General features: G+C 39.8%; 1 protein-coding gene across 2 annotated transcripts; it reads left to right on the top strand.

The window, feature by feature from the left end:
- Nucleotides 1–10358: 10358 nt before the first annotated feature.
- Nucleotides 10359–51884, top strand: Mysm1 (Myb-like, SWIRM and MPN domains 1). 2 transcript variants are annotated; one of them, XM_013521691.1, is made up of 19 exons: nucleotides 10359–10437; nucleotides 14761–14839; nucleotides 16427–16497; nucleotides 19670–19744; nucleotides 21427–21505; nucleotides 23664–23762; nucleotides 25696–26435; nucleotides 30411–30541; nucleotides 31788–31891; nucleotides 32668–32745; nucleotides 34767–34855; nucleotides 37268–37322; nucleotides 37611–37661; nucleotides 38356–38430; nucleotides 38916–39104; nucleotides 40087–40219; nucleotides 44371–44476; nucleotides 44614–44710; nucleotides 45865–51884. In XM_013521691.1, the coding sequence occupies exons 1-19, from the start codon at nucleotides 10373–10375 to the stop codon at nucleotides 46021–46023; spliced, it is 2475 nt and encodes an 824-aa protein (XP_013377145.1). In that variant the 5' UTR covers nucleotides 10359–10372; the 3' UTR covers nucleotides 46024–51884. The 2 variants fall into 2 exon arrangements, with proteins under 2 accessions (XP_013377145.1, XP_005398546.1); XM_005398489.2 differs by having other exon boundaries at nucleotides 44653–44710.
- Nucleotides 51885–72089: the final 20205 nt, after the last annotated feature.

A 72089-nucleotide genomic window follows, 5' to 3' on the forward strand; every position in this document is an offset into this window, starting at 1 on the left:
CCATCCTAGTAGATATGAAATATCAGTTGCTTTAAGAATTTACTTCTCGGTGTTTTCTTAGTGAAAAATCATTAACGTGTCCACTGTTATGGTCATGAATTTTTGTTTATAATTTTTAAAAAATCCTCACCTTATTCTTCCCAGTCACTCAAAAATATTACTCAGTGCTTACTATGTACCGAGTACTGTACTAGATCCTGTGGATATAAAGAAGAGGTTTTTCCTTAACTGTAAGACGCTCACAATAGTGGGACAGACAGACATCTCAGCCAAGAACAGCCACACCACACGTGATATAGTAAAAGAAAGCAGCCCCACAGTCGCAAACTGTGGGGCAAATGTAACTCACATGAGGGATAACTTGATTTAATAATTATTTTTAAATTTTTGAATTTTGTTTTTACAAATTAATCTTAATATCTGGCTTTCCTGAAAAGGAAAATCAAAGCAAGATATGGTGGCATATGCCTGTATTCACAGCCTGTGGGGCTAAGGCAGGAAGATCAAAGGTTCAACCCCAGCCCAGGTAATTTAGAGACAGTGAGATCCTGTCTCAAAATTAAACACATAGAAACGGCTGGGGATATCGCTCATCACAAAGGCCTAGGTTCAATCTTCAGAAACAACAGAACAGAAAAAGAAAAAAGGGAGAGAGATGAAGAGAGGAGAGGAGACACGGAGGGGAGGAGCAAATTTAGCACCTTTGATCCAAAGATCCAGAATGGCAGTCGTAGATCAGAGCTGAGTCAGAGCCCTTTTAGAGAAAAGGAGGAATCCAGAAGTGAAGCCAGAGTCCTTTGAGAATATTGATGGGTTGAGTGTGGGAAAAGGATATGGATTGGAGACAGAAGAAATATATTAATTGTAGTCTTTTTTTTTTTTTTTTTTTTTTTTTGGTACCAGGAATCAAACTCAGGACCTTGCACTTGCCAGGCAGGTGCTTGTGCCGCTGAGCTATATCCCTGGCCTGTAGTCTATATTTAAATAAGCAGCATCCATACACAAACTTATGTAAACTCCAACATTTCCCTTTGCTATTTTGCCCATACTTTTGCCCATACCATTTAACCAATTTCATTTTGTAAAAGAAAAAGAAATCTATAGAGGTTGAGTAACTTGCCTTGTGTAATACTAACATAGGTCTGACGTGACTAATAAATAGAATACACTAAAGACTTACAGGAACAGAAGAGTCACAACACAGACCAATATAGCGGGCATCTGTGGTCTTGCCTGCCCAGCATCTTTTCCTCCATCTCTAAAAATATACACTTATTTTAGTTGGTGAGCCACCATTCCTCCTTATTGTGTGTGGTCCTGGTGAAACTGAGTTCTGGCTTCAAGGCTGGATATGACTCCAGATTGGCCATGTCCATGTACCTGGTGCTACTGGGAATGAGGTTAATTCCTCCCGTGGGGGTCACTGAGAAGAAAAGAACTAAGTCTGAATGATGCTGTCGGTGCTCTACCTAACTCAGCCTGTTGTAGTGAAAAGATGGTAACCTGTATTTCCTTCCTTTGCTTACCACATCTGTAAACAGAGATAGCAATTCTTTCCTCAAAAGCCCATTGTACGGCTACACTGTATTAAGATGCTTGACACACAGTAGGAGCTCATTAATACTGACATCCTTATTTTTCCCCTTTCAAATGATGTCAGATGGATGTAGCATTACTGTAATTAAAATGTAAGAAGTGAATTGGCAGACTTTCCTTATAACATATTGAGAACAGCTTTTTCAGCACTACCTTATGTGATTTCAGGGAATTGGAGAGGGAAAAGAAAATAAAACGCAGCTTCATTTCCTGGAACAACTCAAGCCATATCCAGCGCTTGCCAAGAGTGGCCAACAAGTCTATGTCTGCATTCATCTATTATCTCACCTCTGTGTAGATAAAGTGGTTTTCACCCCCACTCACTAGCTATTATATATTTTACATGGGAACTCTTGAATCCCCAGCTATCATTTAGCTGACAGTTCACCTCATAAAGCAACCATAACATTAGGAGTAGTCGTATGACACTTCCTGCTTATAAAGCATTTTACAAATCTGAGTTAATTAGTATGAATGCTAACATGCCAGCTTTTTATGAATTAATACTACAATTATGCTTTGGTCTTTCAATAAAAACACAGTGACCTTTTTTTTCACTAGAATTGAGGAAAAACAAGTAATAAATAAGCTGTATCCCCAGTGGATCAAAATGCAATGTGACTGAAATACAAGACAGATATTTTATTGACTGAATGTTCCTCTAACAACATCCTCGAGGATTTATAGTTGTGACACTTGGTGCTAACTTTGAGGATCAACAAGGCATATAGAAGGGTACTAATGGTTACATATAAAAATTATGGAAACCCACAACAAGATTCTAATCTTTCAAATACATTTTCTAGACTTAAACACCTCAAACCTGAAAGTCATCTACTTGTGATTTTTTCTTAAATCAGAAAATTCCAGCTCATCACATAGTATTACAAAATACCTCATTCTTTCCATTGTAATAGAAAATAGAATAAGCAAAACTTGGGTTGGACTTTTAGCTGTGGTGGACATCAGCTATTTAACCAAAACTCTCTGAATCTTAGTTTCCTCACCACTAAAATGGCAGTGATGACACCCGCTTGACTGGAATCTGGGGAGGGTCACATAATAGCTGGGATATGACAGGTATTATTATATTTGCTCTGACATAGCCTGTGTCCATTATTCATCTTCACCCTGGTCCTTCTAAATTTTTTTAAACATTTCATTCAGTTTTCAGGACAGCAGAGCATCATAATGAATAAAAATGCTCTTTTCTCTTTAACTCTTAGCATTTTAATGGGAGTGGAAATGAAAAATAAAAGTTCTTTTCCTGTTTCTTTTTTTGAAACAGGGTCTGACTAGGTAGTTCAGGCTGTCCTGGACTCACCGTGTAGTTCATACTGGCCTCAAACTCACAGCAATCCTCCTGTCTCAGCCTCCTGAGTGCTGGGATTGCAGTTATGTACTAATACTTGCTGACAAAAATAAAAGTTCTATTTGGGGATAAAAGTTTAAATATATACTTACCTGAAAAATTTTCCTTTTAACATAATTATGAAATTGTAGAGACATCTCACTTGAGTTTGGTCATTTGGCCTCAGTTACCTGTAAAAAAAAAGTTACTGAAAAGTGATGTGAGAAGACATGACAGCAGGAAGGCTACTTGGACACCATGGAAAAGCTTAGCGTCTGGCTTGTCCTCCAGCGTGCAGAGTGGCCAGACGCCAAGAGGCACTACCTGAAAGGCCCAGAGACTGATGTAGCCACGGGCCTGTCGGATTGTTCCCTCTGTTGAGAACTGTAACTACCACATGCCTGTAAAGCTCACACAAGTATGATCTGGACATTCTTTTATTTTGTAGAAAGATAAGTCACACCTGAAGGTGAGCTGCTATCTGAGTGTGGACTTGGAACAAGCCATGTTTCCAATGTCATGGCTTCAGGCCATTAATCATGGCATTTGTGACCACTCATCCAACAAGTATCTACTGAGTGCCTGCTCTGAGGCCAGGACTACCAAAGCCATAGGAATAAAGCAATAAAAAACAAAGTCCGTCTTCACATGGCACTTATCATGCATAAGTAGTCTGGCTAATAGAATAGAGAACACTGAAATCTTCCTCCATACCTGAACCCAGCTTCCTTCTCCTTACACAGTGCTTGGAAAGGCACTGACAGCATTTATCACCGTGAATTATTCAGCCTGAATGACCTTCCATTTCTTTATAAATTTACTTGGATATCTCTGTCCTGATGAGGTGGTCCCTCCATTTAACTTTGAAAATGGCTATGCATGGTTATGCACATACATGCAAACACATGCATGCACACACCAGACAGTCTGGTGTGAGAAAAATAACATCTTTGATTGGCTTAATTTGAATTTCTGCTCTATTAATTTGTAGAACTATGTCTCAGCAAGTTAACAGCAACTTCCCCTTTTACTGCTTTACAAAATACAAATAATATATTTAAAAATTTTTGACATTCAAAGTTTGTTTTGTTATTTTAGTTACTGTGCCAGGGTTTATAGTATATATACTTAACATGTCATAATAGTATATTCAAGTGATAGTTAACATGTCATAATATTACAGTGATGTACTTGTATAGAATAAGAACCTTATGATATTGTACTTCCATTTCTCTCATACTTTATACTACTATTCTCACATATTTTACTTATATATATAATAAGTGTCATGCTACATTGTCATTATTTTTAATTAGTTAATGTTCTTTTAAAGAGATTTAAATTATAAGGAAAGAATTTTACACATGTGCCTGTGTGGTTACTATACCCTCTGCTCTTCAGTCTGTTATGTAGATTCAGATTTTTATTTCCTTCTGCCTAAAAGGTGTCCTTTAATATTTCTTATACTTTTACATTTTGTATATCCTTAAAAATATGTCATATTCACTTTTGAAAGATATTTTTACTAGGTATAGAATTTTAAGTTGGTCCAGTTGTTTATTTTCTTTTATGGACATTAAACATGTTGTTTTACTGTGTTTTCTTTTCTTTTTTTGGTTCAATTTCCTCCTTTTTATATTTTTCCCTGTCTCTACTTAACTTTTTAAACATATCAAATACAGTTATAATGATAAATTTTGACATCCTTGTCTGGTAAGTCTAACATCTGTGTCAGTACTGGATGGAGTTCAACTGATTTTTTTCCTTAATATGACTCATTTTCTTCTTTGCATACCTAGTAATTGGGTGTCAGATAGTAAATTTTATCTTGCTGAGGGCTAGAATTTTTTTTATTTCTATAAATATTTTGGGGGCTGTGGGGACAAATGCAGTGGTGTTATCTGGAAACAGTTTGATCCTTTCAGGTCTTGTCTTTAAGATTTGCTAGTCAGTAGGAAACCAATGCTCTGCCTAGAGCTAATTATCCTCCACTACTGGCAATGTTCTTCACTTTGTTTACCCAATGCTTCATTAGTCATGAGGATATTCAGGCTGGGCAGTGGAAAAAGGCACTATTTGGGTTCTGGGAGTAGCAGGCATTGCAGTATTCACTCTAAACTTTTTCCATTGGTTCAAGTTAGAGACAGGGCTCTCTGTATTTTTATCTCCTAGTCTAGAACATTGTTTTCAAATTTTGACTGATCACATCCTCCTCAGAGGTATGGTATAGGAGAAGTTCATCCTGGGCCAAGTGCCCTCTACTGTGATCTCACATCAACCTGCACCATGGTTAGAATGCCCTTTCCAAATTTGTGTTGAAATTTGTCATTGCCATGAGATTAAGGATCTTTACGAGGTGACTGGTGCACGAAGGGACTGATGTCATTATTGCAGGAGTGAGCTAGTTATTGTGGGAGAAGGCTTGTTATAACAGCAAGTTGACTTGATCTCTCACTCCATCTTATATGGGCTTGCTTGCTTTTCTGCCTTGTGCTCACAGCCCATAGGCCTTCATAGATGCCAGTGCCATGATCTCGAATTTCCCAGCCTCTGGGACCATGAGCTGAATAAACTCCTTTACCCTGTCAATCATATTCTGTTACAGCATCAGAAAACAGAATAAAACAAACTGTAAGGCCTCCATCATTGAACTTGTTACATTGTGTTAAATTTGCTGTGAAGACAGACACCGAGTCACTTTTATTCAGTGCCATTGCCTCAGTACCTAATACAGTAGTAACTCAAGAAGTATTGTTAAAGTACTAATTCTGAATTCTTCGTTCTGCTTTCAAACTACATGTTGAGAGAATGGGTTTTTCAACAGGAAATTTAAAAAAGCAGACCAGATGTCCAGATTTAACCTACACGTGAGGTTATAGTACTGTCCTGGTGAGTGTGGCTGCATAGAGATCCTTATGGAGGTTGTTTCTGTCAAGCCAAGGAACATGGAACGGTGCAGAGCATGTATGGGGAAGCTTCAACCTCACACCTTTGATGAGGGAGGCATTGAGATGACCGGGGTCCTCTTTGAATTTTGTGCATTGCTTTTCTCCTCCCACATATATCTCAGTGCCTATTGGTGCCTGGCCCTGGATGAGAAAAGCCTCAGTCCTGCATTTTGAGGGACTCTACTCACACAGTATCTGTGCTGTGCTCTGGGAGGTGCCGTTCTCATTTATGATGACCTATATGTAGATAGTCCTGCCTGCCAGAGTCCTAACTCTTCCTGCTGTGTAAAGCTCAGGGAAAGGCATAGGCTTTAAATTCCACAGGCATCTTAAAATATTACTCTAAGAGATACCTGGGAAGGTGGTGGAGAGGTAAACAGCAATAAATCAGCCTCTCCAAGATTTGGAAACCAGACACTGAAAAATAACAACTGAGGGAAGAAAAGAAGAGAGGTGATCTCTGAGGCCCAGGAAGTGTCTTAAGGGAAATTGGAGCCTACAGAGAAAGGGAAGAGTCAAACCACAATGCAGAAAAAGGAAGGGACAATCTGTACTTTCCAGCTCCTGGCTGGTGGCGAAAGAAAGGAAGATCAAGTCTATAAAGCCACAGTGAAAACAGGTGACTCCAGGGGCTCTCAGGGAGAAATGCATCAGTGGAATAGAGCAGTGGATGCCATGCACTACAACAGCTGGTAAGTGACTCCAGTCCAAATGTTTTGCGTATCCTCTGGAGAGAGTGCCTGGTTGGACACTATTTTAGGGAGCCGCCAACTGAACCTGGGACTGAGAGCAGCAGCAAGTTGGCTTCATCCAGGGATCCAGTGGGCTCCCAGTGTCACATGCCCACAGTGACTGGGTAAGGGACATACATGGGAGATGTCTATGGTCAGGGAGCCATGGTCAGGTGGGCAAGAGACACCCAGAGTGTGATAGCTAAATGACTCAGGCTCCCACCACCATGATCAGAGTTCAGGTTCAGCCTGAACTCCTGTGGATCTGAAAGTCCCAAACCAGCACACCACCCTAATCCTACTGTGGGTTTGCTGGGATTATCCAACACAGATCTGGGATTTGACCCATCCCCCACTTGTACGGGTGAGAGCAGAGTCACACCTTGAATATAGCCATGAAACTACAGACCCCAGAAGATAACCATTGGCTTGAAAGCACACAAAAATTTCTTTCTGTTTTTTCTTTCTTTGCTATTGGTCTTTTTTGTTGTTGTTTTCTTTTTGGTTTGTTTTTGATTGGCTGTTTTTGGGTTATTGTGAGTGTGAATATTGTTTTTAGTTTTTTTCTTTTTATTGTTTTCTCTTTCTTGCTTCCCTCTGTCTTTTTCACCAGTTTCCTGAGACTTGATTAATCTTCCTTTGTTTCTCAGCCTTGCTTCTAATCTCCTTCTCTCTGTTTATTGTTCTAGTTTTACTCCTCTCCCTTTCAAATTTTCTTCCCTTAGGGTAAAATTGCTCTCTTGAGTGAATATTTACTATCTATAAATTTCTGATTAGCCTTAGATTTTTTATATAAGTCTTTACCGAGGGTTAAAGGTGACAAATTACTAGATATCACAGTCTGTCATTTTCTACTGTGTTTCATGCTGTTGTTATCACTGAGTGTACTGCTTTAGCCAAGGTGAAACAGTTGCTGTGATCAACTGATCTTCCTTGAATCCCAATACCTAGATTGTCCGATGGTCATAAATAATGCTAGCTCAATACCAAAAAACTGGTCACTAGGCCAAACAGAACAAAACTTCCATCTGTAGTAAAGAGACAAGATAGGATCCTGGGACAGACTTAAAGGCCAAAACGAGTTATGCATAGAAGACATTGCTGAAAAGTATTCATTTCCTAAGGACATCTCAATACTAGTAATAAAGCTACCTACCATAAGCAATTTACAAGCCTCAACACATGAAACAAGGGCTGAAGGGAGAGGAGGGAGATGGGATGAAAGGAAGAATTAAGACATATTATGTACAGGTACAAATTCCCTCTGAGAATATGATCATTATATATGGCAAATGTGTACTAATGAAAATTTGAAAAAATAACATTAAAAAACAAAATAAAACAAAAATGCTACTCTGTGCCAGGCATGGTGATTCCATTGGAACCGATCATTGGATACACCCTTTGACAACAGAAGTGTATGACCATAATGGCCTGGGCCCTGGGCTCTCCCTCTTTACAAGTTTTTGTCTCCATTTTCTGCCATCACATTCATATGCCCTCAGAACAAAGGTGAGATGAGATAAATTGAGAATAGTGTGGAAATGAGCTCATGCTGCTATCTGATTTATTCATTCATTCACCTGTTTAATATTTACCGAGCACCTAGTATGTACCAGACACCATGCTGAATGTTGACAGTCTTTGTCTTTAAAGAATTCACAAGTCCAGTAGGGGAGGAAGACAAGTGAACCATCCATTACAACAATGTGATAGACTGTTATTGCTTGTATCCAGATGTTCTCCCAAAGCCTTATGTGCTCATAGGTGGGGAGTTTCAAACATGGCTGTATTAGAATGTGTTAATGTGGATCAAGGGAGTGATGTGAGACAAAAGGTGTGGATAATGGAAGCCCCACCATGGATATGGGTGTCAACAATCAATAGGCTTGTAACCTAGATGGAATGGAAAGGGACAGATAGAAAGCAGTGTTTCTGCTGCTGCTTGGTGCTTCGGTGCTTTCTGCCTGCCTTGCCATGTATTGTTTCTCCTCTGCAATGCCTCTCTGCCACACTGCTCTGCCTTGGAGCCAGCAGACTATGGACTGAGACCTCTAAGAACTGTAAACTGAAATAAGCCTTTCCTCTTTTCACTTGTGGGTGTCAGTTATTTTTTTCTCAGCAACAAGAATAGTAACTAAGATGTAGAGGAATGTATATTAGATGCAGTGAAATGCAGAGCTAGTGTAGAGGAATGCATAAAGGTAATGTACAATACTGTATCCTGAAAAGTCTTAAGTTATTTGGCAGAAATAATGTTTATTCTTCACAGCTCCTAACAACAGTGTTTGCATGTAGTGAGAATTTAGTAAATAGTCAGAAAGCTCTGTGCATTGGTTAGAGTAGTACAGAGGAATATATGTATATATATATATATATATATATATATATGTTTTTTTTCTTTATATATTCACAAGGGGGTTTATTAGGCTTATAGGATCAGAGGCATGAAAGTCCATAATGGCTGTGTGTACCCTCTCCAGGGGAGAGGACAGAGGATCCAGTAGTGTTCAGTCCAAAGAGCTGGAAGCCTCAGAATAAACAGGAATCCGGCATGCAGCACTAGCCCAAGACTGAAGGCCTGGAAGCTTCCTGGAGAGTTGCAGGAGAGTCCAAGTTGAAATACTGAAGAAGCTGGAGTCTGGTGTTCACGATGGCAGTAGCAAGAGAGGCATCTGCCAGAGCGGAATGGAGCTTTGAAAATGCGGGCTAGCTTCCTCCTTCTTCCTCTTTCTTTCCATCCTGGCTGTATCCTATTGGTTGTTTTCTCCCTCAGCCTGCCCTGCATGCCGATCTTCTTTGGAAATACCCTGAAGACACACCCAGAGGTGTGCTTTAGTAATCGCTGGGCAGCTCTTAATTCTGTCAAGTTGACAGTCACTTTTAATGGTCACAGCCTGGATTCCAGCTCTGACCCTGGACAAGTGTGTCAATTTTCTGAGCTTCAGTTTCCCCATATGTACTGATATCAGCCCTGTCTACCTCAGGCAGTTAGTGTAAGGGTGAATGGTCATGAGTGATTTTATTTTATTTTATGTATTTATTTTTATTTATTTATTTATTTATTTATTTATTTATTTTTTGTCTTGTGAGACAGGGTCTAACTATGCATTTCAGGCTGGCCTTCAACTCACTATGTAGCCCAGGCTGGCCTCGAACTTGCAGCAATCCTCCTGCCTCAGCCTACTGAGTGCTGGCATTATAGGCGTGTGCCACCAAGCCCTGCGGTCACGAGTGATTTTAAAGCATAAAGATCTCTACAAAAATCACAAGATCATAAATTATATATTTGATATTCACTATTGAAATATAAGTCATTCTGCACTTCACATAAGCGGTAAACGACCCTTTCTTGAGAGAAAGACGGGCTAGGGATATGGCTCAGGGGCACAGTGCCTGCCTGGCAAGAATAAGGTCCTGAGTTCGAGTCCCAGTTCCAAAAAAAAAAAAAAGAGACTATCTTTAGAAAAAGACTTAATAAAGCTCCCTCCCTGTTGTCTCTTTCGGGGTTCAAACAGCACTTTTGGCTTTTTTCATCAGTCCAGAAGGATACATGCTACCACCTCCATTATACAGACTAGCAAAATCAGGGCTCAGGCACACTGCCCTGAGAAGCCCAAAGCCGGCCACAGCCGGATCTCTCCAGCGCTTCCTCTGGAAGCCCCGCCCCATTGAGCAAGGCCCCGCCCCCGGGCCGCAACCTCTCGCGGGATCTCGAGGGAGGGCGGGCAGGGTCAGGTGATATCATGGCGGCGGAAGAGACGGATGTGGATGTAGAAGGGGACGTGGTCGCGGCGGCAGCACAGCCGGGGTGAGGCATAGAGACTGGGTGTCGCCGGGCGGGGAGGGTCTCGCACGCGAGGCAAAGGCCCGGGAAGAGGAAAAGGTCCCGTGAAGGGACCGGGGAGCAGAAGGCTTTGCGTGGGGCCCGGTCTCCGCCGCCCCGGAAGTTGGCGCGCGGTCGGCTCGCGCTTTCCGGCGCCGGCCGGCCTTGGCACGGGTTCTCTCTCCCCTGTCACATAGCGCTGCGGGGGCCAGCTTCCTTTCCGCGCCTTGCCCTTACTCCAGCAGTTCGGTGCCTTCTTCATTCTTTTCAGTACCTGCCCCAAACCGGCCTGAACCAATTGCAGCAGGGGAGCAAGATCCCTCCCTTACCGCCCCGCGACCTCGGACGCGTTGCGTCACCCCTTTCTCCCCTACAGCGATGGTTGTGAAAAACTTTCCGGAGAGGCAGCTTCATTTAAAGGAAAGAGCCGGGTATCAGAATTGGACCGTTTTGAGTTTTCTTCTGCAGTTGCAGGTCCTATCTTTACTAGCACTGTGACTTTGTGCAAGACAGTTTGTCATATACTGAGAATCATGTACTCATGCGGTTGATGTGACTATCAAATGAAAGAACGATAAAATGCCATTTAACATTTCATAGACGCTCTGTAAATGTGTACTTCATTTATCCTTAAGGATGGTATGAGGGATCAGAATTTATTTAATTCTTATTCCTTCAAAACAGGCCAGTGTAGTCGGAATCATAATCTCCTTTGATTCATTGCTTTCCTAGTAACAAATGTGACTTTAGTAGTGGAAGAGGCTTAAACTGGATAGGAATTAGAAAATCTGAGTTCTAAATGCAGCCAAGCATTATTACTTACAACTGTCAATAACTTTGTTAGAATTCTTACTACGTTGAACCACATGAAGTTACCAATATTAGGCCTTTTATACCTATAAAGTGACAGTTCCATGTAGTCCAACCTACTATCAGGGGCTTTTAGCTGAGAAGATCCTCAGCCCTGCCCAAGAGGCACTGAGTAACAGGGAATTTAAAAGTGGTGAACCCTAAATAAAGCACTCTAAAAATGTGAGGGGTAAACTCGTGTTGTCGCTTTCCCTCAGATTTTTTAGCCAAAGCGATCAAAAGCTGTGCAAAGTAAGTGTGACAGCCTTTAATAATAATTGTTCATGTTTTATAGTATTTCAGTTTTGGTCAAGTGATTTTGCATGCTTGATTTAAGTGGGCAGGAAACTTACCCAAAGACCGGAAAGAAATGAATTAGCCTTTGAAACACCATCATCTGAGGACATTGGCATTATGCCTCTTACATAGGTTTGTTTTAACTTTTCTGATTGAATTTTTCTCCTTTTCTCTTTCTTCTGGTTTTCTTGAGCTTTAGTGATAGTGTATCATCTTAGTTGAACACAAGCAAGATTAAAGGTTATTGGTTCCAAGGAGTATCACTGACCTTGTTTTAGTGACTGGTGCCCCAGGGTACTGGAGCTCCAGTCTTGTGCCATAACCCCTGAAGTAACAGTATGTGGTGAACAGCTGATGGTAGTGTATGAGGAACCCTGGGTGATTAATTTAACACACACTCCTTCAAGCATTTGCTAAGTGCTAGTAATAGAGCTTAAAGGTAGCATTTTGATTTGCCTTTTACTTTTACCATTCCTTCTTACTGTCCCTTTCTTCTGCTTGTTCATGACATTCAAAGGGATTTTGTTACAGGACTTCTCACTGACCCCACAGTTGCTGGTGATACCATATCTCAAGACTTAATTTGTTAGGCTGAGCCATATAAAATTTTGCCAGTGTTCTAACATATTTGACCTACAAAAATGGCAGTTTCATAAGTTTAACCTAACACATGCTGGTATTTCTAAATCTGTCACTAATGCACATCTTTATCGTGAGCTTCTGATTCATTCATGCAACTCTCTGAATCTATCAGCATTTGGATGTCCCACAAACACCTTGGTCTTGTAAAACTTTTCCTGTGAAACCTGACTCTCCACTGTTCCCCAGTCAGACAAGTGGTGCTAACACTCAAGAGTCTGTGGGCCAAATTAAATCTTTCTTAAGAAAATCCACCAGTTATCAAAGATATAGAGTTAAACTTTATTCCTTTTCCTGATCTCGATCCACTCCCCCTATCATGTCATTTGTTAGAGATCTGTTCATTCTGTATAAATATACTTTCAAATATATTCACTCTTCCTGTTTACAGTGATTGTCCTTTACAGGCAAGTTACTGCCACCCAGAGTATTTTTACACTCACTTCCTCTTTATTGCTCATTGTCTCTTTGGATCTCTTTGTGCTTTCCTGAATTTAAAGTGGTCTTTCTTACATCCAAGTTGATCGTGTTACTCCCTTCAATCCCCAGTTGGTTTTGTGTTAAAATCTTTATTCCCTAACTACTATAGACCTGTGTGATCCATGTCTCAAGTACATTATTATTCAGTCATTCAACAAATACTAATGTAGGAGGTATAAAAACCAGCACTGTGGTCTCACAGATCTAATATTCTTATTAGATGAGACAGTAAACTTTACATACCTGTCAGATGAAGGTAAGTGGAGAAAAACAAAGGAAAGAAGATGAATAGCTTGTCAGCTGTATCTCTTATAGTCCACCAGGAAGGAAAGCTATTAGGTCTGAAACTGTGGGACTTCAGGGCTAAGTGGAAGGGCTGCCCTTGAGGTAGAGCACAATAGGAGAGTAGCAAATTTGTGAGGAAACATGATTTTAACCTTAAACATGTTAATTTGTGTTGCCTGTGGAAATTCAAGTAGATATCCATATGTGTACAACAGGGTATGGATGTTGCTAATCCTTACTAAGGAATGCTATGTAAAAAGATTCCTGCAGTAAACCTGAAGATAGTAGTACCACCTCCTACCCTCAAGGCAGACACAAGTCATTTGAGCAAACATTTCCTTCTGCTGATACAGGTCTCAGGACCCTTTAGCCTCTTTCAGATCGGTGTTGACTCGTTTCTATCAACAGTTGATAGAAACTACTGCTCTTAATTTATTGGAGAGAAAAATGATAGTTCCAGTCTTAATTACTTTTCTAATTGATGAGACAAAATACCAAACACCTAAATGAAGAAACGTTTATTTTGGTTCACAGTTCGAAGAAGTTTCATTCCGTAGTTGGCTAATTCTAAAGCAGGCTGGCATAGCAGACAGAGCATTACAGAGGCGAAACAGTTCATGGCGGGCAGAAGACAGCAAAGCAGCCAAATAGCAAAGGAGCAGCATATAACAACAGCAAAAGCAGTAGCAGCCCTGCTTCTCCCTTTTATCTCTTCCAGGCTGCCTGCCTCTTGGGTTGTGCCACCACATCCAGGGAAGGCCTTCCCATTATCCACACCCAGAACTATGATAAACCAATCAGTGGACTAATTTAGTAATCACTCACCCTTTAACATACCCTAGATCCAGACTCCTCCGAAAAACCCCACTTGTGACCATGTGAGACTTCAGGAGACATCTAGATACAAGCTGTAACAGTCCTGTAATCTGCTGTAACAACTATAGGACTAATTAAAGATTCAAATGTATAAATCTGTTGATAGGTTTTTGCACTCTTAGCAGCAGTACAAAGTTTTTTATCACTAGGTGAGTTCTGGGAAAAGTCTGTAATTAGAAAACTAAGGTAAAATGTACAAAATCAAAAGACTAAATTGTCTTATAGATTGGATCGCTGAACACATAAGACACACATTGTGCCTTATTGGTTCAGTCAGAGAAGTGAGAGAATTAACAAACATTTGATCCCCCATGTAACATAGAAATCCTCCAAATAACCTAAGTTATTTTTTTCCAAGTTATGTGAATTGTTAATAAAACTTCTGGAGCTGGGCATGGTGGGCACGCCTGTAATGCCAGCCCTCAGGAGGCTAATGTAGGAGGATCACTGCAAGTTCAAGGCTAACCTGAATTGCATAGTGAGACCCTGTCTCAAAAAACAAAACAAAACAAAAATAAAACTTCTGGTATTTTTGAGTTTAGTTTTTTCACCTAAGTTTTGTTTTTGTTTTTTTCTTTAAGGATAGTTCTGAAGATAGTAGTTTTTTTGTGGTTTAGCTATATAGCTAAAAGGTTTAATTGAAGAGTTGAGTTTTTATATTCATATGGAGACTCATCAACCAAAATTAAAGTGTTGGTTCATGGCCACAGAACATATTGGAGGAGGCAGAGGAGCCATGGCTGCAGTGTTAAATCTGTTCGTTATGGGGAGAAGGGAACTTTTTACTTAGCACCTACAACCTGCCAGCTGCTGTCCTATGTGCATTGTAGCCACTGACTGATGTAATACTATGTTTTATACACATTTTCTTAATTATTACAGAAGTAATGAAAATGCAGCATCAGTTTTACAACAAGATCACTATCTTGAGTCATCATGGAGAAATGCGAATGGCCTTATTGTAAGTATTTTATGAAATATCACCTGAGTTCAACTGACTCATTGCCCATTACACCTCTCTCTTTTTTGTTTAACTGAGTGCTCTTTCTCAAAAATTACAGAGGTAATAGGTAGAAATATTTTTTGTACTTTAAAAATAGAAGAAACCTCTCTTTTCTTTTGACTTTGAAAAATGACTTGTTGAGAAGCAGCTTTGGAGCCAGTTATATCTAGGTATAAACCCTTGATCTATCACTTTTGTGAAACTTGGTTTCTTCAAGTAAAAAATAGGGATTATCACAAGGTTCATTTTTTTCATTTAGCAGTTATTTGTTGAATATTCACTGTGTTCTAGACCCTAGGCCAGGTTTGGGGAATATGTATGACAGATGTGGCCTTGCTCTGGAGGAGCTTATATTTTAAAGAGGAGTCAGACACTTGCAGATTATGAAGGAAATAAGCAAGTCATTGTTCACTGGAGTATCAGGTAGGGATCCTACTTGAGATCAGGCTGTCAGTGAAGGAAGCTCTGAGAGCACATTTAAGTTGAAAAGTACTGAGAGTAGGTAGATGAATAGTAGAGGAAAGAATTCCAGCTGAGGCAAAAGGTACGGTTGAAAGAGATCTATTCCATACCTAGAATATTTTGTCAATAGGTGTGACAGGGCTGGAAGGACAGGAGAGAGCCCTGTCATACAGGATTTGTGGGGTTAGGTTATGCTAAAAGGTTCGATTTTATTGTAAATGAACTGAGACATCAAGACATTTATATAGACTATGCAGGTGAGTCCATTTTTAAAATAAAATTTGCTTTGAGTGCTGTGGTAAAAATTAGCGGAAAGTAAGAGGGGTGTCAGAGGAACTAGTTAGGAAACATTTGCAGTCATCTAAGAAGATTTGATGGTGGCTTGGTCCTGGATAATAGAAGAAATAGAAGTGGATAGATGTGATTACATTTTAGAGTTAGAAATGGTTGGTGGAATGGTTGGTGGAATGAGGGAAGACAAACCTGCAGTGATTCCATAGTTTTCAATGGAGTAAGTTAGTGTTTAGACTGCCTTTTATAAAACGATTAGAAGTGTAGGGGGAGAAGCAGGTTAAGATATGTGATGGTGAACTCTTGAATATGTTAGGTCTTAGAAGCCAATTAGATATCCAGGTAGAAATCTTGAGAGAGCAGTTGTATATACCAGTCTGAAGCTTGGAGAAGAGACATGAGCTGAAAATTTTTCGCTTTGAGTGTTGATGCACAGGAGATTGTGGCTGAGAAAAAACCAGTTGGGAGTTTTGGAACTAGTTTGCCTAACAAATGCATGATGTTGAATAATTCCTCATACATGATAGTCATTATTGTCCACGATGAGTGGGAGCATGAACCTTGGAATCTAACAGAATTGATGTAAGATCTCTTCTCTTCCATTTGAAGTGCAAGTAGTGCTATAGATGCATTTGTGAAGTGTTACCACCTATCTCGTGGTGTTAACATGAGAATCAAAGGTATGTCTGTGCTCAGTGAATAGTAACTGTGCTTATTTGTAATCACAGTATTATGTATTTTGTATTTAACAAAAAGTAATTCTATGTATATTCTTTTTTTTTTTTTTAATAGCCGTGGACTCTAGATAACTCCATCAGTGAAGAGAACAGAGCTGTCATTGAGAAAATGTTATTGGAGGAAGAGTATCCTTTAATATTTATGAAGAAAGTAAAGATTTCAGGGTTAATAATTTTAAGTGAAATTAATAAGACACACAAGTTTAAATATCACATTGTTTCTCTTGTGTGAGAAACCTTAAGGATAAATACAGAGCAAAATGGAGAACAGATACTGGAAAGTAGGAAGAATATGTTCAAATGGGAAGAGGGACAAGGGAGGAGAAGGGAAAGAAAGGGAAAGGGGATTGAAAAAAACCAAAACAAAGCTTCTGTAAGTAGGGAAAAGATTGAAGGGAGGAGGGAAATGGGAAAAAAGAAAGATTAAGATTATATTATGTACAGTACAAATTCCCTATGATGAATGTGGTCATTATGTATAGCACATATGTACCAATAAAAACATATATGGAAAAAAGATTTCAGTGTTAAACTTCTATCAATGCAAAAGTTACAGAAGAGGTCCTTGTGATCATTATATTGGTATGATTTAGCTATAGCTGGCTGCATTGTAACATGTCACTTACCTATGCAAAAAGCATTTTGTTCCTTGGGTTCTGTTTTACTGCTGAGTCTGAGATCTGACTTAATGAGTTTCAGCCATCAGCCAGCTGTTCATGTGACTATGAGCGGAAATTACAGAATATTTAAATTAGAAGCTTAAATCAAAACTTGCATTTTCAAAGTTATACAAGTTGAAATTCAGAAATCTTTATTTGTGCAAGTACACAGAAGGAGAATATGTAGAAGTTGTGACTTTTTACTCTGTAATTTATAGGTACATTATATAGAAGGAACCTTAAGTTAAAAGCACAAAGTAAATTCTGTAGGATGAGTATTTGTTTTTGCACAAGTTTTAGATCCTTATCACCATGGTCCATCCTCTGGCTTCATCCTCATTTCTTTCATGTCTATTTCCTTAGATGTAAAAATGAGAGGATTAAACAAAACAATTTCTGGTTTTATAAATTATCCGGTTAAATAATAGTCTAAAAGTACTGGTTTACTTTTAACTATTTTATCTGCATTTCTTGAACTACTCACTATTTAATAGAAGGAATTTGTTTTTATTTCCATTTATTACTGTGTTGATCTTAGTTTCTCCGTACCTTTAGTTATCAAAGGCTAGCCTCATAGGCTTTCCTGTTCACTAATTCTCCCTAGAGATTGGAGTTATAGCCTAAATTACTGCTTTTCAATGAGAGGTACATATAATTTATTTATTTATTTTTTTTTAAATTTTTTTTGGTAACTGGGAATGGAACTCATGACCTTAGGCTTGCCAGACAAGCGCTTATGCCACTGAGCTATATCCCTGGCCAAGGTACCTATAATTTTTTTTTTTTTTTTTGGTTTTTCTCCGGTATCGGGAGCCGAACTCACGACCTTGCGCTTGCCAGGCAGGCGCTTTGCCGCTGAGCTAAATCCCCAGCCCCCTAGGTACATATAATTTAAAATTTCCTAGTGGCCTCATTTAAAAGTAGAACACATGGAATTCATTTTATTAATATATCTTATTTATATATATTTAATTTTAATAATGCAATTTAAAGTACTTTACCCAGGTATGGTAGTGCATACCTGTAATTCCAGCACTTAGGAGCCTGAGGCCGGAGGATCACTGTGACTTTGAGGCCAGCCTGGTTCCCATAGTGATTTTAAGACCAGCCTGAATTACATAGAGAGACCCCATCAAAAAAAAAATACCCAAATATACTTTGAATTTGTATGGAAATATTATTAATGGTATGTTAATTTTTGTATTGAGTCTTTGAGATCCAGTGTGTTATTTTTCCATTATACCTCAGTTCATGCTAACTTTTCAAGTGCTCAGAAGTCATAATGTGGTTAGTGCTAGTGGTTATTGAATGGGCAGTACAATTGTAAATCAGATTAATGAACACTTAAAATAGCCACTTGTTCTTTTCCAGATAGAGAAACAAATAGTAAAAGTTATAGGTTATTAGAGGACAGGCGTAATGTGTATAGTGTATTTATATATTTTTGTCCTGTTTAGTATCTAGTATAAAACCTTATATACATACACACACAGTATACAGTCAGCAAATACTTGTTAAATTAAGGCTCTCTTCAGTATTGCAGTTGACTAGTTTCAAGGCCCTTGGAATGCAACTCCTTGGTAGATTGGATCTAAGTATTCTTTATTTTTAATGGTATAGAGATGATTGCAGAACTCCTCTCTTACCTTTAGAAATATAGAAATAAATATTCCCAAATTAGCTCAGACAACCAATCAAATTCGTCTTTTATATTCCCTGTTTATTTTAAGAAAAGAGAAATTTAACGCATTCCTGGTAGCTTGGAATTATCAGTGGTATATGCATGACTGTCCCACTGGTGGTACAGATGGATCTAATCACCTTCATTGGTCTTTTTACTAATAAAATTAATAAAACTATAAATGGGCCAAATCTAGTTCCTTGTATTTGAGTAATTACTGCCCATATATAAATACTAATACTGTTCATACCAATTAAAAATCATTACAATAATCAAATTTATTTCATTTAATTAAAAGAAATTTATATTTGTGAATAGTTTATCAATAGTTATCTAAATTTTAACATGGAGATCTTGTAAGAACCCCAAGCTGATTAATATAATGTGCATTTACAACTGCTGTACCAATTCCCCTGTATTACAATTTTTTTTATACCATTTTAATGTTTTCCTTAAGGAACCACATAATATAATGACATCTGGTCTGCTAAATCAGTGCTTTCCTTGCATTGTTGTTTGTAATCAAAGACTTCTGAGAAGCGGTACAAGCCATCCAATGGGACAGTCATGCATGAACCACACTGGTGGTTCAAGCCAGCAGGAATGATCAAATGATAGCCACCCAGTAGCAAGACTTGAATTATAACCAAGACTTGAATTACAACATGTTAAATACTGAGAATATTTCCTCTCAGTCATGTCTAATAGATAAACTACATTTATATCGCACACATTTTGTGCAAGTATTGTGTTGTAGGATTTTACATGTACTAAACGATCCTGTGATATACAAATATTTTTTTCATAATTTTTGCAAACCTGAAAAGGGCTTTGAAAGGAATCGGTTTTATTTGAATTCATAAGTATTACTTTCATGAATCTTTAATGCTTATTTTGTGTCACAGAGGCATTATATGACTTTAATATTATTTTAAAAGTTTCCTTAATAATTACACAGGTATTATTTATCTAAAAAATCTCTTCCAGGAAAATTCTGGCTTGATCAAAAGGATGGTAAAAAATACCTGAACAGGTAATGTCAGTTTACACTATTAAAAGTCTGAATTGCACTTTTGAAGCTTCTTCACAAGCTTCCTTATTTTTTCATGTGGTGCAGTCTGCAGAATTCAGAAATCTTGTAGGTACTTATGAATTATAAACACATCTAAAATCTTTTTGATTGGTTAAGAATTATTTGAGAATTTTTAAATGTTACAGTTGGTCTGAAGAAAAAACCCCTTGATTAAAAAAATAAAGAAAATAGGGGGCTGGGGATTTAGGTCAACGGCACAGTGCTTGCCTGGCAAGCACAAGGCCATGAGTTCGATTCCTGGTAGCTGAGAACAAACAAAAAAATAAAAATAAAGAAAATATAAAAACAAAGGTCTTTGTATAGATGTTGGAATGTGATAAGTATAGTTTTACATTGTTAGTTATTCGCCAGGATTTCTCTTATGACCCTGTTTAAGCAATTTACATTATGGAAAAGATGGTTTCCTGTAGATGTTAGAGGGAAAATTTTTTAAGAAGCTATCTAATATAGTATGAATTGACTTGATTTTATTGCTGTGTCAGCTAATTTTAAGTTATTTTGAAAAAAATATAATTTGAATTTGGCTTTCAAGAATTAATCTAGACGAAGTAACTACAGATAGTCCTCATTTAACAACCTACCTGTTTAACAACTGTTTGGACTTATGACTGAGGTATGCTGTTTGGACCTTTTAAAACCTGCCACTTGGACTTACAACCCATCTTTTCTGTTTGTGCAGGTCTGTGTATCTTGTTTAGGGAGCCTCAATGTCTTCTTTTTGTGCCGTGTACTTTGTTTGTGCAGTACTATAACATTACAGGACTGCATGTAAGAGTTATACAAACAAAAGCAAAGTCATCCATTTGGAGTTTCCTTTGACTGTTTCTTTGTTTTGATTATTGCAGTTACATTCTATATACAGTTCCTCATTTAGTGACCAATTTATTTAATGACCTATTTCTAGGTACAGAACTTGGTTGTTAAATGAGGAGTGTTTGTCTTACCCCATGATTGGGAAAACACTGACGTTATTTTATGTTTTTAAATGCACATTGAAGGGCGGACCTATGCATTTGCAGTTGCCCATGAGCTTGAGCAGTGAACAGCCTTTGATTTTGTATTTAAACAGTGATAAAGTGAAGTTAATGGAAAGATTAATGGCTTAATTAAATTGAACTTCATCAGTATGTTAAATTTCTTAGGATACAGAATTTTAAAAGCAGTAAGTCTAACGCTATAGTTTTGTTACTTTTCTGGCTTAATATTTACATGGGTTTACACATGAGAGCCAGAGTTATATCTGGAATTATTTGAAATTCTTACATGCCTTTGAAGATTTAGGAATGTGTTAACACCTGCTGCTCTGTGTTCACTCTTAAGTGGGGCTACATATTTGCCTTTTGCACTGGCTTCCTTTGATGTCTTTTAGTGTTAGTCTCACTCAAACCCAAAGATTACGTGTTTTGGGGCTCTGTCATCCTGAGTAGGGATATTGAATGGTAAATCTCTCCCCCTAGATAGAGGCTGCAGCTTTCTTTCTTTCTTTCTTTTTTTTTTTTTTTAAATTCTTAGACTCAAAAGTATTGAATTAGCCAGTGGCTGTCGATAACCTTTTAGCTACATAAATATGGAATGTTCCATTTCAGAAAATTTTCTTTGCAATTCCTCTTTTTCCCCCTCAGGGTACAATCTCCTACAAAACCAGCCAGTTACTCAGTAAAGTGGACGATAGAAGAAAAAGAGCTGTTTGAACAAGGGCTGGTAAATAGAGCAATTTCTAATTTATGGTAAAATGATTCTAGAAGCAAATACTGGTAAAGTTATAAGGTTAACTTGTAGCAACCAGAATTTTTAATTATACTTATAATAACTTTAGTTTTCCTGTAGAGTAATATTTATAGTGTAATACAAGACAATTCCTTTTAACTTAGATCTAAGGTAATGAAATACTAAAATAGATTTGGATTGATAATTTGGTAGTTACCACACTTTTTGGTGCTAATTAAGTCCAAGAAATTGAGCTGTATCTGTGTATGTGACACCTAGGTGAAAGGCAAAACATTTGATGTTTTCTGAAAACAAAACACCTCCCCCCCCAAAAAAAAACCTGTGTATGTTTGAAACTAAGTGATCAGCTGAGTTTTGTTTTTTTCAAAAAACTATTTGGCATTGTGTACACGGTCCATACTTCTCAGTCCATGTTTAAAGACCAGAAACATTTCTGTTGTCTGAATATTCCACTGAAATCTCTTTAAATGTGTACAAGTTAAATAATGGGAAAATAATATACAGTGGTTTCTAATTCTGGAAGTACTGAATATGAAGAAATTTTTAACACAATATTTAGGAATATTTTTAAGCTTTCAAGGTTGATTATATGTTTACTTTTAAGGTACTTGTTACTCAGTATTGTAATTAACTTGAAAATTATATTTGCATATTTACAAGATTTGTGTAATACTTAAGCTGTATGAATGCAAATCGAAATATTATTTAGCATTTTTACAGATGAGAAATAAAATGTTTATATTTTTCTAGTTACATCATGTCATCTGCATACCCAATGATGTTCATAATGTAAATACATAAACTTGAGGTTTTTATCTTTAAGGACTTTTTTCTATACTGGTGATTTTTTAAAATATATATTGGTGTTTCTATCTGTTGTGTGATAACCTCACTTTAACTAGTTGTGTTCTAATACTTCTGACAACTTCTGATGTTTTACCCTTGCCAGAGATGAGATATATATGTACAAACATATGCAAGTGGCCTGTGAGCTTAAGGTTTACATTTGGTTGTTATTATTAATAATGGCAATAGTTATGGGACCTGCGAAGTTTGAAAGCTATCGGAAATGATAGAGGGTTGTTAGATTTTTCTTACTTCTGAGGTAATCAGTGTCATGTATCCTTCCAGAGTTATTTTGTGTCTACATAAACAAGTGTGTATTTGTTAAGAGATAAGTAAAAAGCTGTTTTAAGAGATTTTAAAAATTAGAATGTTTTTCTACACAAGAAACATGGAATTACTGGTTGTGTCACCACTGTTTTAACCTATTGATTGATGCAGTTTGCTTACAGGTTAAATTCTTTGGGACTTGAGAGAAAGGAATTATATGATTCTAAATGACGGAAGATTTTTCCTTCCTTTTCTCTCACATAGGTCTGTCCTTTTTCGTTTTGAAATAGTTTTTTTAGTGTACAAGCCCCCAGTCTTTCAAGTAATTATACTTTATCCAGTGCTCTGTCTCCATAACCACACTATCAAATTACTTATTATAAATAGAACTGATTCTTCACTAAATTAATCTCAGCTACTTGTTAGTCTTAAAAATAATTAATTTGTACTGATAATTTTCCCAGAAATACTTCCAAGTTTTAAGAAATTACCCATATGAGCCAGGCGTAATGGTGCCTGTAAGCCCAGCACTCTGAGAAGAGCGCAAGTTCGAGCACAGACTGGGCAACTTAGTGATGCAGACCTTGGGTCAAAAACAGACAAAGGGCTGAGGATGTAGTTCAGTATATGAAAGCTGAGGTGGGGGAGAGAGGGAGAAAGGGAAAGAAGGGAGTCATTTGACTAATATCTGTATAGAGTAAAAGTATCTGAGGTGGGATGTTCACTAAACATTGTGAAATATGGAACTGGGCACAAAAAATCTTGTAATTTATGCAAAACAGGTTCACTTATCCTATAAATGGAAAACGTAACCTCCATTTTAGGCTCATACTTCTTTAAAATATATATTTTGGATGTGGATCCTCATAATGTACAGTTAGATAACAGAAATAATAGATCTTAGATTTGATCATTATAACTTTTAAAAGGAGTTTTTAGTGCATTTTTAATGTGGCTTTTGCTTTTAAGACATTAATTAAAGTAAGCTAATCAAGCTTTTTTTTCACTTTAATAACAGACTAAATTTGGTCGAAGGTGGACCAAAATTGCAAAGCTAATTGGAAGTCGCACTGTTCTACAAGTGAAGAGTTATGCCAGACAGTACTTTAAAAATAAGGTAAGCCGGATACAAATATCATAGTAGATAATGATACTGTTTAGAATTCTTAAAAAATAAGCAAGCAGAAATACTTAATGTAGGCACTAAATAAAATGTATAAGTTTTTATAGTGAGCAGTTATTTTACATTGTAAAACACTATACAGATGTTCATTTTTTAATACCTTATAGCTAGCTTCAGTGTTTTAAGTGTTATTAAAGATACCATATTATCCCATTTCATTTATTAGTAAGTAGACGGAAAAATATTAATTATTCAGAAGCATGCTATGAAGAAAATAATATTCCTACAAGAAAACTATAGGTCTTACTGTTTTTCTCTGGAAAATACTTTTTCTTTTTAAAATATTTACATTATAGAAACTTAAAAAATCATTGGTGCTTAGGGGAGATAAATGCTAACATGATTCTGAAATCTATTTAATAGCAATGGAGGTTTTACAGTTGTTATGAGTTGTCTGAAAAGTTAACTAAGTTGTAGTATTTAGAAAGATGGAGATATGGTCTAGTTCCTTAGCCTTTCAAGTAATTTGTGCTGTATTCAATTGTAAAATTTTGATATTTAGAATTTTTAAACCTGTTCTGCTTGAACTCTGCAAATATATAAAATTTGGAAATGTCTTAACTAAAATTGGATGTTTGTTTTCACATAAATAATGTGCTCTATCTTGTATTCAAGATTTATCATAGTGTTAGCTTGGAATAAGTGGAACGTAATAGAATGGATTCAGATTTACCTGAGTCGTCTGCTCCTTCTCACCAGCAGGCTAACAAAAGCAATTTCAGAGTAGCTCACCAAGTTTAAGATATTAAGAAACTTGGTTATTCTTATCACTGTGTCTGTCAAACTAGAACATGGAGTTTATGTGGGAGTATCAAAAGACTTGAGTAGGAGGGTACATTTTACTATTATAACAGACATTAATGTATGAAATCCAATACAAAATCTGATCTGAATTTCTAAGATTAAAAGCAGGAGACAAAGGGTGTGGGGATGTAGCTCAGTGATAAGAGTACTTGCTTATCATGTATGAGGCCCTGGATTTGATTCTTGCACCACCAAAAACAAGAAACAAAAACAGATAAAACCAACAAAAACCAAGAGACTGCAAAAACATAGGAAGGCTGTTAAAGGCTATTTCAACTGATATATCCAAAATTCCTTTTCCCATTGTTCTCTAAATAGTGAACTAGATAACTTCAGATACATGACCCTGGGATTTCATTGTGACAGAGGATCTGTGATTGCTTACTGAGAGCTATCATATCCCTTGGGATATCAATTATTTAGAAGCTCTTTCAAAAACTTTGTATATGAATACTTTCATTTCAAGTCATATTTACTCATTGACTCCCATTGTCTTCTTATTATATTATTAGATACTTGTGGAATAGCAGATGTGGAAGATAATATCATGGCTTCAAATACAAAGTGTACAATATTGAAGCTGCATTAAACGAACCTGCCAAAAAGATTTTTCTTTTAAATGAAAGTTGGTTTTGGTTTACTGAGTAAATATGTGACATAGATTCATTCAAACAAAGGATTATTTATTTTACCATTATAAGAAATGAGGTTGTCAGATGTTGTGAAAAATAAGCCTTTGTAAATACACCAGTATTTTATGCAACACTTTAGTATGGAAATTGTTAATTCTCTATGGTTGATCTGAGCCAGACCCCTGTTTTAAATGTAATATTTTTAAAAAGTGACGGCTGTGTATAGATCATGATTATTTAATTAATAAGAGTCATCTGAGGATGAGTGAGGCACATGTTTATGGAAATTTAAAATGGCAATCTTTTACATTTAAGAGCAGTTCTAAACCCATTTTTAAAAAGCACAAAGCAGTTTTAATGTACTGTTAACATGTACTTACCTTAAAAAATGTATCTAATATTACGGGAGTTTTGTTCTGATTTTTAATAAGGCAAAGTGGGGTCCTGAGAAAGAAACACACAGTGAGAAGAGTAGCAGTGAAATTCAGGTTGAAAATGAAGATAAAGGTGCCGCAGCCCAGATGCCATCGTATCCAAGGGGACGCGTTGATCCTAACTTGAATGCTGTAAAGATTGAAAAGTTGTCTGATGATGAAGAAGTAGACATCACTGATGAGGTAGATGAGTTGACTTCTCAAACACCACAGAAGAATCCTGACAGTGGTCTCTCATTGGACAGTCCTAATAGTAAAACACACGAAACCAGTCACCGAGTATGTGTACCCCAGGCAAGTCCCATTTCTGAGTCTTCCGGGGAGTACCTTCATAGTATAAAGCAAGATGAAATGGAAATGCATGCAAGCTCAGAAAACACATTATGGACTGAAGAACAGAGCACCAGTGGCAAAAACTCAGTTGAGTTAAGTGACGAAAAATGTAATAAGCTGCATGATGGAAACAGAATAATAGATGATGCCAGGCCAAGGCCTTCTTCAGAGCTTTGTGAAATTCAGAAGGATCCAAGTAATAATGAAGTGCTTTTTCATTCTTACCAAATGGTGGAGGAAAGCCATGAGGAAGAAGAGCTTAAGCCACCAGAACAGGAAGTAGAAATAGATAGAAATGTCATTCAAGAAGAAGAAAAACAAGCAGTTCCTGAGTTTTTTGAGGGGCGCCAAACAAAGACACCAGAGCGCTATTTGAAAATTAGAAATTACATTTTGGATCAATGGTAAGAATTACATTTTAGATACTGCTTTAAAAACTGGATGCCTTGAAGTATTTTAATTAGGCCTGTTCAGGCTTTAGGATTTTGCTGTAGTGACCCCAAGAGCTTTCATGTATCACCATTTCATATTTTAAATTTCTCATAGTGACACTTTTTTTTTTAAAACACTGGCAAACATTGTCTTCTGTTGCTAACAAAACCTGTCTGTGCTTTGGAGCATTTGGGCCTGGAAAAAAAGGTGATAAGTAATTGCTTTAAGAAGCAATTTCTGAATGAAGGGTGTGGTGGTGCATGCCTATAATCTCAGCACTCGGGAGGCTAAGGTAGGATCGCTGTGAGTTCGAGGCAAGCCAAGGCCATCGTGAACTGCATAGTGAAACCCTGTCTCAGACAAAAAAAGAAAAGCAATTTCTTGTAACAGTATTGGGAAGTTATGCAATGGGTGATTGAAAAATGTGATAAATGTTAAATTTTTTTAAAAAATTTAATCCAGGAAAAGACACATTGCCATTAATCCCTCTCGAAACACTCTCTCACCCTTTGAGCACACTTGCTTGCCACTTTCTGCAGCAGTCTGGAAGTGTTTCTAGAAGCAGTTTATGAGGTATGATAGAGAAAACTGTAAGTGCTCCCCTGAGTGCTCTCCAGCGGAGAGGCAGGCTTCTGAAAACATGTTGGTGTGTCCTCCTCTGCCTTACTCACTGGGCCTGGCACTGCATGACATGCTGCTCCCCAGAGCCAGCAAGACCATGGGAGCTAAAGGTTTTGAGTCAATTCAGGACACAAAAGCAGCTCTGACAGTGCACCTGAAGTACTCAGGAGAAAGGATTCTCGAACTGCTTCAGAGAGTGGCAAGAGTGATGGGATAAGTGTGTTCCGAGCAAAGGGGAGGATTTTGAAAGGGGTCAGTGGCAGTGTGTTTCTTATTTAAACACCCACCATAGGTTTTAATGGCTCGTCAAAAACTACTGTAGTGAGAAAGGGAATTTCTGTCCAGGTTTATCATGTACCTTGAGTTAAAAGAAGGAAAAATTTGGTGTTAAATGAATAGTGTCATTAAATGTAGCTGGAGTACAGGAACCATTTTCCTAAATAATGATCTAAATGTTTTAAGCTTGTGGCATAATGTGCTAATAATTCCTTCATCAGGATACAGTAATTGTCTAAATTATCAGTATATTTTCTTTGAATTACTTAGTAGGGGAGAGGGAACAAACCAGAGTACTTTCCACCTTGTTAGCCTAAGTACTTTGAAAGTAATTGCAATTTTTTGTTGCTTATTAAGCCATCATTAAATATTCAAAATTGCTGTTACTGTTTCAGGAATTACTGATTTGTGTAGGGCCAACTTCAGAGAGCTTCTCAGTTTCTTGGGTGAGGGTTCTGCTTTGTCTGTTTTCCATTCTGTTATGTCAAAGGTCTTCCTGTCTTACTGCAGTAACTTCTAGCCATATCCTAGGAATGTTACTACAGGAACACTGCTTGCTAAATCAGTGACCTTTGGGCCACTTAGACAACATTAAGTTACTTGCCTTTTAGAGATAGCCGTATTGCCGGCCGTCGGGGTGCATGCCTGTAATCCCAGCACTCAGGAGGCTGAGGCAGGAGGATTGTTGCAAGTTCAAGACCAGCCTGGGCTACAAAGTGAGCTCAAGGCCAGCCTGAACTGCTTAGCGAGACCCTGTCTCAAAAAGACCAAAAAAAAAAAAAAAAAAAAAAAAAAAGATAGCCATATTTTAAAAGGGTTTTGCTCATGTTCTTCAATCAAGGTCATCTTACATTGGTTAAAGTGTTAAAACCACAACTTTTTTTGAAATTCTGCATCGTTTCTAATGTTTTTTTTATTATTTTTTATTCTCTTTAAAATAAAAAAAATCACAACTTCTGACTAAAGATGGTGTGCACCATAGTTATAAGAAACAACTCCTGACAATTACATTGTGTTTCACAGTTTATGGAAAGCTTTACTGTATCATCTCATTTTGATTCTTCACAGCAATTGTGTGAAATAGGCAGGTGGTATTTTCTCTATTCAGTAGAGAATGATTCTGAGATTAGGAGAGATTTGGGTACCTGTCTTGTCACACAGCTACTCACTATCCCATGAAAGCTGGCAAGTCTTGGTTCTCTAGATTACTCTTTCTTATTCTACTTTGCTTAACGGACACTGTTTTAGAAATAAGAGGGTAAATAGCCAAAATTGAAGAGCTTTACAACCATAACTGCCCAGATAAATGTCTATATGAGTCATCAGTGAGTGTGTCCTCGGTGTTAGTGTCATCAGATCCTGTTATTTTGATTTTTGGATTCTAAGTGAGGCAGAATAATCTATATAGGTACTGCAGCTGCAGTGGTCTCATAAGTCATTTACCGTGGTTGGTGTAATCAGTGGGTGTTGCTTTCTTGTCTTCATTTGTGCAGTTTGTTATCTGTGGAATTTTTCAAGACACACCGAAATCTGAACTTTTCCTTGGAAGTTAGGATGTCTCCCATACCACAGATCTCTTTTTCCCTTCCCTGGACTTCAGAGGCCTTATGTTTTAAATTTGGTCTTTGTTTAGGGAGCCACTCCCTAAGCACCCTATCTAAAACAGTCTGTTTCTGTTTGTCACGTTCTATCCCCTTATCCTTTTTACTTTTTTGTTGAGCACTATTGCTATTATTCATTGATCTATTAATGGCCTCCCCCACTGGAGTATAAAGTCTCGGAGGTCAAGAACTTTAAATTGTTTGTCTCTGTATATTGAACAGTGCTTGCTGTATAGAACACAAAATAGTCATAGAATAAAATAGTGGTTGAATAGTAAATATCTGTGATTATAGCTAAATACCTAGCTTATAGTATCTATACTTGTATCCTGTTTCTGTCACTATCTTAAGTAAGGGCTGTAATCATACTACATTCTTGCTTCCTCCTTTCTAAAATGGGATTATTAAATTCTCTGTTACTATTAAATTGTGCTGTCAAGCATAGTACATTAAATATATTCATTAAATCGTTGTTTTATTCTATGAATTTATTTCTTTCCTAGTTTGGCTAAGTTTCTTGATTCCTTTGGAATTCCCTATAGTTAATATCTAGTTCTGTTTTCTGCTGAGACTAAATCGTTGTTTTATTCTATGAATTTATTTCTTTCCTAGTTTGGCTAAGTTTCTTGATTCCTTTGGAATTCCCTATAGTTAATATCTAGTTCTGTTTTCTGCTGTAATACTTACTGGCATCATGATTTAAAATAAACACAAAGATTTAAACATTTTAAAATAGCTAATAATTAAAAGACATTGTCTGGCAAAGCTAGAGTAAGTAAACCTAAGAAATATATTAGAAATCAAAAAATCTAGTAGCTGAGGTTACACCTTAATTGTAGTGTACTTGTCTAGCATACTTGGGAGACTGGAGTTTGTTCCCCAGAATTGAGCGGGGGTGCAGAGATGATGTACTTATAAATCTGTTGCTTTATCAAAAGTGCCCTTTTTAGTCAAAGATCTGGACTTCTGGACATGATTTTGAATCTGTACATAAGTAAGCCATTTGTTGTTGTACTAGGAGTTGAACCCAGGACCTTTGCACGGAGCCACATCCCTATTCTTTTTTTAATTTTATATTTCGAGGCAGGGTCTCTTAAAGTTACTAAGCTGCGTAGACTCAATTGGAATTTGAGATTCTGCTGCTTTAACCTCCCAGAGTACTGGGACTAATTTCAAAGTCCTGGGAAAACTAGAATTTATGAGTGTAATATTATGAAAAGAATAATACTTGGAAAAATTACACTGTGCAGGTACTTGTAAGTTACTGTGTCTTTGAAAGGTATTTTATTTCTGAAAAAAAATACGAGTATCATCCACTATATTTACTGCACATTTACACATTGCAAGAATATAAAGTATTAAGAGATTTCAGATGTTAGAAGTTTGCCCAGAAATCTGTTTCCATGCTTTTATTCATCCAAAGTAATTGCACTTCTGTCTCTTAATTAGGGAGATGCGCAAACCGAACTACTTGAATAAGACCTCAGTACGCCCTGGCCTGAAGAATTGTGGAGATGTCAACTGCATTGGACGGATTCATACATACCTGGAGTTGATAGGAGCGATCAATTTTGGATGTGGTAAAAACAGAAGCCCAGCGTTTTCTACTCAACATTTTTTATCCTTATAGTGTCCATTAATTTCTCTGATACTTAGAATTCAGATAGGTTTAAGAGAGATACTGTAACATTACAGAACATGTTATTAAGATTTTGCTGTAAAAGATTCTTCTGATGAAACTTTTCCTCTTTGACCTGCAGTGAAAATAGAATTATATGCTTTTAATGGAAAAATACTTGATCAGATAGAAATAATTTAAGAATATATTTCTCTGATAAATGTAAAATAATTTTGTTCAAATTCCAGTACTATCCCACTTAATTTACAAACACACATTGAGTTCTAGTAACTATATAGTAAGCCCTTGTCTCAAAATAAAACAAAAAAGTTGAAGCCAGCATGGCACTTAAAAAGTTTCAGATATTGGGAATATTTTTACACAAGTATTCCAAAATCCAAGTATAAATCCCAAATCTGAACTACGTCTAGTCCTAAAAATTTCAGATAAGGGTTATTCAACTTGTTCTGTATTTGTGCTAGAAATGCTGTGTAGCAGTGATTAAATAAAGGAAATAATTTATGGCTTCTATATGTAAATGGTATAAAAACACGAAAGTATTTTAATGTAAGTCTCTTTCCTTCTAGTTTTTTTCAAAGTTAAACTTACTGAATATGCACTTTTCAAAGTACATTTTGCCTGTTTATTGAATTGAAAACTTTTTGAGGAAAGCTGCATAGTGATAGGTAGTTAGAATCTTACCACCCATGGTCTCAGAGCAGTATACTCTTTGGGTGTATACAGGTGAGATGACGAATCAGAACACTTCCTGACAGATGATTTCATTTTATATATAAGAGAGAATGTACAGTCTGCTTTGGGGTCTGTCCTGCACATTAGTGGCTTGGTTTGCCCAAAGCCATGTATTCCATACATTGAGAATAGCGTTTCATGAAAATGAAAGTGTTTTAAGCTCTCTTGTCAGCTACTAATAGAAAATCATGTTTTCTGTATTAAACTGCCAAAGTTAGCAGAGTGGATTGAGTACTTGTTTAGTAAGAAATTAAGCAAATTTCTTGCTCCTAAATAATCTCATTTTACTGTTTTATAATAATGGCATTAGTTTGAGAACTACCGAGTAATGTATCACATAAAGGATTGTGAAATAAGCATCGTAAGAGCTCAGCTATAGTTAATATAGACATGTCTTCCTATTTAACCAGTGACTTTCATACAGAGATTGTTTTATCTTCCTTAAATCCCGATAGAACAGGCTGTGTATAATAGGCCACAACCAATTGATAAAGTTCGAGTCAGAGACAGAAGAGATGCTGTAGAGGCATACCAGCTTGCACAGCGCCTGCAGTCTATGGTAAGCTGCCATCTTTCTCCATACTGCTCTTCCCTGTGTGGAAGGAATGCCTGCTTCTCTTTAACTGCCACTTACTGAATGAGTGTGTTTTCTCTTGTTACCTCATCTTAGCCATGGCTTTTCTGTCTTCTTTTCAGTTTTATTGGGGTTTATGAGGCCAAACAATCTATAAATCCTTAAAAATAGAGTAGTTGGAGGTGGTACCAGGTCATACATTGGCCCCTGGCAGCCTGGTCCATTTTAAAGGCCTCCATACTGAAGTTTTCAGAACTGGATCTTAATACTATATTCAACAAATTTTGTAACTTTTCTATGTATTAACTTAGTAAACTTTTTTAAAGCTAAGATGGAATTATTTTGCTTCGAGTTTGCAGTTTCTTCTAATACATGTGGTTAAAAGAAAAAACATTTTATTGGTGGTTAAAATATTTCTTAAAGATATTTTTGTCTTGAGTGTTTTGGCTCTTAAATGGTGACTAGAAATGAAAATTAAAGAAATGCAAGTAAAATGCAGAAAATCAGCAGCACTTTTGCCCCCAGCAGCCCATACCTGCTCACCTATGCCACTGTTTTTACCCTGAGCTGCCCAGGAAGTGACATGTTGCTGAATAGAGTACTGACTGCCAGACATGAATTAACAAATAGAGCTAAGTGAGTCACTGAGAGTTAGATCACAATACTTACACAGATTCATACTTTTTAGATAATTACAGTTTTTGTTTCGGATATGAATGGGCTGTGATTTCTCCACCTGTTGCTTTTCATTCTCATCACAGCGCACTAGGAGGCGGAGGGTCCGAGACCCATGGGGAAACTGGTGTGATGCAAAGGATTTAGAAGGACAGACATTTGAGGTAAATGGCCCTTCACCTAGCTGTTCCATATGTAAAAACTGTTTTTGTCAATGTACATTTGTATTCGTAATTTCTTTTATGTTACACTTGCTTCATGCATTCTCGTATGTATCTAATGTCATTCCCAAATTAATTTGTCTGTCTAGAACTTACCAATAAACAGCACAGGGGAAGGCTAAGAGTTTTACTGAGTTTTATTCTCTAGCTTTGCATTCTCATCCCTAGTTATGCCGGTGCCAAGAAGTATGCCCAGTAGTTTCATTAAATACTTTCTGAATGGTGTTCTGATATAACAATTAAAATGCTGTTCTAAACATTAGACACACTGAATTACAAATATGGAAGTGTTATTTCTACTAATAAAATACAGGCTCCTACAAAGAACATAGGCAATGAATGTTATAGTATATTTGTATATATGCATGCATAAATGTCCTAAATATATAATTTGTTGTAACCAACCAGTACCCTAAAGTGGAAACGAATGAGTGGACCTGTATTACCAAGAGTAGCTACCTAACTTCAATGAATCTCTTTTTTATACTTATGAAGTACAGCTAGTTCTCCCTGGAAAGACTTTGTAAGAAATAAGTGACATATATAAAGGTCCTAATATTGGATACTCAACAATACATAGCTACTCAGTAAACATTAGCTTCCTCTCTTCCCTCCCCCGCTCCTGGTCCCCCATCTCATACCTAAGCACTCTTTTAGGAATTTGGGGGGGAGGTGTGTTGAGATGAGGTCTTACTATGTAATTCAAGCTCGACATGAACTCATTATATACCCCAGGCTGGCCTCGAAATTGCAGCAGTCCTCTTGCCTCAGCCTCTTAAGTGCTGCGATTTACAGGCACGTGCTACCACACCCAGCTGTCCTAGGCATAATTATAAGTAATAAATTGGTCCTTCCCCTAGTGAACTTATATTTCTGCTAGGAAAGACAAAGCCTATGGTAAGTTGGTCCAAGAATTGTAAGATCTTTGCAAAGGGTTTGATAGGGAAAGATGTCACAGGAGATGTGGTGTTTGATCCAAAGAATCAGTAGAATCATCTCAAAAAATAGATGAAGCTGGATATGGTGGCACATGACTGTAATCCAAGTACTCTAGGAGTCTGAGGCAGGACGATCATAAACTGAAACCCATTCTGAATAGTTTAGTGACTTAGACTGTGTCTCAAAATAGAAAAAGAGGTGGAGATGTAGCTCTGTGTGAAGGCCCTGAGTTTAATCTCCAGCGCTGCAAGAAAAGAAAAAAAAAAGGTAGATAAAAGCATTCTCTGCTGAGAGAGTGGCATAAGAGAAGCAAGACATAGGAGATCCTGGATATGTTCTATAAAAGCTGCATAATTCATTTCAGCTAGAATGTAAGGTTAGTAGAAACAAAATGGAGTATAAACTTCAACTCATTTAACTTCATCATGTACCATAATGTCACTATTGTTAGTGTTATTGTTCCCATTTATAAAGATGAGGAAACTGAAACATGAAAGTTTCAAAACTAGCGTGTGGTTATCCAGATAGTAAAGAGCAGAGCCAGTTCTTCTAGCTTCAGAATCTGTGTGGTACTGTGGCTTTTCCACCCCCATCCCCAGACTGAACCCAGGGCCTCACATGCTAGGCAGGCGTTTGACCACTGAATCACTGAGCTGTACCCTCAGCCCCCAGACTCTGGTACTGTTCATATCACTGCAGTGTCACGTATCTCAGTTGTTAAAAGAAAATTCAGCACCGCAGGAGTTGGTAGCTAGAAACAGGAACAAAAGACTCTGGTCATTGGTGGTTTTGATACCACTAATTGAAATGGGCAAGCCAAGAGGAGAACATCTTCAGTTTGATATGGCTATGTTTTTTTGAAACAGTGTTTTCAAAATGGCGTCCAGCACCTGTGTTAGTGTGTTTTAGTCTCTCATCGTACCAATTTAGTCTGTCTTTTTCTTACATGCCTTTAAATCTGATTTTAAAGGACTGTTTACCTCTCAGTATTCAATGGACTCTGATCAACTGCTATTCTGTTTTAGCATCTCTCTGCTGAGGAGTTGGCAAAAAGAAGAGAAGAGGAAAATAACAAACCTGCCAAATCTTCAAAAGTGTCAAGATCAACAAAAAGGTACAGTGTTGTGTTACATAAATACAATTTTTAAAAATTTATCATTACGATAGAAAATGTATGGAAAAAATATCCAATAGTGGCATTACAGTATTCACAGAAGACATATTAGGTGGAACATTTTTTAATCTAACAAAGTGAAAAGTAGTTGGTTAGATTTTAGAAATTTTAAGTTTTACTTATATCAGTTTGGAAACCTGAAGCTGAAGTTTTAGAGTTCAGGTTCATTGAGCATGGACATATTTCATAGGTCTTTGTAACCAGTGGTCCAGGCGTTATGGACAGGTAACTTTGTGAAATACCTGGCTTTCTTCTCAGGCTGTTATTTGCAAGTTGTTTGGGGGTGTGGACCTGGGTTTGTGTGTGAATATATATATACTAAAGTTTGTAAGTTTTTATCTTAAGGGTCATCAAATTAGCAAAATGCCTTGATTTTCTTGACCTCACTTCCTGCTGGTGCCTCATTGAAAAGATATAGGAGTGCCAGTAGGTCATTTTTTACCAGTTGTTCGTCCTTAAATAAAGTTTGGGTCCTAATATATAAAGTAATAGTTTAAATAGCTGACACTATTAGCTGTGTTATAAGCACTTCACATATATCAGCTCATTTGATCTTCGTAAGAACTCACTGCAGTAGTTATTCCCATTTTACAAATGAAAACTAAGGCAGAAAAGGTGTAGGAGCTAGTAACTTGCTGATGCAATTTAGTGGTGGAGCTCAGGCAGTTGACTTAAGAATCGATATTCCTTGTAATATATAATTCATTATGTTATATATGGCCTCTGTCAAATAAAAATTAAACTTACACTGTTGTTGTGAACATAGACTATATAAAAATACATTTTTCCATGAGCCAGAGCTCATCTAGTGTATCTAGACGTATGATTTTCTGAGTCTGTATAAGATGTACATTCATTGTGTATTTCAACTCATTGTCCCAGACTGTTAGCAACCTTTAAATACAGATCTTCTTTCTCTCTTTAGCCTTTCTGTGGTTGCATCGTCAACATTTCCATGAGCTTGCCTTTTTTGCTACAGGTCACCAAATAAAATGTTTAAGTGGAATAAATATAAACCTCAGACATTGTTCAGTCAACTAATTTATATTCCTACGTTTAACCTATATTTTTTCATCTTATGCAGAAGTATAATCATAGCAGGTGTCTTCCTTAAGTTCAGATAAAATTTTTGAATATGCAGCCTGCTAACTTCTAGAAGATCATTCCTATCAAAAGTATCTATGATGGGATCTATTTATTATGATTTACATTGCGTGAACTCATTAATGTTCTTAGTTACCTCTTCACTTGGTAAATGCTCACCAATCAGCTGTTTAGTAGTCTCCTAAAAATTTGCCAGTATTCCATATTGAATTCCTCTGAAATCTGCTCTTTTCGTATTTTAGCCCATAGTTGCCTATCCATAGTCCTCTGATCACTTTCTCATTCTATGCAGCCTTCAAGAAGTAGTGACAGTACTTCACAACCATAGTTCCTAGGAGGCCTGAAGTGTGCTTGTTACTCTGTTCTCTGTTTCTCTCATCTGCCTCAGCCTTGCATTCCTTTTTATTAAGTTGACTTAAAGGCCTTTCTTCATTCAGCAGTATTTTTTGAGCACTCGCTGTGTTTGGGTACTGCTCCAGCCCTTGGGATATACACAGTACAAAGCAGAGCAAAGTGTCTTCTTGGCACTGCTTTGTGCTATTGGGGAGCATTTGAGTTGAATAGTCCTGCTCTTTTCCTGTTGTGTTGGCAAGAATATATTCCTATTTTTCTTTCTCTGAACACAACCTTAAAAAATCTTACATTGTTCTTAATATGTTTCTCAAATATCTGTAACAGTAAAAATCTTGCTAGTGTTTGTTTCAGATTGATACATACTTTTGTATCTAGCCTTGCTCAGGCTTCCCCTTTCTCTCTCACTGCATTTAAGAGAAGAGTATCATAGGACTGTGTACTTTAATTTTTTCAGGAAAATTATTTGTTACTCATTTATTCAAACAATAATTATGGATGAACCTCTCTGGGATGGGCAGAACTGAAGTAATTTTGAGGAACTCTATAGTGAACTTCTTTCAGGTCTCATGTTGGAGATTCAGTTACATTTCACTGAATGCTTTAAAAATCTTCTGGTGTACAACACATCTTTATTTTATATGCATTAAGTATCAAAGGAAATTAACATGACAGTTATTTTCTCCCAAAGTTCCTATTTTTGGTCAAATCTAAAGACAATTCTTTCTTCAAAATGGTTATATGGAACAGCCTAAGAATCTCTCCTAGTTCAGTATTGTTCTCATTGAGACATACTGTGGGTTTAGATTATTGATATACATTTTCAGTTTTGTAAATAAATTTTTTTCGTGATCTTGTTGAGATTATACTAAAAGTGTATATTGTTTTCATTTTCAGCTCATTTGATCCCTTCCAGCTGATACCTTGTAATATTTTTAGTGAAGAAAAGCAGGTACGATTTGTATATCAAAGCCCATAAATACTGTCCATCAGACAGGAAATATTATTTTTCTATGTGTGCAAGGTATATTTAGGGTCAAATAAATAACATGGATGGAAAATTAGAAGTTCTCCCTGCGGGATTTTGAAGAATAATGTTTAAAAAGTCTAGTTCTGCCAAGCTTTGATCACTGGTGGGAATTTGGCAGAATTCTGTTAGAGAAAGGAGAAGAGGGTGGGTAATGGGGAGAACAGAAATCTCTATTTTTATGCTTCCCCCCCTTTTTTTTTTTAATTTCAGGAGCCATTTCAGGTGAAAGTGGCTTCAGAAGCACTTTTAATAATGGATTTGGTAAGGATAATCTATTGTGTTTAATTAATTATTCTGATTTCCATTCTTGTGTATTTTTATTGCAGGCATAAGAGAAAGTATGGAAGACGTGTATTTTGGATCTTAACTATCTTCTTTTACAAGGAATCTAAAACTAAGTCTTTTCTTTTGAAGAAAAGCCAGACAATTGCATGTTTCCATATTTTAGAGAAATAAATTAATGTGAGTTCTGCAGACTGTTTACCGTCATTAACCCTATTTTCATTTCCTAATATCTCACGTCTGCTGCCTTTTAGATTACTGAAACAAAGCACAACTCCTATAATTTGGAGGTTCCTTGTTTGCACTAAACTACCAATATCTCTAACAGTTATGCTTGTTTGTAGTGCTTTTTAATAGAATGACTCAGGTATTTTTACTTTGCCTTTTTAGTATGTTTTTCTTGAATAAAGAGATCAAGTAATGTCCTTGTTTTGTAAGTGAAAAAGTGGCATCTGGAGTGTTTGGTTCAATCTTCCCAACCAGCAGTAAGGGTAGATCTGAAATCTGAGGCTCTGTGTGCTAAGCTACGGCTAGTTCCTTTCCTGTGCTACTTTATTTTAGAAAAATGTAGTTATCACACTCAGAAATGACCCCTGTGTTGACAAGTTTCATTCTGATTTTCTGTCAGATGGGTTTGTGCATTTGGGCTAAGTCTCTCTTGTATTTCTTCTAGCATGCTCATGTTTCTATGGCCGAAGTAATTGGTCTGTTAGGAGGAAGATACTCAGAAGTTGGTAAGATAGTGGAAGTAAGTTCTGTCTTTTCAAAAACTATTTTAGCTACCGTTTAGTCCTTCTCCCATCAACTACTTTATAGAATTTAGTGAATATAATGAAAACACAGGTGTTACTTAAGATAAATGTGGGATTATGCAAATACAGTAAGTTATTTATTCCAAGGAGTGACTCAGCATTCTATATATTAAGCATCTGTTTTCCCATCAGAAAATGGAGAATATGCCCAGGCCTTGACTTTTCACCAATAAAAAGCTACAACTCCTAAGAGGCCAAAAATATGTGCTAGTATTTATAGTTGAAAGTTGATGTGCATCATTTGTCATAAACTATAGGAATCATTGAAAGAATACCTTTGTATAACCATTATGGTGATCTTGTTTGAGTAAATGCTTGCTGAGTTCCTAGCGTACAATCACATTTTTGGCATATACTTCATTTGGAAGTGATAGAATGAGTAGTATTTCAGTGTAATCATGTGAGGATTGGTCCTTTATAGGTCTGTGCAGCAGAACCATGTAACAGTCTCAGTACAGGACTACAGTGTGAGATGGATCCTGTATCACAAACACAGGCCTCAGAAACCTTGGCTGTTAGAGGGTACAGTGTAATTGGATGGTATCATTCTCATCCTGCATTTGACCCTAATCCTTCCTTACGAGATATTGACACACAGGCCAAATACCAGGTATGATTATGGGTGTATGGGTAATGTGTGTATATTCTCTCAAATACTGGTTTTTGTTAATAAATAAACTTTTAATGTTTTTAGCTCTGCATTTCTAATATTCTTTATATCTGGGGCTTTTAAGTTTTTTTTAATTTTTAAAATTTTTATTAAAACATGCTTGCAGTACATAATGATAACATTCATCTTGGTAGTGGTACATGTACATACCACATCTTCATTCTTTTTGCTTCTTTCCCTTCCCTTCTCCCTGCATGTCTTACGTATATATAAGCATTTGGAAAGTCAGCAATTTTGTTAGAAAAGCCATGAAAGTAACCCTGGTAAGCATCCTCAGAGCCTTTAAAAATTAATCAGAGCAACTAGGATAGGAACTGCGTATCATTGAAATAATTGGAAACATTAATATATTTTGCACCTCTGAAAAACTTTTTGTTTTTTCCTATAATTTTATGTTTGGTGCATGTTTTTGCTGTAGGCAGCTATTTTGTAAATTATTAATGCATTAAGAATACAGTTGAAAAGTAGTCAGTATAATTAGTAAATGTATTCCTGGCAAATGTAGATTTTTGCAGGCCACATGTTTGTTTGTTTGTTTGTTTGTGCTATTAAGGATTAAACTCAGAGCCAGATCTTTTTTATTTTGAGACAGGGTTTCTCTTATGTTGCCCATGTGGGACTGGAACTTGAAATTCTATCTCAACCTTCTATGTGCTGGCATTGTAGGCATTCACCATCACACCTGGCTGCTAGTGAGATTTTTAAGAGTGTTTTCAGGTTGGATTGGATAGATTTGGCCTCAAATTTTTAGTGTGAAATGAATACATAGGCCATTTCACTTAGTAGCTGTTTGGATGTGAAGTTCTTAATGTCCCTTTTTGTTCCCTTTTCCCCTGTTCGATATTTAGAGTGTTGGTATGGATAAGTGCTGACTTTCAAACTTACATAGTTAACAGTAATAAAACTTTTTTTATCATTGTAGAGTTACTTCTCAAGAAGAGGTGCAAAATTCATTGGGATGATTATTAGTCCCTATAATCGAAACAATCCTTTGCCGTATTCCCAGATTACTTGCCTCGTCATCAGTGAGGAGATCAGCTCGAATGGCTTCTATCGTAAGTTTTCTGCAGTAAAAACTTCCCACTGTATCTACCGTCATTTCTTTGACTCTTGCAAATCAAAGACTTTACAGTGATGAGAAGCTAGTGGAAAAGTTTGTCAACTCTGTGATCACTGCTCATGTGCCACTTGGTGTATCTCCCTCCTCCCTTTGGTGGTAGCGCTGTCTTAACCATGGCTACCCTGCAGGACTAAAATGGGAAGAAAAGCAGGATGATGCTGTGCATGGAGATGTTGTCATTAAAAGAACAAAGACCCTGCTCTCATGAAAATATTTGTAAATATAGACTAGCTTTTTCTGTGACAGCATGGTAAGGAAAAAAATGACCCCAATTCTCTGTCATCTCCCCATAATACTAAGCTTATCAGTGACTAACTTTTAATACAAGTTAATATTCTTTCTGTCTTAAAGAATTTGGTTGGTGTAGCCCATCATACATCTTGGTTCCTCTGCAACTTATAGTTTATGGACTAGAGAATTAGTAGAGTAGAAGAAGAAAGGGAATGTGGACAGAAAGGTTGTCAGAGCAACAATGGGCACCTCTCAGGTGTTTTTTCTCCTCTGTCCTTTCGTTGTTGTTCAAGTTAGGGTTTTCTCTGACAACTGGCACTACAGTTGGCACACGGCATCTTCATCTTTATTATGAGATCTTTGTGAGTACATACTATATTTTATTCATTTTTCTGTCCTGCTTGTAGCACAAAGGCTGGCATACAGTGGGTACAGAATGAATGTTTAATAATTAATTTCTCATCATTCTTAATCACTTCGTTTCGATGTCCTATATTTGATAAGGACTTCCCACCATTGCCCCCATGTTGCTCTATTCTTTATGCATGTGCAGCACTTTCCTTGCTTTCATGGTCACTTTGTCTTAATTTGTTGTTCATTGAAGTTCTGTTAAACTGAATACCCAAAGAGCAGGAACTGTGTCTTGTTTTTGTCCCAAGAGCATCTAATTAATTGCTTTGTTTGATGGAGGAGGTCACCGCTGGGGTTTTTACTGAATAAAGGATGTAGGCATTAGGTTTAGTCCAGAATGCGTATTTGAGTATGACTCCTGATGTGCACCAGTCTGGTTCAGTATAATTTTATAAACTGTACTAAAAGAAGAATTGCAGTTAACTTCTCAGTGCAGATCATTTCTTATAGTCTGCTAGATTTGGGTCATGGACTTTTATTTTATCCTGATGCTGATACCATAGATACTAGTTACATGTGACTGTTTAAGGTTAAACTCATTAGAACTAAGTTAAATTTAATAGGCAGTGCATGCAGTTCCACTTCTGGCTAAAATGAAGTAACAAGAACCTGCCTGCAACAACCGAAACAGTAGGCAAAAATACATACAATGCTGTTTAGAATAAAGCTTTAGGCAGTGAAGGAAGCTGATTGCTAAGAGATTGGCAACAGATGAACTAGGTTTCAAATTACCCTCGCTTATTGACTTGAAAGAATTTCCAGGTATGGCAAGAGGAAGAGACACCCACCCAGAGCCTGGCCGACTCAGACAGATCCAGGCAGTTACGTTCCAGAGGACAAAGAGAATGATAATTTGAGAGTGACTCCTGATTTATAGAAGGTGCTTTTCAAGCATTAAGCAAATAAAGGTTTATGCAGGAAGAAGCCCAGGCAGGGGAAAGAACTGCTTCATAGAACAAGCCTGCATTGGGCAGTACACATACACTCAGCAGTGTGTCATTCAGATGGCTCTTTTGGGCAGGGTGGCATCCTCAGTGACCTGTCCATCATCCATACCATATTCAGTATTCAGTCCTTAGCTTTGGCCCTTTGCTTTATGCCTACTGGAAACGTGGTGCGAGATTCAGGATTCTGTAGATCCTGTAACTCAGGGGCCCACCTTTAAAATGTTTCTTGTGGTTGTTTTTTATACTTGTATCAGTCAGAAAATACTATTTGGTGATTAACTTTTTCAGTGTTTTAGTGGATAAAAATATTCTGCTCAAAGGAAAGTTTTGCTTTACTGCCTTTTTTAAACTTAAAAAAAAAACTTTAATAATGCTAAGTAGAGCTGCATAGAGTGTGAGTGTGTGTGTGTTTTCTTTAGCCCTGATTCAAAGCACATTAATTATCTCACATTATTCCCATTTCAACTCAAATTAAAGATAGAGGTCAATCAAGTATATTAGGGTCCCATCTGTATCACTTATCAGTTACTTTACCTTGGATGGGTTACTTAACCTCTCTGCTCTTTTTGCTACTTCTGTAAAATGAAAAAAAAAATGTTACTTTGCTTATGAGGGAGGTAGTTATAAGGATTATTTGTACTGTATGTGAAGTGTTAGCCAATTGGCTTTAAACAGATGATTATGATTACAGCTGATATCTGTGTTTGGTAGGTAATCAAAGCATGTCAGGTAAGTTACTGTTAACCGCCAGGAGAAATTTGCTTAATAGCTCGTGTGCTATAATGTGTCATTCTTCTTAAATTTCCGGTTGTGAGAAATAAAATGGAGTGGAGGAAAATTGAGAAATTACAGAAAACATCAGTCATCATCAGGCTGCCGTCCCTTTGCTTCCCTCAAACACCTGAAAAAATAAAGCATACACTACTGGTATTGCATATTTCAGAGCATATTGATAGTTAAATTATGTTTTATTGTGAAGAAGTATGTTCATTGTTTTGCCCTTGTTATTTCCATGCCTTCTGATTAGTTGGCATTTTATTTGAAAAGCCTGAATTTTTTAAAAAGCCAGTTGAGAGAGAGTGCAGTGCAAAAGTTGAGAATATAGATTCTGATCTGGGCATGATGGTGCACACCCGTAATGCCAGCAGTCTAGAAGTGTGAAGGTCCTGGGTTCAATCTCCAGTACTGTAAAAAAAAAATCTCAAGTCAAACTACCTGGGGCTTCAAGACCTTCTTTGTATATATGACTGTGAACAGTTGTAACTTTTCCATGGCTCCTTGTCCTCCAGAAACATGGGGACAGTAATGGTAGCTGCTTCATTTCAATGACTTCAGCTATAAACAGCATCCAAAGCCTGGTACATGGCAAGTATTGGTGTATTGCTCTGTGAAGATACTGGCCTTTGGTAATGACTCAGTTGAGCCTTTGATAGACCACAAATACATTTACACGGTGTGTTAAAGGTGTGTGAGACATTGCTAACATAGCTTACCTTGCGGTATTCTCCCCTTTGCAGCATTGTAAATGATGTGTCCACCCTTTGGTTTCTTTTTCTCCCGGATACTGCTTGAGCACTTGACTCAGTGCAGTTGATGCCTCCCCAGTTTGTTCTGTTGCTCTCTGGTCTTAGACTGGCACTTGTAGGGAGGGGGAGAGCATAGGCTAGAAATGAGGCAGACCTGCCTGCGTCTCAGACCCAGGCTCTTCACTTTGCCAGCCAGAACACCTATTTAACCTCTCAGCTTTAGTTCTTTCATTTGTAAAACTAGAAATAATGCTTCTGTCTTAGTCACTTTATTTGTCACTGGGACAGAATACCCAACACCTGCAAGTTAAAGGGGAAGAGGTTTATTTTGGCTTCTGTAAAAGTCCACAGACCACTGGTCCAAGGCAGGATGGATGGCAGAGGGGTACTGCAGAGGAGAAGCTGTTGGTGTCATGGCAGCAAGGGAGGAGCCTGGTCACACACACCCTGACCTGCCTCTTCACCAGGCCCCACCTCTGTGCAACCCTCACCATCACTGATCCTTTCCAGAAGCACTGCCTGGGAGCACGTGAGGCCCTTGGGGGTGTCGATACAAACCATGTCAGCTGCCTTCCCGATAGCGTTGTTTTGTAAGCTTAAAATAATCTGTGGCTTTTAAAATGTTGAGATGACAGTCCCAACTTAAGCCTATGCCCCCTTTCATTCAAAAAGTCTCTTTGGATGATAAATTACATGATCGTTGTATCTCGCCCAGTGCCTTGCACAGAATTGTTACAAAAGTGGCATTTTTATCTTTCTTCATGATTATTAATAGGTTGGCATTAGTATGCTTGGTGAACCAAGTACAGTCAGGTAATAAATATTTAATGAATTCAGTACATTTAAAGTGCTGCTCAGCTGGTCTGCCTAGCTGTGGTTTTAAAAACACTGAAGGGAATTTTAAGTAATTAAAAGGAGATTTGAGATTTAAGAAATAGTTGATGAAAATGTGCTTCTTTATGCTTTTCTAGGTTTACCTTACAAATTTGAAGTACAACAGATGTTAGAAGAGCCTCAGTGGGGATTAGTGTTTGAAAAGACAAGATGGATAATAGAAAAATACAGGCTCTCCCGTAGGTATGTGCTGGGGTCTGAGATGGTTGCACATCTGCAGCGTTTCTCATTAAATTATGTTTCAGAGAAAACCCAAGTTAAATATAAAATTATGATGTATGGCGTCAGTGATAGTTTGTTACACATTGATTACTTTACAGTACTCGTTCCATCAGCTTGTTCTCTACTTGTTCCTGCAGCAGTGTCCCCATGGATAAACTCTTTCGCCGGGACTCCGACCTGACTTGTTTGCAGAAAGTAAGCTGCTGTGTTTTAACTGGTGCCATTGTTCACAGACTCCAGAGCTGTCACCATCATGTGCTCTCCCATGATGCCTGATGCTTTGCAGATACATTTTCTGTGTAGAGCTCTTACTGCCTTTTCCTTTCTAAAATTAATTTCTGAGAGATAATTACGAGTATGTTTTGTTGCCAAAACTTCACATGGAAAAATAATATAGAATAAATTTGTCAGTATTGACTGGTAAATTTCATAGCACATTATTATTGTGCACAGTGGAGAACATTTTTCTCATTTTATTAAATTCATGGGGGGCTGGGGATTTAGCTCAGCGGCAAAGCGCCTGCCTGGCAAGCGCAAGGTCGTGAGTTCGGTTCCCGGTACCGGGGAAAAACCAAAAAAAAAAAAAAAAAAAAAAAAAAAAATTCAAAAGCAACGTGTTTCCCTTTTAGCCTTAACAGTTGATCATTTTTAAGAATGATAGTGTAAATGTACCAAATTTAGGTAGTCATTTTATTTAACTCTGGTGGAAGTAAGAGCTTGGAATTCTTTTTTAAGGCTTTTGTAGTAAGTTAGAGTTAGTAGACTGGCAACATTTGTCCTTTTATTTTGGATGCAGTTTGGAAAATGTAATGTACCTTTTCATTATTTTTTACCCTTTTCTGTTTTTTGTATCCTATTCAAAGAGTAACATGCATTTCTAGAAAATAGACCCCAACTAGCACCCTAATTTTGAAATGGTAGAGTCTTAAGTTTTTATGTATGTAGCTTTTTGCTTTTTTGGTTTTTTCATTTGAGGGCCCCAAACCCATGCTTTGCTCATGAATCAGGCAATGCATTACATTCCCAGCCCCAAGATTTTTATTTAATGTCTCAAAATTATTCTCTGTAAGTACAACTCTAAAAGGGAGCAGAGTCACAGATCTGCCCAGTGTAGAGAGCATCCCATGCACCCCTGGGTGTATCTCCTTATGTAAACTTTAAATTGTAAAGGAGCTAAGCTGAGTATTTCCCAGCAGTGCTTTGCAGTAATCCACCCTATGTTTCCCGAGAATTTTCAGACACACTTACAGAGAATTTTCTCATTTGGTCACTAAGAAATGTGAAGTTTGGAAAGATAAAATACATCTTTTTGTGTGTGTTTAAATATGAAACTTTTTTTTCCGTCCTAGCTTTTGGCGTGTCTGAGGAAAACTCTGAGCACAGTAACCAATTGCTTCATTGCTGAGGAATTTTTGACTCGCATAGAAAATTTGTTCCTTTCCAGTTACAAAAGCAAGCGAGAAGATGGAGTGACCGAAGAGAACTGTACAAAGGAATTGTTAATGTAATTATTTTAATGTAAGACATTTTAATCTTGACACGATAGATCCTGCTTTCACATTTGAACATTGAAATCCTTATAGTTTATCAGTGGCACGATTTCACTAAATTGCCCAGGCTGGGCTCACAGAGCGCTGAGATTACAGGTATGCACCACCACGCCCAACTTGGCTTGTTCTCATGCCATGGCCAGCAGCGTTATGGAAACCAGGGCCCACTGCAGTCTTCCCGTCTTTCATTAAGTAATGCAGTAAACTATGAAAATGTACACAGATGGTCTGTGTTATTGTTTTGTTCAGATTGATAAGTGGAATATTTAATTTTCACTTATTCCCAGGCTTGTGGTTTATCATTTTCTATTTTGTTGTCTCATACTCATTAGAGGTACTTCCATATGTTCTGGTGGGATTTGTGTGTATATTTGTTATTTGGGGTTGCAAATGAGATATGGATGGGTGGTCACTGAGATAATTAACATGATTGAGAACTACTGATTAATAAATCTAACAACATACTATATGGGGCCATGAGAAAACTTCTGATAGAGAAGAGACCTAAAGGAAAGAAATTAGCAATTTTTGATCATAGATATTTGCTGTCATTTTATTATACACTTATCTATTCATATACATAACAGTTTCATCCAACTGTATACCCACTTAAATTAGTGTGTGATAAAGTTTCGTTTAACTAGACCGGGTAATTGTGACCCAAACTAGTGCTCCCCCCATCTAATACCAGGAGAATGAGTCAAATTACAGTAAAGCTTGAATAAACCAGAGATTGCTTTTTAGATGCTAAAAAAGCCTTATGGCTTTCACATATCCAGCCCAGTTTTCATATATTTTCTGAATATACCCTGGAGGTCAAGCAAAAATGTTTATGTCACAACAGTCAGTTAGTAAATGATGTCAACTTCAGCCAGGAGTAGTTTCTGTCAGAATAGTCATCTTATTTTTTATAACATTTTACAAATGTAAAAATCCTTCTCAGGTATTAGGCCCGACAGAATATAGGCAACTGACTGGAGAATTACGAGCAGTAGAATGTAGTTACACTCCTTGGCCTGAGATCCTGAATGTGCTTGCTTCAGAAGGCTCGAAACGCAGAATTGTGATCTACATTTAAGAGCACAGTTTTCAAGTGTAAACAAGCAGTCATGCTATTAGCTTTTTATTAACCAGAGAACTAATATTTACCCATTCTCCCAGCATTTTTATTGTTGAGAGTTTCACTGTATATCTAAAGTAGATGTGTTTCAACATTTTTGCTTCACTTGTTTGTAGTCAATACCCAAAACAGGGGCTGGGGTTTTAGCTCAGTGGCACAGCACCTGCCTGGCAAGAGCAAGGTCGTGAGTTCGAATCCTGGTACCGGAAAAAAAAAACCCAAAAAAAATACCCGAAACAGAATAAGGCACTATTGAAAGGAACAGCTTTCCATTTTTAGATGGCCTGGATCTCAACATTGTGGTTTTGGGAGATAGTTTGCCTTCTGTGGGCCTGGGTTCTTCTGTGTAACTTAGTCCTAAATTAAATTCATAGTATTTTTCTAGGTCTAAAATTTTAGGGTTCATTCTGTTTGTTAGACTACTCATTTGAAATTTTTGTATTTTTAGATAGCACAATACAAAAATTAACACATTTTTAAAAAGTATTTCTACTTTGTGTGCAGCTATGATAAACAATGAAGTATGACTTATAAGATCATTGCTTTGAGGGCTGGGAGTACAGTGGTCCCTCAAGTTAATGACTGGCCTGACATACAAACAATTTGGGTTATGACCCAAATTATAGTTTTAACTTACAACCAAAGTCTTGGCTTATGACCCAACTGCTGGTCATTTGTGCTTCCAGCTGGTCTCATACAGATTTAACCCTTAAAGAAAGGCCCTTGGGAAATCCTGAGCCAGTGTCTCTCTAAGACACTGAGATCTGCCTGTGTATAGGAGAGAAACTTTGAAGTCTGTGTAGAGGAGCCTGAGAGACAATTTGAGTTGCGTCCAGCCCTCGGGAATGAATTGAGTTCACAAGTCAGGGTTCTACTGTATAAGAGATCTAGGCCTGAGCTGTTATCCTAATTCGTTTACCAGCTTTGCTGTGTGACCTTGGTCAGGTCCTTTCACCTTCCTGGACCCTAGTCTCATCCACTGAATTTAGGTGTGTGAATTTTAAAACTTGGTGTTGCCTTCCATGCACAGGTCTGTGATACTCTGAAAGGTACTAATTTACTTGTGCTCTTCCTTCAGACTCCTTTCTTTGTTGATGCTCTACTTCCCTGTAAGATAGGTGAATTTGGCTGATAGAAATTGCTGAAAGTTCTGTTCTCACACTGAGCCCTCCTACATGCTAGTGGTTAACCGTGTTTACTAACCTAAGCTGTACTTCAAGGAACTCAAAGATGGTAATTGCCAGAGCTGAAGGCTTTGGGAGCCCCATTTTTAAAATAATGTAGACGTAGTATGGTTTTCTGACATAGAGTACATTTATGAAGTACTTTTACAACGCAGAAACACACACACCAAGTACTGACATCTCAATCTTACGGTATAGTAGAAACTGCAGTTCACATGTTGGTTAAACCCCCTGTCCCCCTTAACAATATTACTCTATTTTACTTTGTTTTTAACGTTACATTTTTTAGGAGGACATGTTCGTTGTATATATTGGTCACCTGCATCACAAGGAATGTGTTTCCTCCCATTTTGTTTTCCCTTTTTCCTTCCCTCCCTTCCCCTGCGCTCTCCTTGGGCCCCTTCGCATTTGAATAAGTTCTTCCTATTTCCCATATCTGTCTTGCGTTTTGCTCTGGATTTACCTTTTGGGTTTCTCACACAAGAGAAGGCACTACTTAAACTTGTGTGGACAATATCATTTTAGAACTTGCAGATGTACTGTTTTATTATTCTAGCCCCTGCTTTCCTGCATCCTCGTCAGTTTCTTAGGTGGCACTCTGCTGGCACTGCCGGCCTGGGGCTCCTGCACATCCTTGGCCAGGGCGTGGCCCAGCACAGGGAGTTGGAACCTCAAGGCCTGCTGGGCGTAGGACCTCAGGAGGCAGCTCCCAGGGGAAAGCCTACCTCTAGTGTTTGCAGATGGGAAGAAAGGACTTGAAATTTTCCAAGTCCCTTAATCCTGTTACTTTGTTGTATCCCCAGGGCCTTCATACTGAGCTACATCCCAGCACTTTACTTTGGGATGGGATCTCGCTGATTTGTTGCCCAAGCTGTGCTCAAACTCTCAGTCCTCTTGCCTCAGCCTCCCAGACTGCTGTACTATAGGTACAAGCCCAGCTTCTCGTACTTCTATTACTTCACAAAGCTGTAAAAGAATTAGCCTAATTTTGTTTCCTGTTCTGACTTAACTAGTGAAAATTGTTACTGTACTTTTCCAGTGTTAGACTTAGCTTTCTTTAAAAGTCAAAGTTCAAAATAACATTTAAAGAATTGGTGCTGAGACACCAGCAGTGTCAGACTCAGACTCATACTCCTCCCTTGAACCACTCTTCTGAATTTTTTTTTTTTTTTTTGAGACAGAGCCTTGCTATGTAATTCAGGCTGCCTTTGAAATCTGTGTAACCCAGCCTGACCTTGAACTGACAGCAGTCTTCTTACCTCAGCCATGTGAGTGCTGAAGTTCCATATTTTACTCAGGAAGTTAAGATTTGTGCCATGCATGATGGTACACACCTACATCATACCAGTTCTTGGGAGGCTGAAGCAGGAGGGTTGCAAGTTCATATACAGCTTGAGCAGTTTAGCAAATTGCGAGACCCTGTGTCAAAAAATGGAAAAGCTGAGGACGTAGCTCAATGTGAAGACCCTGGATTTAATCCTTAGTACTGCAAAAAAAAAAAAAAAATGGGCCTTTCGGAAGACCATGAGCCTGAGACGCGGTGCCCAGTGGGTAGGCTGGTGCTTCCTGTGCCGTGAAGGGTGTCACTGAAGGGGCAGCCGTCACTGCTCTCCCCTTGGCTCCACCGCCACACTCTGGCTTGGTCGTTGCTGTCCCTGCAGCGAGCTCTGCAGGCCCCACCGTTACTGGCCTGTAGGCTTGAACTTCATTCCTCCCACTCTGCCTGAAACTGCAGTGCTGCTTGGGAACATCGATCTTTAAAAAAAAAGAGGCAGTAGTTTTAGTCATCGGGTGGACTTTTCTATTCTGGCCCTTAATCTAGAACTTGAGTGCTGCACTTCCTGGGAAGTGCTCTGCCTTTGCTCCCCACTTGCCCAGGCTCTCACTGCAGCCTCTCACCTACGTCACTCACCTACAGGTACAGGATCTGTCTACTGCTTGTTGGGAACAGACCCAGGCCTATTTCCCTCTAGCTATTTAACACTACCCTTGGCTCCTCCCAGAATCCCTTTCTGAGCCCAGGAGTAGGGGGCAGAGGGGACTGTGGCCTCAGGCCAGGCTGAGCCAGTCCCCAGCGCTTCAGCGCACCTTCCCACCTCCCCCTTCTTCCCACCTTCCCATTCAGTCCTGCTGGGTCAGCTCAGGGTGAGCTGGTGGGGCTGCCGCAGTCAGAAGGCCTAGGGTTGGCGTTGTGACACACACGGCCCGTATGCTGACAGCAGCCACGTGACACTTGAACTTGCAGCCAGCTTTCCAACAGCAGGTAGCTGTAGATGGATGCATGGATTTCTCAGTGAGGGTTGAATTGGAACCCAGTTTTTATTTTTTTTTCACTTATACCAATAATAGCCAGAGACTAAATCTAGCATCACACTAGATTTCAGGAGTTGCAGTGGAAACTTCTTTCACTGAAGCACGAAGAAACGCACACACATTTGATAATCACTTGCTGCATCAGAGTTAGCAAACACTTGAAGAAATTTGTTCTCCATTTCCAGTTTGCCAGTATTTTTATACTTTTCTTACCAGTAGTGTAGTGTGCAATAGTATAGTGTCCAGGAAATCACTGTGAGGGAGAAATAATGCTTTAGTTTATTATTTCCTGATCTTAAATTTGTGTGTGTGTGTGTATGTGTGCGTGCGCGCACGCTGGTGCTCTTTCATCAAACTGTCCTCTCTGCTTTTTGTTTAACCTGTAATTGTGTTTTCTGATATTCCTGAATCTTACTTGCCAGGCTACCTTCTCCATGGAACAGGGAGATATTAAATGTGTTTTCCTCACTAAATCAGGAGAAAATAAAAATATCCCAGAGAAACTGTTGTTTCAAGGGTTGTCTGTGGAATTCGTTTTGAGGTGGTAAAATTAACTCATAATATCTGGGTTGTTATTTTCTTCATTTGGTGTTTATGAATATGTTCATAAAAACTTCAGTTTCGGCGGGAAATGCCTGATGTGCTTCCTTGGAAGTTTCTCACTGTTAGTCTCTTAGGAATTACAAAATCTGTTACATATGTCCACATAGTTTATGTTCCTGTTTCATAGGTAACCACAAATACCTATAAATTGTAGAGTTACATTTAGATTCTAGCATGGTTTGGTCAGTCACATCCTTAAATTTGTGGATTTGATATGTACAGTGTTTGTCATATCTGAAGCTTACTAGACATACTGCATGACTGTTTATTACACTTGCTGTTATTTTTCCCAAGTGTTGTCAGTCTTATTTTTCCCAAGTGTTTTCATTAGTCTGAATTTCAAAATGTTCTGTAACAAAATGTAATTTAAACTTTTGTACATTTTAATGATGCCATGTTGTGTGTGTATATAGTGTATATATAAATAACATACATGAATATTATAAATATCAACGTAAAATTGAACAATTTTCCTCAAAATAGAGGAATAACTTTTTGCGACATAAAATATCTGATTTTAAACCTTAGGATTTTATGTTATGATAAAATTAGAGGAAATATGCTGAAGATGCCACGTAAATAAAATTTTGAAAATAAAATGGTGATCATGTGGTCTCCTAAGTCATTGCCAGTATTATCCGTATTGAATTGCAGGAAGAACAAAAACACATCAATGCCACCAGCATTTGTTGAGCATCTACCATGTTGAGTACTGCAGGGAACAGAAAATGAGTAAACTTCCCAGTGAAGCCTTTTTTCCCCATGTGTGAGGAGATCGCACAGCTAAGACGCTTCCGCACAAGGTGGAATTGATTCTACTGTAAATGCCTGTGTGAGACTTTAGGGTGAAACGTGATTAGAGGAGCAACAAGACATTCAGCCAACTAAATCAAGCTGTAGAAGGTGTAAAATAAGTGAAAATCTCACCCTAAGATCATTATTAACTAAGTAACTGATCTTTTTTGATTTCCCAGTCTTTTTCTACTGGAGAAAAAGCCCATACATTTTAAAAAATGATATTAAGCACATCTTCCTTAGGAGATTAGGGCTGGAGCGAATCTGCCCAAGTCATGAGATCCGGGCATATGTGCAGGACGCAGGGTCCAGGATGACTACAGCCCCTGAGCAGTGGACTCAGAACCAGCAAAAACTGCTGTTTGCAATTCATTTGCATCTGGTGTGAAACCAAGCCAGTCGCATAGGACAGTTGCCACTTGGTTCCAGGCCGAGTGAGCTTTTAATAGGACGTCTGTGTGCCCAAATTGTGGAGGAAGCCAATTCAGGAACTCGAGATAGAAAAGACCCCTTTCCTTACCTCATGGCTGCTGGGTGTCTCACCAGTCCACTGTCCCTCCGCGGAGCGTACCTCTTTTCCACCCTCTGTGAATGCACATCCCGCTGCCTTTTCTGTGTGTCTCATCGAATTCTCTGCAGAGCACCAAGCACCTGGAAAGAATTTCTTCTGAACCCACATTTCTATCAGCACATAAAGCTCTCTTCACTCTTTGCGGTAGGCACACAAACTATACCGTACAGATTTGTCGTGATTGGTTCGATCAGTTTACAAGAAAACCTTAGTTGGTTTTCTTTCTCTGTTAAAGGTCCTACATTTTTTAACCTGCTTTCACTTTTACAGTGAGTTCTAGAACCTTAGTTGTTAGATCAAGAACTTTGTATCCTTTACATTTTGTTAGTATCTGGAGAGCATTTTAAAAATTTCTATAAGTAATTCTTATAGGCAAGCGTGTTCATCTTATTTACAGAACAAATTTTAACTCAGGTATCCCGTAATAATAATTTAGGTGGCAGCATACAGGGAGATGAGAGTTTTAACACCATGAGGCAGTTATCTTACTGCAAATTTGTTCTGTAGAGTTTTAATTTTCTGTTCACAGCCAGCTTGACCCCCAGCCTGTGGCTTCGGAAGCCAGCATTGACTCACAATCCTGTGTGTACTCTTAATGGATTTTCTTTATCTTGCTGATATTTTTTCTACATCACTGATTCTCAGTTAGCTCACTGATTCTCAATTATCCCATAGAATGCTAGCTTTAAAAAATAAGTTGTCAGTGTCTTCCATTTTCAGAAAGATGTAGCTAAAATACTTGCTTTTCCACCTGTCAAAAACATGACATCAGTTTATCAGTTACTGGCTGTAATCAAGGATTCCCTGCCCACCCAACCCCCATTAACAGGGTCACCTGAAAAGCCAGGAAAATTGGAAAGTTTTAGAAAGCAGTGCACTGCTCAGTTCATTTCATCTGGCTCGGTGACTGCTGCACTTCCTTCGGTCCAGCAGCACCTCTCGCCTCCAGGGATTGTGCCCTCGGTGTCTGCTGGTAACTAGCTCAAGACCTACACATCAGACTGCCTCTGTGTAACAAAGGAAAGCTTTGGCAAGACCCTTAAACCTTTAAACTATTCAAAGATGATGCCTGGATTGATCTTTCCCTTACTTTCATCCTCTTAATTCTTTATTTGCTTTAATGTCAGTTGACATTAAAGTTGAGTTTGCATTTATGCAGTACCTCAAATTGGATTCTGGCATCAAAGCTGGACAGTGGATGCAGACAGTTAAAGCTTGCTGCTGACAATCACCCCAGATTTTTAGTGCCTTTGTTCACCCTAAGTAGGTGCATGTGTGTACGTGTTGCCGCTTGGGTGGCTGTCATGGGCAGCCCATCTCCAGCAGATAATTCAAACCCTCTCGTGACTCCAAGGAGCTCATGTCTCCAGTTGAGGACTGGGTGAAAGAGGAAGAATGGAGAACCACATACCTGACAGCTACCTTAGCGGGACCACGGATCACTGTTCACATGCCCTTGGAAAGAACCACGCAGAAGGGCCCCCTGGACACCCAGAGAACTGCTCAGTGGAGTGCTGACCAGACAGCTTGTTTTGCACAGATGCCACGCGGGGAGAAGGATGTGGCTCTTAGTGACCGGCCACGTAACTCCGGATACGTTGGCCGTATAAATGTCATAATCACTTCACATGGCTTTAAACTGCTGTGCTCGAGTGCCCACATTCATAAAGGAAAACTGACATCAAGTTTCTTTGAAACCAGATCCCTAACATTAAAAGAAAGAGAAGACTACCCTCCTCGGATGAGAGGATGTTCAAGCTGGGAAAGGCCTGAGGAAGGCTCTGGGTGGAGCTGGGTGTTGCCATGGGAGGAAACAGCGTGTGCAGAAGCGAGGCAGCTGGCCCGCGGCCCAGCCAGGACCGCGGCAGGGTCACTTCTAGGAAGTCCCCGGTTCTGCTCCACACAAGTGCTGTCACGTGGTCCTTTTGGGTGATTTAAGTTAAGTTCATGGCATATTGAACTACCCTCAAGATTTTATGTGCAATTCAAATACTCAATGTAATTTATGTTTTAATTTAAAATGTAATTTTCTCTTTCAGAACTGCAAGATCTTTCTTATAAATGCTCAGAACATGACTTTAATGGAAAAGTTGACTAAGACATTACTATTAGAAGTGATATAATTAATGATACTTTACTAGTTTCAATATTAGCTTTATCCAAGATTAACGACCCCCCAGAACTTCAGCGTTTATCTGTAGGGCGACCACAAAGCCGCGTTTGTTCTTGTCTGAATGGAAATGCCAAGTCTGTGGCCACTAGATGGCGCTCTGGCACAGCGTTTTAGCATGGTGACTGCGGACATGAAATGTTAGTTGCCTGAATCAGAATAATTGCACATAAGGCTAAATTTATAAACACTGTAATGCATTCACTCGTTTGCTTTCTTGACATCCTGTAATCTAGGGGGTGCATTTTCTTGTTCCATAGTCTATCCCATTTAATCATCTTCATTTTTGAAGTTCTGTTACAGTCAATAACCTTTATTTAGGGGTGCATTGCTAAGTGCTTTGCATACAGTGTCACATCTATTCCCCCCAACAGCCTCGCCAAAGCAGGTTTCCTCTCTCCATTTTACACCTGCCTTGGAGGGCCATCAGTAATTTATCCAAGGTCGTGAGGCCAGGACTGGCAGAGCCCCACTGAGCTCTGTGGTTCTAAGACCAGCTCACAGAGCTAGTATGTTACGGATCTCAGAGCTCAAAGGACCTTAAGGTCTAGTCAGTTCAGTCTCTTCATTTTTGGCAGGGAGACCAGACACCCAGAGATGGGACGGGTTTGTCCAAGTCACAGACCCAGTCAGGCCAAGAAAGTGTGACCTCACGGTCTCCACATTCCTGTCCAGCGCGCCTGCGTCACTCTTGTGGCAAACTCTGCGTCCCCTGAGCAAGCAAGGAAACCCTGTGCGGGTAACTTTGGTGTCACACTCTACCCAGGGATGAGATGAAGCCAGGCGGACTTGTGTGTTACTCAGACAGCACGAGCAATGGACCATAGATAGGAATTCTGCTCCAAATGCTTCTTTATCTGGCCCATTATGGCCAAGCCTGAGAAAAGTGATTCCAGAAGAAAAATATGTTTCAAAAGCAGTTCACCTCTTTGCCTCCATCTGCTGTACGCTGCAGCCAGAAGGGTGGGTTTGTTTGTTTGTTTGTTTGTCTGTCACAGGATCTCTCTATGTAATACAGGCTGGCCTTGAACTCTCAGTGATTCTCCTGCCTCAGCCTTCCGAGTGCTGAGATTACAGGCTTATACCACCATGCCCAGAAGAGGGATTTTTTTTTAAATGAAGCACAAATATAAGCACGTTACTTCTCTTCCTAAAACGTCAATGGCACACTGAACTTTCTATATGACGTCCAAAACTGATGTATAGAAAACCTTCAGCCACGTCCTATCCACTGTTTGAAACCCCTCGCCATGCCATGTACCTCTCTTGTCTCTAAGCTCACTGACTCTTGCACACTCAACTCCCGTGATTCTGACCTGTGGCAGCCCCACCCCAGCGGGCTTTTACACACTTTCCCTATGCCTGAAATACCTCCCTGTCCACCATTTCCTCTTCCTATGCAACCTTAAGAACTTTGCTCAAATATCCCTTCTATCTCAAAGCCACCCTGACTTCTCACTCCCGGCTGGGCCCCTCTAACACCCTGTCCTTCCCCTTGCACGCCACGCGGCTCCTGTCACTTTTCTGCTGTCCCAGTAACTGAGCCTGCACCTCAGGACCCTGCCTTTTCAGTCCTATATGCCTATGTCTAAAGTGATACCTACCACAGAGTAAGAAGGCACTGATAGCCATTGATGAAATGATAATTAATCAAATAAAAGAAAACCAAAAGACTGGGAGGCAGACCTTGGGGTTGGGGAGAATGAGTATTGTTACACTGTCATGCCGGATTTTCCTGTGTTCTCCTGATATCCTCCCTTATCTTCACTTCCTTTCTGTGGTCCCAAAAATCTTAAAAGGAATATTCCAGAATTAAACATTACATGAGTTTTAAATACTTTTATTATAGAGAATCAAAATCATTCTATTTTATTATTATTAATTTGTTTGCATAACTTATTTGAAAAAACTTTGTCATGGGAATGTATATACAGGAAGGAATGACATAGAGTTCAGTATCATTCGTGGTTTCCAGTATCCCCCATGGACAGGGGAACACCTGTACAAGGAGGAGGTGACAGAGGCAGTGCTATCTGCTCTGAAAGAGCAGCACTATCTGGGTGGGTGTTAGGTACCTGAACAGTTTGATCTTGGATGTCCCTCCAAGACCCATCCATTGAAGTCTTGGTCCCTGTGGTACTCCTGGGAGGTAGGGAACCTTTGGGAGGTGAGGCCTAGTAGAAGGAAGGAAGGGAGGTTAGTGGGGGTGCACCCTGGAGGGGGAGAACTGGGTCCCGGCCACTTTCTCTTTTTGCTTCCTGCCTACTATGAGGTGAATCCCTTGTTTTGCCACATGCTCCTTTCTCACCAAAGGTCCGAAGTGACAGGAAGTGACCGTGGATTGAAACTGGGAGGCCAAACAAACCTTTCTTTATAAGTTGATTCTCTCGGGTACTTTGCCAAAGCGAAGGAGAGCTGGCTTCGCAGCACACCTCCAAGAAGCAGCAGCTCATTAGCTCAAGAGCTAAGTGCTTCAGAAAACTTGACTCAACTGATTAGCAAGGGGAGCGTGTTCCAGGAGATGTATTCTCTTGCAACTGCCTCCAAAGCACAAAGGAAGGTGAGATTATGACACTATAAGCATAATTGGATTTTCTAATCAAAAGTGCAATGTAACGTGGGTAATTACGAAGCTTCAGTAACTTTACCAGTTTCTATACTGAGTATATTTATCACCGTTAGTGGGGTTGAAGGAGGAACTGCTCAAACATTTTCATTATCACCTGGGGTTCTTTTCTGTGGGAGCTGCATGTGGGGAAAATAAATCAAAATGAAAAAGCAGGCGAAGGACCTTTCTTCTTAAACTGGCAAAGGTGCCTGGGTGACGTGAGGGGGTGGTGAGCGGCTCTGTGTTCTCCACGTGAGTGGTATTTCTGTGTCAGGCAAAGTGGGCTGGGAAAGCCTGTGCCTCAGACAGTGCTGAGAAGAGCAGAGGAGGCAGCTCCCGCTCCACCCCATACCTGGCCCCTTCTGCGCTGGGCAGGGCCCAGGCCTGTGCTCCCTTCTCACCCAGAGGAGGTGGGGATGAGTGAGCCATCCGGTGGACACCTGGCTCTCTGGACCCAGACTGTAGTTCTTCCTCCTTAGAAGGAGAACAGCAGCCGGTGAAATAATAGTCCAGAAAATAGGCCATTGAGGGTACAGAAGGAAAAGGACTGCAGTGCCTGTGCTCAGGTGTGACAGCCTCACATTCTCAGCAGTGGACACAGGGCCGGCCGATCTGCAGTGCTCTGTGTGGTGTGCGGATCCTTCTGGTTTGGCAGAGAAAATGGTCCATGAAGCAGCAGCCCTACGTTGCTAGCCAAAAGCTTCCTGAGTAAAATGGAGAGAAAGATGTGGACAGGCAGAGGGCGGGGAGGCACTGCAGGCAGAGGACCCTGGATAGCAGTTGCCCCGCGTAAAGAACACACATTCCATGAGGTGGTGTGCACTGCGGGTGTGTTGAAGTGGAGTCCACACCACTCTAGAGAGGAGTGTGCTCGCGCTCTTTGTAAAAGGTGATTCTGGCGGTCCACAGCCACCGTCTCCAAACCCTAAAATGTGGGTTTGGAGCCAACACGGCTCAAGCTTTTGTTTAGCCAGAGATTTCTGTTTAGAGGAAATCTCTCATTAAGTTAAGCACATAAAACCACCCAGTTGGCAATCAGCTGCTGAAAGAGAACTAAGAGGCGACTCTGGAATGGATGCTCCATTCAGCCACAAATGCACTTAGTTACGGGCGGTGCAGCAAGCTGGGTGAGCCTTAGAAACATGATGTCAGGGAAGAAGCCAGGCACAAGGGGCCGCATCCTGCGTGATTCCACTCACATGCGTGTCCAGGACAGGCAAATCCCCAGAAACACAGAGACTGTTACTTGCCAGGGTCTAGGGCAGGGAGGAGGCAATGGAGAGTGATGGTCGCACAACGTGGTAAGTACACGAAAAACGGTTGGACATTGAAAATCGTACTGTAAAATGGTGACTTTGCTCATGTGTCAATTATGTCTCAATAAAGAGGAAAAAAGTAGGAGGAAGGGAGGGAGTGAGGGAGAGAGGGAGAAAGGGAGGGACGATGGGTGGGAGGAAGAGAGGGAGGGAGGAAGCCATGCTGGCTGTTGCGGGAAGCACTGTGAGGCTCTGGTGCCCAGCAGCCTGTGGCGATCCTTCCCAATGCCCTTCCAATCTCCCATCTGAGAGGTTCGGCCTGACTTCCGGAGTTCTAAGGAGCCAACAGGAGCAAGAAAATGTTCACTGAATTTACTCGTTTCCCTCCATTCCACAACAGTTCTGCTTTTCCTTCTCCAGAGGCACAGGCGTGACTGCTCTCCTAGGGCAGGAAGGTCAGTCACCAGCTAGTGGGGAGAAGGCGGTGACCACCCGCTCTGCCAGTGCTTGTTTTAGCCCAAGGGTTCCTGGCACTGTGAACTCCTGAGCTTCGGGGGGGGCTCCACAGAGTGAAGCAGGGTCCTCCTTGGCTTGTGCAGGACAGCACCCACCCCTCCCACTCCCAGCCCTGCTGAGTCAGACTCCACACCAAACCTGTTCTCCCGTCTGTGGAAACCAAACCCCACCTCCTCCTTGCTGTGCTTCAGTGATGTTACAGGAGGACGAGAAGGTTACCCACGCACGAGCAGCTTTTCCTCTTTCCCCAAAGGCCTTTGCATGCTTCTCTATTTTCTAGAGTCGCTTGATTGGCATACATTACTTTAATAAGAGAAAAACAGGAGACAGAAGGAGAGTTCGGAGGTCAATTTGAAAGACCCTGGAGACTGCTGCAGATGGCTGTGAGGGCTAGGCCCTGAGTGCCAGACTCTGAGAGACAGAGGCATGGGGCTCCTTCCTTCTTAGGTGAAATGATTCATCTTTAGCAGTGCTTTCGGGGGCAGTGGCTCTCCGGAGAGACCAAACCAGGATACAGTGTCACCAAAGGCTTCGGTCAGTACTCCAGGTGTTCCTGACCTTCAAAGCTGGAGCCGCTTGACACTTTCCTGCCTTGTACCCCAGAATGTGCCCTCTGCCATAATCTGGGTCAGTTCTATTTTGGGTGGAGAAGGAGTGGGCCACGGGACATCTAGCTCCTGAAGGGCTTAGCTTCGCCAGCCCCAGCACAGATTCCTCTCTGACTCACAGGCAGTCCTAATAACAACCACGGCGGGGCCCCACCTTGAGCCCTAATTCTGCACCTGCCTACCCAGACACTCTGCTAAGTCTACCTGCTGTCCTGTGCCCCAGGGGCCTTTCCGCCAGAGCCTGAATCCCAAGCTAGAACCCGGGCCTTGTGCTGTTGTCACTCCCAGCCCCTCTGACATGTCCTTTCCAGGTCCTCTAGACACTCGCTTATCTAGAACAGAAGCCTGCCTCCCCCTGCCACACGCATGATCAGCAGCGGCAGTTACAATGGCCGCCTTCGTCCTCATCCCTGAAGACTTGTGGTGCTGATTCAGGAGTAAGATTAAAAACAAAATAAACAACAAACAAAAAACACATGTTCTACCCAAGACCGCTGTTCCTGACTCACCCAAGGTTAAGCCCAGATCTCATCTCTGCAGTCTTCCTGGAGCACATAAAAGCCTTGTGATTTCTTCCTAATGTCAACAGGCAAATTTTCCTCTTGCCCAGTTTAGATCTGATTTGGCAAAGACCCTATCTAGAGCTTGCTGAGCCAGTTTTGCAGTACAGACTCGACAAAGAGGCCGAGCGTGAGTCATAGCAATGGGGTTGTAGTTCCTGTGATCGGATCTTACCAGTTCCCTGCTTGTGGCTAAGAACACTTTGAGAACGTTAAAGACAATGAGGGGCGAGAGGCTTCTGGGAGGGTGAGGGAAACAGAGAAGATGCCTAAAAAAGACACCTTCCTGGCCACGGCTACTCTGCCGTCAGGAAGCCGCAGGCCTAATCCACCTCCCCTGCTGGGCGGGGGTGTGCCCTTGGGAAATCTGTTTCAGTTTCTTCATATATAAATAGAGTTAATAATGGTACCTAACTCTAAGGTTGTTGCAAGGAGCAAAAACAGTGCCCGGAATGGGGCGGGCTCTCAACGCATGTGATCTGCCATTATCACTGCTTTTATCCTTGTTGTGTCCGCCAGCGATGCTGTTAGTATTTCTATTCATATATCAGATCAGCAAGGAGTCAGGCGGGGAAACAGAAACCACTATAAGTATTGCGTGCAGCAGGGGATTTAATATAGGAAATAAAATGTTTACAAAACCTTTAGAAAAACATGAGAGTCTGGGCCGTGGTTACAGTGGTCAAGAGCGACTGCCTGTACTTCTAATTGCCCAGCTGTGGCTGCTAGAGCTTCTGATCACTGACACATTGGCTGGAGTTAAGGATTTTCCACTGCTGCAGCAACCACTGCTGTCTCTGAGCCCTGGGAGGCTGTGGCCGAGATGATCAGGGGCCAAGAAGCAGCCAGCAGCCTTCTCTACTCTAGGAGCATGGGCTCAGCAGTACAGAAAACATCTCCACAGGCCACTCACCAGCAGAAACACACTGGGAGAGGCAGGGAGACAGCTGGCTCGTACCTACCTTTCAAATCTCCTGAAGGAACCCGCCATGCTTCCTTTTAAATGGGCCTATGGTCAATCCCAATGTTCTTGCTGCTGCCAGCTGTGCTGCTATTGATACCTGGAACATCTGTCGTGAGCATGTGGATTTCTCCAAGATGTATACCTAGAGATGGAACTGCAGAGTCAAAAGGCTGTGCAAGTCAAAACTTACTGAGGCTGTAGCATTTCTCTTCACAGTTAGTTATCTACAGACAATCCCAAAGCCATTGGTATTGCCAGGCTTAGATGTTTGCCAGTCTATAACTTCTTCGGGACTGGCAAGCTTGATGTCTTCTCATTGTGACTCCTGTCTGGGGAATTACTTGTTCATGTTTCTTGCCCATTTTTATTGTGTTTTGGGTTTTTCTTACTGATTTGCAGGAGTTCTTTATATTTGAGATAAGAACTTTGGTTTGTCATAGGTGTTGTGAAATTATCTGCTTTTCTACAGCTTCTCTGTTAATTTACTTAGACTTTTACACATATAGGTTGAACACTCCTAATCCCCAAATCTGAAATTTGAAATGCTCCAAAATCTGAAACTTCTTAAGCCCTAATATGATGCCATGAGCAGAAAATTTCACCCTTGATTTCATATAATGGGATGAAATCAAAACACAGGTGCACTGACAGTGCTACACAAAATCACCTTCAGGTTCTGTCTATAAGTTATATATGAGACAAATGAATTATGTGTGTAGTCTTGGGTCTCATCGTCAATATTGCATTATGTGTATAAAAATATTTCAAGCGTCAAGGATATAGCTCAGTGGAATAGTGCCTACCTGGCCAAGTACAAGGTCCTAAGTTTAATTACCAGCACCAAAAATAAAAAAAAAATTAAAATCAAAAAAGCTCAGATCTAAAGCCCTTCTGTTCCTAACCATTTCACTTTAATTTTTGAGATGTTGAAAATATTTTTGCCAGTTATGTTTTAGAGGGTTTTAGGTGGGAAGACCCAAGTTTCTGCCCTAAGGCTATAAAAATATATTCTAACATTTTCTACAAAAAGTTACTTTCATGTTTAGCATTTCCCCCATACATTAACTAATTGTCTCATTCTGTTTATTTAATAGACCATCCATTCCCACTGTTCTAATGGTACCTCTGTCCCTGTATAAAACTTCTATACTTGCCTGGCTATATGGGACTCACTTCCTATTTCTGTGATGATTGTGTACCACCTTAGCTCTAGACTTTTATACAGTTAGTCCTGATAAGTGACACAGCAAGTCCTCCTTTTTCCCACCAAAATCATCCTTGCTAAAGTTGACCTCTAATAAAACTACATTAATTTTTGAATCAGCATAACAAATTTCATCAAAGCAACCATCACCACCAGCTTTTGGGAATTGGCCCATCTGTGTCTTCAGGTTGCAACACAGCATCTGTTACATCATAGCTGCTTAGAAAATGTGGATGGATGGATGGATAGATGGGTGTGTAGATGGACGGATGGATGGATGGATGAAGATGTCACATCTAGCTCCTGGTCAGGGAACCACAGATGTCACATCTGGGGGACAAGCACAGCTATTCTGCCATCCAAGCAGCCTACTGGGACTGTCAACTCAGCCCCAATAAAAAATTAAAGGGACAAAGTTTAATGAAAGGATGACACTTTATTTGTAAAGAGGAAAAGGGAGGGAGAGCAAAGGAGAAGACTAATAGCTACACTGATAAGAAAGAATCAGTGTTGGGGCTCTAGAAAGGTGGAGAACCCATAGCCCCTTTTCTCCCAGCTGCTTTTATAGAGAGTTAGAGATCCTCCCCGTAACCAGAATTTGTCATAACTGAATTGGCTTCTGGGCATCTCTGCCTAACATCATTTCTTCCAGTGGTCTACATGCAGCTTTTTTTAGTCTAATGTTTACTTGTCTTTGACCTACCTTTTAAGTCCTTATCTTTGAGGTGGGCAGCTAGTTGACAAGGGGATACCTTATCCACGGTTAGTTTAGAGTTAGTAAGGCAGCGCATGGAAATCTGCTGTACTCTATAATGACCCTAGAGTGAATAATATAGTGACTCTAGAGTGAATATACTTGTGTGTGTGTGTGTGTTTGTGTGTTGGTGATAGGTGAGAGTACATACTGCCTTAAAGTTGGTCAGCCCCTACCCAGCTCCTCTTATATTCTATTGGAAGTAGGGGAGGCTTATTGTTGGTGCACTTGGCTTTCTCGCTGTGTTCCACTTGTCAGCTCTTTTTCTAGTCTCTTGGTACAAGTCCTGAGGCCATTTGGTGCCATTCTTTGTTTCACTTTTTTTTTTTTTTTGAGACAGGGTCTTGCTTTGTAGTTCAGGCTGGCTGGACTTGAACTCACTATGTAGCTCAGGCTGAGCTCGAACTCACAGCAATCCTCTTGCCTCAGTCTCCTGCATGCTGGGATTACAGGTATGTGCCACCATGCCCAGCTTGGTGCCATTCTTTATTTGTTTTTCCCTCTCTTCTATTTCTGTCCTTGTCCTGCTTCCCAGGGAAATCTCTCTAGTAAAGTTTGTTTTAACTCCTTATAGTCTTAGCTAGAAGACCTAAGGAAGCCCCTATTTTATTTTAATTTTTTCATCTATAGGCCCCTACCCCTACAGATGGATGGTGGGTAGATAGATTGAATGGATGGGTGGGTGGACAAATGGATGAATGAGTGACCTGTTCAAGATGTCATGGCCAGAGATGAAGTGACAGTGCCTCGAATCCAAGCCTTCTCTCCATATTCTTAATTCTGTGTTGCCTACCTTTTATCAGTTCTCCGGCGTTCCAAGTTTCCCAGGTTGTGGCACACGATAACTATGATGTATCTCAAGTGCTCCAGCTGCTCAGATGGGAGGCTTTGTCCCAGTGAGTGCAGGAGGCAATCTGTCCTGTGGACTTTTGTGTCCTGGACAGAATGCTGCCAAGCAAACTAATGAACTCGGTGTTATAATTAGGGAAAATATCCCAGCAGCTGGTTGGAGAGATAGTCATTGCCTAATTACATTTTTTCCAAGCACTTTAACTCAGTGGTGTATAAGAACATTTTAGATTTATATTTTTGAAATTACGTTTTTTGGGAGGATGGTTTAGAATTACAATAATTATCTAACAATACTGGAGTAGGCTTTTCTAAAGGCTCTGTAGACATTCTGTAATTTAATTATCACAAAGCTCCTGTGAGGTAGGTCTTATTACTTGCCTTCTTTTATAGATGAGGAAACTGAGGTTCAGATGGGTTTAGAAACTTGCCCAAAGTTACTGCTGGCAATGGAGCTGGACTAGAACAGCTTTGCCCCATCACAGGTGAATCTATCACCAAGGAGAGGGTCATGTTTACTTCCCCATGTTACCTCCACAATTCTGAGAAGATTCGTGCACTCAATTCCCCTAGTAATGTTTAATCATTAACTAGTGCCAGGCACTGTTTGAGGTGAGATATCACAGAGATCAAAGCAGGGTCCCTATTGGCATCAAACATATTCTGGCCACAGAAAGCCAGGTAATGTATAAACTCATAAATATTTATCAGGTATTGGTAATTGCTAGAAACAAAGGTGGAGCATAAGGAAGGAATACTGTTTAAAAAATAGATGCAACTGATTTCCAAAGCATTAGTAGCTCAGACTGGCTCCTGGGACACTTGCTGTGGGCCTGGGACTGGGTACAGGTGTACTGAACATGCTCTCAGAAGAGACGTTCTAAGGAAGGGAGGACAGCAGGCCTGCACAGGGAGAAGCTGGGCCACAGCCATTGCCCCCAAGGCCTACAGAGCTCTGCCACTGTGGGCCCCTTCAGAGTTGCCCACCCTGTTTCCACCAGGCACTGACCCTGGCTGTTGCTTGGTGAGTGAGGCAGCCCTCTGTGGCCCAGGACAGTCCTGGTGATGAGCATTTTTGGAGTCTTGAGTATTGTTTCTGAACAGTGACAGTCAAGTCTATCTGTAGGGTTATTGGCTAATGCCAAAAAATTAACTTCTAGGCCTCCGCTGGCCATCTTTACAAGCTAGAATAATAACCTCTGAAAAAAATGTTGCTCAGGATCAGGATGATGAATGCTAGTAAATAACCATACAGAACCGTAAAGGAAATTAAATGGAGGGTGGTAATATATGCCATGAAAGAGTAAAGATTGCCTGTGGAGGGCAAGAATGGTCTTGAACAACCTCAACTGCTATACAGAGACAAGATATGCAAAGAAAATAACAGAAGACACATGTACCCTATGATGCTATTTTATTTTATGTTTATTTTAGTGACACAGGGTCTCACTCTGTAGTTCAAGCTGACCTTAAACATACTATGTAGCCCAGGATGGCCTCAAACTCACAAGAATCCTCCTGCCTCAGCCGCCCTCCCGAGTGCTGGGATTTCAGGCATGCACCACCACATCTGGCACAATAGCGTTTATTTTAAAAAGAAATCTGTTTATAATCTGTCTAGCAAGAAAAATGGAAGGACAAACACCCAAATGTTGATTGTACACAGAGAACAAAGGCAGGCTGGGTCTGGCCAGGCTCGGATGGGAGGAAGTGGCATAGAAGGGGCTGTAGCTGGACTTGAGGCATGGGCTGCAGTGCGGAGGATGTGTACTGCTGAGCTCTGCAGTACTTTTCTCTCCAGACTTGTTTGTGTTCTGGGGTCAGGGAGCTGGAGCTCAAACATTTGGTCCATCACTGACTAGCTCCAGTTAGTGAGTGCCTCCAAATGCTTTTCTCCATCTGTAAAATGCAAATAATAAGATTTTTAAGTGCTTTTGTCAAGATTAGACAGGCTGACCTTGAACTCATGACAACCCTCCTGCTTCAGCCTCCTGAGTGAGGTTACAGGTATGTGTCACTGCATCCAGCTGCAAAAACCATGTTTCTTAGTTCCAAGACAGGTCCCAGGAAAGGACACAGTATATACAAATGGGGTCTCCTATCTTGGAGAACTAACAAGATGAGATATTACACTTCACCCTGGCTGTTGAATGAACTTGGTGGAGGTGTGTAGTCACTCCTATCTCAGTAATAAAGCTATTTTCTCAACTTAAAAAAAAAAAAAAAAAGATTAGACAGGATTGCCTCAGGTGTGTGCTCACAGGGGCCACTGTCATGAGCCCCAAGGTCTCCTAGTGTTCCTCCATCTCTCAACACAGCACCTGGAACCAGAGGAAGGGCTTCCCTGGCCCAACACACTCACTCCGAGATGAACCAGTTTGTGAATCAGTGATTCACTAAGCTTCTCAGATGTTTTCATCAAAGTAATCCTCTTCCACGTGGCTCTCATGGCCTCCTTGTGTTTCTCCATAGATTTTGAGTGTCATGAAGATTACAGGGAAAGGCAGCTGGGCCTTCTCCAGCCCTCGGTTCCACCCTCCAGAGGCAACCTCAAGTTCAGCACTGACGTGATCTCTGTATTTTGAAACAATATGCTTAGCTCACTATTTCTTGTTTCATCAACTTTAGATGCCCTCCACTGTCTTTGCTGATCCAACGCCACCCTTCCATTCCCCATTCCCATGCCATTATTTTTAATGCGGTCTGTGTTATGACAACTGTGCGAGCAGATTTTCCATCGGGCTGTCCCTGAATTCCTGTTTCTGATGCTGTTCCGTGCGGCTCTGTTGGCCTCCTCGTGCTGTTTTCTCAACTTAAAACCAAAGTATATAACCAAAGTGCTTATAACCAAAGTGCTACATCTGAATTTATTTAACAAATAATGGCTTGAACCAAGGCCCAGTCCAAGGATCTGAAGTAAACAAGACAAAGTTTTTGCATTACTGCTGGCAAGGGGACGTGTAAATGGGCAATGGCCTCATGTGGTCCATATTATAGTAGAAACTGCTTCAGAAGATAAATAGCATGAAAAGAAGAAAAATAAAATAGAGGCCATAACCTAGGGAGTACTTAAAGACTTCCTATAATTGGGACTACCTAGACTGAGCTAAAATATAAGAATATATGCTTATTGCTTTATTTATTGTATTGTTACAGGATGGACCTAAGGTATGTTGCAAAATGTTTGTAACTGCTAGATGGACTGGCATCCTTTTGGGTCCAGCAATTAGTCCTGGATCTCCTGAGCCTTTTGCTTCCATCATTTTCCCAGTGATGTGAACAGCACCTGACATATAGTTATTTTATTTTATTTTATTTTATTTTATTTTATTTTATTTTATGATGCTGGGGGATAAAACCAGGGCCTCACCCATGCTAGACAAGAACTCTATCCCTGAGCTACATCCCTAGTCTTTTTTCTTTATCTTAACTTTTATAAAGTTTTATAAACTTTTATAAAGTTTTATAAACTTTTATAAACTTTTATAAAGTTTCACTAAGCTGGGCAGGCTGGCCTTGAATTTGTGATCTTCCTGCCTCAGCCTCCCAAGCTGCTGTGATTACAGACCTGTACCACTGTCCCCAACATAGCTGGCTATTAACACAGTGTAAAATGAATGAATGTCCGGTGTGGCATTGTAAATCAAGAGGGATAAGAAACCTTTAATAAACGGTTCTAAGAGGACACACAATCTGCAATATCTACACACAAATAAAGAAATAAAAGTAGTTCCACATTTGCAAAAATAAATTCCAGGTGGATGAAATAAAAAAGTCTTTAAAAATATTTGAAGACAGTACAAGAGTCTGTCCATGTGACACTAAAGTAGGGAAAGTATTACTAAACTGGGCATAGTACAGAAATCATGACAAAGACCAGTAAGTCAGACACAGTAAAGACACAATTTCTGTTCAGTCAAGACAACAAGGACAGTAAGGATAGAAGGACATCTCGGTGCGCAGCATGCTGAGTACTGGAGTCTTCAGGGTTGCACGTGACCTGCGTGACTTGGTCTCAGAGTCACTGCTCGGAGCCCTGCTGACTCGGCCATGCTGTAAGAATAGCTCTAGCTGCACCCCAGTGGTGCCGGTGTTCCTCAGTGACGGGGAAGCGGAGCTGTCATGGTGCCTGACCTACTTGAATACGGTGAACTGTCGTGGTTTTTTTCTTACAAGAGCGACAAAATTTCACTTAAAAAAAAGAATTGAGAGAAATCGATTAAGAAAACTATCCTTCACCCTTGAGAAAGTTAGCCTAGAAAATGATGACAAAAAGAAACAACTACAGGGTGACGATGTCGCCCCCACACCCCTTACCATGACCTCCTGTGTACCCGGAAGCAGGGCGCCCAGCCAAGGCCTCCTGCCTCTCCTGCAGCCTCCTGCAGTCCTGCTCCCCCTGGCTCTATCTCACCTGTCTTATTCCCACCACACGCTCGCTGCTGAGGGCCCCTGTCTGTTTCCATGGCCACAGGCGCCGTCTCTGTGCTGAAAACCCAGCCGAGACCCGACACATCCACTTTAGAATGTCCCACATGCCTTTAAAGCTGTCAGAAACTAAATAAATAAATTCCTTCTCCACATTGGAAAAGGAATTTGGAGCAGCCCTCGGCTCATCTAGGCACTCCAGTTACTCATGACAGAAACCCTTCCTGATAACTTCTCCTGCTGAATGTCCAAACCCTGTTTACTCTTCCATTTCCTTAATCCTCCACTTCCTTCTACCTCCACTTAAACCATCATTGTGTCTCACCTGGACTCTACAGGTAAGCCCCAGAGTCCCCTCCTGCCCTTCTTCCCTCCTCGGTTCCTTATCCAAATCATTTGAAAACGTAAATCTGATTGACATCTTCCTGCATGGAATCTTCCATTGGCTGCCATTGTACTGAAAATCTAAACTTCTTCCCATGATCCATGGCCCTGAGTCACTTGGCCACCACCGGCCATCACTGTGCGTCTCACTCTGTCTGCTGGTCCACCTTCAGTGACGCGGGCCTTCTCTCAGTGTTCAGACCACAGCAACTTCTCCCAGTGGCGGCCATGACCCGCACAGTCTGCCCTCTGTCCCATACCCCATCCTTCACTGGCCCCCCATCTCAACTTTGCAGGACTCTGTTTAATGACATTTAAATGTCATTTTTTAACAGGACCTTTCCTTCTCACCCCTTTCTAATATCCCCACCGGATATTTTAAATTTCTCATTATCCATTTTTTCTCCTTCCCTATATGTTAATCAGTGTTTAAATATCTATTTACTTGTATGATTACTGTGCATATTTATTTCACTTAAGAGAGTAAGCGTTCCATCAGAGTAAAAATTATGTCTGCTTTGTCCCTTGGGGTGATCTTATACTCAGCATAGTTTACTGGAATGGTGAGGGATTAACATCCCCTACTGTGTTTTATACCCTCTGATATGCAGTGCACATCTGGCTTACAGGAGATTTTATGGGGCATTTTATAAATACATCAGTTTGGGGGCATCAACACCTATTGAGTTAGAACCTTTCAGAAGTGAAGCCTAGAATTTGTATTTTTAACAAACTCCACAAGTAATTCATTCCTGCTTCTGGGTACGCAGGAGGTCATGGTAAGGGGTGTGGGGATGACATTGTCCCCCTGTAGTTGTTTCTGTTTGTCATCATTGTCTAGGCTAAGCTTCTAGTTGCCCATTTCTGATGTTTGGAACCAGCTGGCTTAGCATGCCCAAGATTAGAAACCAGAAGATACAAGTTTGAACTCTGTTTCATAAATTACTAAGTACAGAATTTGGGAAAGTCATTTTTTATCTCTGATCCTCAGTTTACTTTTCCATACATTTGGAATAATAAAATACCTGTTTCAAAGTGTAGCTGTGAGGCTCTGATGCACAGTGTATTTTAAAGCACTCTGTGAGCCATACATTAGAGAAATGTTGGAGTTTTCACTTGTTAAAGATCTTTGTGTAGGGCTTGCCTCTCATCTCTGACAATCTAGCTGGTGCAACCCACACTTCTCCACCGAGATAGGATCCCTTTCTTTGTACTTCTGAAGGAAGACTAATGATAATAATTCGCTGAGCCTTTTGCTTTTCCAAAGTTCAGGGCCATCATTACTTAGATGCCATCATAACACACCCACAGCCTGGCCGGTCCATTTCCTGCTGGGGAGGAGAGCAAGCCCACACAGCAACAGCACTGGCTGAGGAAGAAGGGCTGGCCTCTCTTCCCTGTAAGAAGACAGCCGCTTTCTAGACAGTGACAAGGAAAGGCCACAGAACAGCTTTTAACTCCAGAGGTCTCATGCCAAGTCTTTGGAGACTTCTTCAGTTATTTTGAGCTGTGACAAGAATCAAGAAAATTGGACTCCCTTGCAGAAATATAATGGAAATATAAGTAAAACTGTCAACCCAAAGCAACCTGCTGGGTAATCTGGAAATTCTCAATCACCCCAACTCTTGGGTACCATGTACTTGGAACAGGTGCTGGGGCAGACAAAGGTGTGAGCAAGCGAAGAAATGACACATTTTGTCCTGGTGTGTGGCACCAGCAAAGGCCCAGTCTCCTGTGCCAGGTACCTTGGTGTGGTGCCTCCTCCCAGGCCTTCTTAACATCCCACATCTTTCCTCAGTTCTCCATCCTTACAAGATTGACAAAGGTCATAGTCAAGTAGTCAAGGTCTTCCAGAGAAATGGAACCGATAATGTGTGTGCATTTGTGTGTGTGTGTGTGTGAGAGAGAGAGAGACAGAGACAGAGACAGAGACAGAGACAGAGACAGAGACAGAGACAGATATCTGAGGAACTATGGTGGCTGGCAAGTCCAAAGTCTGCAGTGTGGGGCCTGCATGCTAGGTCCCCAGAGAAGACCTGCTATATCAGTTGGAGTTTGCTGGCTGTTCACTGGCACAATTCTCTCCCACCTGGGGAAGGTCAGTCTTGTTTGTCTTGGACTTTCCACAGGTGCATGAGGCCTACTGAAACTGTCATCTGCTTTACTCAAAGTCTACTGATTTACATGTAACTCTCATCCAAAACTCCCATTGCAGAAACATCCAGAATAATTTTTAACAAACACCTGAGCACTGTAGCCTAGTCAAGCTGACATAGGAAGTGACCCCTCACAGTCAGTCTGTCCTTACCTTGTATCTGGCCTCTCTCCCCAGCTCCTAACTGGCCTGCCAGCTTTTGTTCATACGTTTTTCTGTTTGTTCCCTCATCCAAAAGTCCTTTAACAATGTATCGGGTGTATTCCAGGCTATTATGGTTTGTGTCTGGATGTCCCCTCAAAGCCTCATGCAGTCATGGGGCAGGCTTTTAGAGTCTATGATTGATCCATGATCCAATGCTGGGATTATGAATGTGAGTGCTACACCTACCCTGAGGCAGATAGTTTGCCTGTGTAAGGGAAAGAGGCTGCTTGCCTCCACTCCTCCATTTTGCTCTGGCTGCTTTTGCTATCTTCCACCGCCATGAGCCACTCTGCTTTGGAGCCAGACGAGTATGGACTGAAACCTCCACAGTGAGCTAAATAAACCTTTCCTTCCTTAATATTGGGTGTCAGATATTTTGTCTCAGCAAGAGAAAAGTAACCAAGACACAGGCATTCTTCTGATGTGGGATATGGCTGTGAACAAGACAAAGTTCCTGCTTTCATGGATTTTATGTGGCTGAAGAGATGAAGGAAAAACAGGTTAATGAATATACATGAAATTTAATGTGAGGTCAGGGAACGTGCATGTGTGTGTGTGTGTGTGTGTGTGTGTGTGTGTGTGTGTTTGGTCTCTTTCTCTTCTTCCAAAGCCACCAGGGTTCTATCCTGGGGCTCTTCCTCTTGACCTTACCTAACCTGACTCCCTCCCAGAGGGAGGTCATTGACACCATTGTTATATTATTTCTGTACTTCCCAGTGAGGGCTCAATCTCAGCACAGGATATCTTGCAGCATGTGCCCAAGCCACCTGCTCACTGC

This window comes from Chinchilla lanigera, unplaced genomic scaffold, assembly GCF_000276665.1.
Source record: "Chinchilla lanigera isolate Chin_1 unplaced genomic scaffold, ChiLan1.0 scaffold00063, whole genome shotgun sequence".
Taxonomy (NCBI): Eukaryota; Metazoa; Chordata; class Mammalia; order Rodentia; family Chinchillidae; genus Chinchilla; species Chinchilla lanigera.

What these genes read in the sequence shown, in the direction of transcription:
- Mysm1 (XM_013521691.1), top strand. Translation starts at nt 10,373, where the DNA reads ATGGCGGCGGAAGAGACGGATGTGGATGTAGAAGGGGACGTGGTCGCG. An exon ending in TTTTTAGTGAAGAAAAGCAG is followed by an intron (nt 37,323 to 37,610) that starts GTACGATTTGTA and finishes TTTTAATTTCAG; the next exon opens with GAGCCATTTCAGGTGAAAGT. An exon ending in AAGTTGGTAAGATAGTGGAA is followed by an intron (nt 38,431 to 38,915) that starts GTAAGTTCTGTC and finishes GGTCCTTTATAG; the next exon opens with GTCTGTGCAGCAGAACCATG.